Source organism: Castor canadensis, chromosome 8 (assembly GCF_047511655.1).
Source record: "Castor canadensis chromosome 8, mCasCan1.hap1v2, whole genome shotgun sequence".
In the NCBI taxonomy this organism is placed as follows: Eukaryota; Metazoa; Chordata; class Mammalia; order Rodentia; family Castoridae; genus Castor; species Castor canadensis.
The window spans coordinates 124,062,011-124,134,099 of NC_133393.1; positions in this window are offsets into that span (position 1 = coordinate 124,062,011).

Below are 72,089 nucleotides of genomic sequence, written 5' to 3' on the forward strand. Positions count from 1 at the left end.
AACATTTTAGTAATAAGAATTTTTCTATTTATTCTTTCCCTATTTGGTCCTTCCCTTTTTTGGCTTAGTAGAAATATCACACTGTATGTAGTGTTTGGGTATTTTTTTTTTAGAAAAATTATGAGTTTAAGATTTATCTATAGTGATTCCTTTTCTACTTTCTTCATATTCTTGTATAATATTTCTCTAGTGTGCTTTATTTAATAGCTTTCTTATTGATGGATATTGCTAAACTCTATTGGCTTTGGCCACCATGTGATACATATGGTAGTAATTAAGAGCAAGATGGAGTATGATTAAACCTACTGGTTAATATCCTCCTGCCATGCCTGAGCATGGTTTCTAATTCTGGAAATATGAATTTTTCTAAGGATACTTGGGCTCATATGATAAAAAATACTTTCAGTATCATACACTCTTAGAGTGTAGTGAACTTAGCAAGGTTGTTTTATGGCATATCAGGAATATAACCCATGTTTCATGGGACATAAAGGACGTTTACCAAAAAGGATAAACTAGCGATTACTTAACATTTACTAGGTATACAGAGCACTAAACTTAATCTTGGTATAAATATGATGAAGAACTCTAAGTGGATGTAGGATACATGTTAATATTTATGCAATCAAGAGAGTTATTTTTAGTTTATCCACCAAGAAGGGAAAATGATCTTTTTCATAGACAGCCTTAAATTATCCCTAGTCTTTGCCAGAGTGCCTAAAAATTCACTAGAAAAGAAAATATGGATATTTTATAGAAAGCTCAAATTTAGTTTAAAAACAAAGACAATAAGCTACCACAAAATTTACTTCTATTAACCATCAAAACTTAGGCTCACTATGTTATAGAATGTGTCAGAGGAAGGAAACACTTCACATAGGAATCAACTGATAAATAATTGGAAATGGATTCTGCATAAAACTACATATAAAAACTTTCACTGATGAACAAAAAGAATCTTGAAATAAGAAATAACTCTCCTAAAAAAGGAAATTTACAGCAAGATAATGTGGAACTTTTCAACAAAGTTTCATTTATATTCATAAATAAGAAAATGCAGTGTACAAAACCAATTGAAATTATAAACCCTCCATATGTCTTTTATCCCTTATTGTCTATGCTATATATATTATATATCCTTTGATTCCAAAAATAAATTCAGTCACTATCAGTTACCTTCATCAGCACCAAATTTTAAAAAGACTATAAATGTAAATAAATATACATGTGTGTATATATATGCATGGATGACTGGGCAACTGTATCCTGATTGTTAGAATTTAAGCTTTGGTGCTCAGAGTGGGCATATTTAGGTAGGTTTCCCCTTCTTACACAGTATTGTGTCCACGTAATGAGTCAGGGTAAGAAGCCACAGAGCTTCAAACCCCTGGTTTGTTTCTTTTCCACAGTTACTGCCTGAGTGCCTGTCCCAACTGTTAACAACATCTGGGAAAAATAAAATGTTAAGACCCTTTGCCCCTAAAGCTATATATCTACTTAATTTAGGTAGCTTGGATGGCCACTATGCTAATTCAGCTAAAGTAACTTCCAAAGACAGACTTTGTACTTTAATCCCAACAAACGATTGCTAAACTTTATGCCATTGGTGACAAAGTAGAGAGAGTGAGGATTATTAATGGATGGAAACACATCCAGTACATCCATATTTATTAAAGGAAAACCAACTCCAATACAGGCTATATTGCTTTTAGGCAATCAGCATCAACTTTGCTTTCAGAGTTGTGCATTAGATTATGTGATAACCTCTGCTAAGGACAATCAAAAGCCTAAAATCCATGAAGGGTTACTATAAAAGGATACTGTAAAACAGCTAGCCATCTGCCGATGGGCTTAAATTTTAGCTGAAGGGATTTAGAATGTTCATGATCACTGCTATTAATATTGACAGAACATTCCAGGAGTATAGATCTGTGGACAAGAAATGTTTGAGAACGTATTGATATGGGATTAGGAGCAGTGGCACTGGAATAGATTTCCAAGAGAGACTTGTGTATATCCTTTCCTGGAGACTTTTGATCGATGCCTTCCAGTCTGGTGTTGTGAAAAATCTGTCCTGCTTCGTGCAGAACTGATGATTCCTTCTTTCAAGTCTAGGACTGAGAACTGAACATAGACAATGCAAAGAAAAAAGCATGATACCAAAAAATTTCATCCTCCTTAAGGTTTCCATTACCGGTAGCAGTAGATTAATATAATAGCTTTATGGATAAATCACCTCACAACAAACTAGGTTATTATATATTGTGTAAAGTTAACTGGATGGTTATTATCTATATCATTTAATTATAATTCAAGCAAGTTATAAAAAGAGAAAACAGACCAGGAAATAAAAATCTTATTACAATGGTAACAATGTCTGTCTATGGGAGATTGGGGAATGATGATGATTTTTCAAGAGAAATTACCATGTTTGGGAAATTCCTGGCATGCATTAAGAGTACGATATCAGACTTCCCTAGTAAAGCATTCCCTTCCTTGCACTTGACTTATTGCAAGAGCCTTGTTCTTCTCTGCCTTAGCATCACATTTCACATACTCTAGAAACATTCAGAGCCCTCTTAGAGAAACCCTTAAACTCCAAGCTTTTGTCTTACTGCTCTGTCTCAATGCAGATCTTACATTGTTGCCTTTCTTTTCCAATACACTGATTCTGTGGTTGTTTCCTCCTTTGGAAGCACATTATCTTGCCTGGAAAACATGTACCAAGCTGACTTCACTTCTGCTGAAGTATGCTATATTGCACTCTGCAAGCTCTTCAGTAAGGCACAATACTATGGGATCACCTTTGCTCTCACTGTTTCAAATAAACCCTTGCCACTGCAGATGGAGACTTTCAAAATTCACTTCCTGATTTGCAGGAGTTCCACAAATTTTTTCAAGCACGAAAACATGCTGTTGCAAAGGAAAAGTAAAGCTTTTAAAGTTTGCAAAGCAGCAGGAGATTCACTTCTTTAATGGAGAAAATTCAAATTTGCAGTTCTAAGCTGTCAGCATGGGGTGTCACATTTCCTACAATCTGTTTTGAGGCCTGCTGGTGTAGCAACCCTTCCACAGGTTGAAATGAGCACACCTGCTTCTCCTATATGTTGCAGAGTTAATGGTTTGCCTCCCTCTCTCCCATTTGCTTGCTACAAATCATTTGCAGAGACCAATTTTTAAAAATGCACTGTAATCAAACATTTCTGTTTTATTTTCTTCCTATTGTGAATCTCTTGATATTACTAAACATTAACAGACAAGCCAAATACCAATTCTTAGCACTTAAGACTGCATCACATCAAACACAGACTGAAATCAAATCTGAGATCTCACTAGAACACAACAAGTAGAGTTTCTTTTGATTCACTGTTGTTATCCTCCATCCTTCTTCTAAGCTGGACAGGAATTGGCAGGCCTGCAATGTTAGATACAGGATGGTGAAAATGATAGGACCAAGAAGGCAGTAACAGTCAGCTGCTTTTTTGTGTGACCCTGTTTATGCTTCCTAACTTCTCCATACTGCTATGTTCTTATCTATAAAATAAGCGAAAAATAAGGCTCACATAAGAAATAAATGGAATCATGGCCACTCAGCAGACACTCGGATCTTCTCTATAGGTCACATTAAGGGGCATAGCAAGAAAGAAGACAAAATATTGATTCAAGTGAAAAGGACCATGTTAATAATAACACAGTGTATTTTATAAATATGACTGTTGTAATCAAAGGTGGAAACCCATAACTGACTAAGTAGTTAAGAAATAACATTGATAATTTTACCATTTTTAACTACAAACCCTAATTATGTAGTGAAACCGGTACTAAACATATAGTATTTAGAGAAAATTGTATGTCTTTTGTATGAGAGATTCTAGAAAAAAAATTTAATGAGAAAAAACATATTACTTTTTCTTGTTTCAATCCTGGAAAATGTAAAAGTAATTTGAATCAAATTGTTTTTTGTAATGGCAGGTAATAGTTACAAAGCTCTGCTATTGTTTTATTTCAAATGCTACCAAGTAAATGTAAAACTGCCTAGATTTAGCAAATAATAGAAAGCAATATGCTTTCAATCTTCAGTTGTATCAAAAGAAAATTTAATGTAATTCTATTTTTTTCCCTTTCACAATGATGATGTAGCTTATGGCAAATCATTAAACAGTAGGTAGGCCCAACTGTGAGATAGGAATTGCAGAAAGTTGTGAAACTAAGTAAAAGGACAGATTTGACTTTTAGATACTTTACGACTGATTTGAGATAAATACATTTTACATATGAAATATCTAAAATACGTGTCGCATGTTAGCGTAGTCGAAACCTTACTAGATCACAAGTTCCAAAATGCTTATGTGAGAGAAAATGGTCTCTAAGGCAGAATTTTTAAGGAACATCTATCTAAATAATAAATTCTCTAACCAACTTGTAAACAAGAACAATGTTTAGTTTCTTTTCTATCGCTCTAGTACTTACAAAGAATCAGATTTATATTATACACTTAATAAATGTTGAACAGAATATGGTCATTTATGAAACATTTGTACTTCAAATCACTTGCTATCAAGTGAGTCAAAGTACCAAAACAAAGAAAACAAACAAATTGGTATTCAAATGGGAACATAGACCTGTAAACATATATTTGTGGCATTGCTGCCCCATATAAACATATAATTGTGCCAGAGATGTGTCAAGCTATTAGAATTATTGGATATACAGGGAATGGAGATGGTATGAAGAAGAGGATGAGCACTTCTCTCCTACAGAATGCTCTGCAAGGAGCAGCTCCTTTGAAATACTGGTATTGCTCCTGGACAGTAAAAGTCAGATCATTTCAAAAACTAAAATCTTTGGCAGCTACTTATCTGATAAGGGACTAATACCCGTTATCTACAGGAAACTCAAAAAACTGAACCCTCAGAGAGTCAACAATTCAATTCCAATGAAGAAATGGGTACATGAATTAAACAGGGAATTATCAAAGGAAGAGGTACAGATGGCCAATAAACACATAAAGTGTTCAACTTTGTTAGCTATAAAAGAGATACAAATCAAAACTACACTAAGATTTCATCTCACCTTAGTTTGAATGGTAACAACAGCATTTTCAAGGGCAAAAACAGCAAATAGGAACCCTTATGCTCTGTTGGTGAAAATGCAAAATAGTACAACCACTATGGAAAGCAATATGGAGATTCCTCAAAAAGCTAAGGATAAAACTGTCATATGAGCCAATGGTACTGCTCCTGGGCATCTACCCAAAGGAGCACTATTCACAATAGTCAAGCTATGGAAACAACCCAGATGCCCTACAACTGATGAATGGATCAAGAAAATGTGATATATATATATATATATATATACACACACATACACTGTATATATATACTGTATATATATATATATATATATATATATATATATATATATACACAGTGGAGTTTTACTCAGCCATAAGAATAATGACATATGGTTTGATGGTAAATGGATGCAGCTAGAAGACATCATGTTAAGTGAAGTAAGCCAAGCTCAGAAAGACAAAAGTCACATGTTTTCTCTCTTATGTGGAAAAAATGTTTATTATTTAAGATTGGAAATTCTATTCATATGCATATTTCTCAGAAGATTTCAATGTACACATAAAGATTTGTTCAAGAGAATTCATTGTAGTATTCTGATAAGCTCTATCAATCTATCATCTATCTATTGCTATTATGCATACACATTCATAAGTGTTAATAAGAAAGTGAATGAATAAATTATTTTATATGGAATTCCATTGAATGAATGTGTAGTTGAAATGAATTGAGCTTTTTATATCAATATAGGATGACCTGAAACATAAAATGTTAAACAAAAAGTGACTATGCAAAGAAATTCTCTATATCAATTGTGAATGCACATACATACACTGTATATAAAACTACTATGTCATATGCCAAGTGAAGGAGTGATTGCCTCTGCAGTCCCTAGAAAATAAAATTGGAGAAAAGAAAATATGGGTGCTTACGTTCGTTTTGCCAGTAAATATTTTTTCTTAAGCTAGATGGTAAGTATGTAGGTGGTTGTCATGTAGTCATCTATTTTGTGCACTAGAGCTAGTTTATAAATCCAAAAATGGTAATGCCATAAATAAGATAATGCTTTAATAATAATAATAACAATGTTATAATTTGAACCTATTATGCACAATGGATTAAGTGGAAGTCGCAGAAGAGAGACAGACAATAATAGAGACTGGTTGGCGACATTACAGACCATATTTGCTGCATAGCCACTGGATTTCTTGTTATTTTTCTGACCATTCTAAACAATGCACTCCACTTAATGTTAACTATCAGTAGAGGATTTTTTTTCAATAGTTTACATAAAGTATAAATTTGTTGACTTTATTATTAATAATTAGCCCTAACCAATAAAAATAATATTTGCTTACCTGATAAAACTGTCAGTGCTTAAGATCTTAATATGCAAGAATTACGAAGGGGAGGACTCAACAACACTGGATGAAGTTACTTGCAGGAAATAAGTTAAATATTATCTTTAAACACTCAATAATTTTTCTCTGCATAGTACGCCTGGCCAAGAAAACTTCACTTGTAAAATCAGTTTTATTTTTAATTTGTGGTTAGCACCATTAACATTCTGCTACTGTTATTGATGAAAAAAGCTAAAGTAGGAATCTTTAGGAAGAAATGAAAAATATTTGAATAAAAAATAAAAGAATTAATTATGTAATACTTATAAGATATTTCTGCTACTGTGTCTGTTAGTCTCATTATATGTTTATTGATGGCTTTTGTTATATTCCTAGTCATATTAGCATTGGTAAATATTAATTAATAAGTAGAATATTGTGATGTGAATCTTGCCAGAATCTATAATGAAATATGTATAAATTTATTATGACATGTATACATATATTCCATAACAAACACATACATATTTCAATATGTCATATACTATATTATATGATGAAATCATAATGAAGTCATTCTCTACTAATTGACTTATCCTCTGGATTGATCTCACTGAGTCTTTCTTATCAGTTTCAACCTTTCCATGTGAAACCAAATACGTCCATATTAGGTAAAACAACTGTTACTTCTTACTAACTATTGCATGAAATGAGAGGTAGTGTAATTTTTGTCTTAAGCCAAGGAAATAAAGCAGTCAGGAAAAAAATTTTGTGTTTCACAATCACATCATGCATTTTAACATCTCACTAGCATAACTTACCATTGAACTATCAGCTCATTTGAAGTAATTGTTTAGCAGCTTCCCTACTTGCGTTTCCTCTATAATTTTAGAAAAAGTCCAAAGTAATAATGATATATTTCAAAGTAACTTCCATGGTGCCTGACAGCTAGTTAACGTTTCTAAATTCTCTTAGAGAAGGGCATCCAATTAAAATACACTTATTAAGATGTTATAATAAATGATAATGATGATTTGAATACTGGAAACTAGAACTGATCATTGGATATTTAGGTCAAATTGAAGATAAATTGAATTATAGACTTCACCTGACCAATCATTTAATCACTTTATTAAAATTAAATTTAAACAGTTGGAAATGAAAAGCAAATTCTCATATATGGCAGCACAGTGTGGAGGTAAAAAAAATACATACCGGTTCCAAAGTCCTAAGGTTTCAACCCTGTCTTTGCCACTTGATGACTGTATGAACCAGAGTTTCCTACAGAGCCTTCTCATGCTTCAGTTTTCTTACATGTAAAAGGAAAATAGTGATAAAACTGACCACATAGAGTTGATGGAGAAGTAAATGACATCCTAGTTGTTAAAGCACTTAGAACAGTGCCTGGAGGGTAGAAAGCAAAAATAAAATATTTGCTAAGTAAACACAGTCACATTTTTAAAATAATACAATATAGATGAGCAGGACATCAAGATTATGTCTGTTATTTAGCAGATTATTGAGCTCTTTCTAGGCAGTTCTAGTTTTCATTTCTTTTCATGACTTCCCTCTGTTTCCTATTCTTCTCTAATTGTTTTCAGTGCTGGCGATGAAACTCTGGGCCCAAGGTAAGCTAGACAAGTACTCTTGCATGAACTGCATCACCATCTCTCTTCTCCAAATTTGAATTCAAGCACTCTAGATTTATAATACAGTAGTTTTAAATGGTAAACAATTACACCCTGATAATTCCAACATTGATTTCTAAAAAGTTTAATAAGGTATGCTTCTCTCACCACCAGAAGATTATATAATAAATAATTACCACATACATATATTTCTTGTCAAATAGAAATAATACACTATTCACCTATTTAGTTTTTAAATGAGGGAACCATTTAAATTACATTGTCTAATAATCCATCATTAACCAACTGTGCAATAACACACTAGAGCTTCTTGTTTCTATTTCATAATTTTGGAACCACTGATCAGCCTTTCCCATCTTTCCCTCATCCTTATTCTCCCCAGTCTCTGGTAGCTGCAAGTCTATGCTGAACTTCTTAAAGATCAAACTTTTAAATTTGATTACAGTGCAGTAATGAGCTTTCTCTGCCTGGCTTATTTCTCTTGACATAATAACTTCCTGCTCCATCCATGTTGACAGCATGTCATTCTTCAATGACTGAATAGTATTCCATTTTGTACATATACCACATTTTCTTTATCCATTCATCAGTTGATGGACACTCAATGTCATTTCCATTTCTCAGATATTGTGAATACTGCTGCCATATTTTAGTTCTATTTTTAATTTTGAGGAACCTGTTTTCCATAATGACTGCACTAATTTGCATTCCCACCAATAGTGTGCAAGGGTACCGTCAATCTTCTTGGAGTAGCTATTTTTATAACCATTTTTATGGTTTTGATTCCCTGATAGTAGTGCTTTTATTTTATTTTTGAGGTAAGTCTTGCTAACTTTACCCAGGCTACACTTGTACTCTTGATCCTCCTAACTCCACCTCCTGAGTTTTTGAGATTATAAGCTTGCACCACCATACCCAACTCCATTATTATTATCATAGTTTTAACTAAGGAGAAAATTGTGATAAAGGACAAGTAATTCAAATCATACAGAAAGTGGCAGATTTTATATATTAATAAGGGCAACTCATCTTTAGAAGTGATGCTTTTAAAGTATAAGCATATAAAGAATAGTAAAATATGCTATTCAACATTTTATCCACTGGATTTAAAATTAGCTTATGATGCAACCAGCAACAGGGTAGACCCCTTGTCCACAATTTCACTTTCCATGGTTTCAATTATCCTATCAGTCAACAGTGGTCTGAAAACAGAAAATGGAAAAATTCCAGAAGGCAATAATTCATAAATTTATAATTGCATGCAAAATCTAGCTTCATCCCACTTTGTTTTGTCAAGGATTTCAATCATCCCTTCACTATCATATCTTATCCACATTCAGTGTTTACACTACCTGCTCATTACTCACTTAGTACCCATCTTGATTATCAGATGAACTGCAATGTATCAGTGCTAGTGTTCAAGTTACACTTATTTTAATGCTGGTTTAATTATACTAACTTTATTTACTTTCTGTTGGTTCCAATGTACTGGCAAGTTGAATGTGCCAAAGAGAGCCTATAACATGCTTCCTTTCAGTGAAAAGGTGAAAGTTCTTGACCTAATGAGAAAAAATACAGTATGTTGGGGTTGTGTGATATACAATACAATAAGATATTTGAGAGCAGTCACATTTGAAACTTCTATTGCAGTACATTGTTATTTTTATAACTTTTCTTTGTTATTATTATTGTTAATCTCCTACTGTGCCTACTTTATAAATAAAACTTCATTATAGGTATTCATGAATAGGAAAGAGCATAGTATATAGAGCTTAGTACTATTTGTGGCATAAGTCTTCCTCTGGGGGCTTGTACCCAACTGGACAAGAACTGCTAATCAGTTTCTGAAATGGTTGTATCAAACCCCTCTTTGGAAGCTGGTGTGAAGATATAAAAGTTATTAAATTATCAATTGATATTAGATACCATAGGAGTGGATTTTTTAAAAATAAATAAGGCAGTTAATGTGAAATGTTTGTTGGAGAGAATGTCATTAATAAGTTTTTAATAACTACCAACTATTATTTATATCTCTTATCTGTCCTTTTTTGTTTTGTTTTGTCTTGTTATTTTGAGATAGAGTCTTAATATATAGCCCAGGAGGGCTTCAACTAACCATCTTCTTTTCTCAGCTCTTTGAGTGCTAGGATTATGCAAATGTGTCACCATGCCCAAATCTTTTCTCTTTTTTAATTTGTAATCCTTACTATTTCTTCAATCTTGACCTCTAACAAGGTATAGAGCAAGGGAATAATTAAGATTTTTTGTAATAGCTTATCCTTATTCCTAAAAAGACCTTACTATTTGAAAGAGTATATCAGCATTCATAATTCTCCAAATATACACCATACCAAAAAGTGTAAGAAACATTGTCATTTTCCCTTTCGCTATATGAATTCAGAACTGAAAGGTACTTTTCTCATTGCTATGACAAAATATCTGACATAAACAACTTAAGGAAGGAAAGATTTAATTTGCTCATGATTTCCGAGATTTCAGTCTTTGGTTTCGTGATTTTTGGCCTGTGGAGAGGCAAAACATTATGGTGGCAGGAGCATATGGAAGAAGCTATTCACCTGATGGCAGACAAAAGAAAAAGAGAAAGAAAGAAGAACATAATTCAGTCCTCTCCCCAACGTCTGTCTGCCTAAGACACATACCCACTAACCTACTTCCTCCAGCTAGGTCCTACCTCCTATGGTTTCCAGAACCTATTTTTTGTAATATAGGGAAAGTAATTTCCAAGTAGATAAGATTATACTCCCAAATCGGTCATTCTGTGTGTGATGCAAATGAAAAATTTGACTGAAAATTATCTTTTTACATTCACAAGTGATTGGATTTTCTACACTAATACTTGAGAAGCAATCACTAACATATTTTCCATGATAGACTATATAAATACATAATATTCTGTAAAAGTTGAAATAAAAGCATGCTTTGGAATAAGATAAAAAACATTTGGATTAGTAGTTTTCCCAGTAGTCTTTCTAACAGCTCAGAGAAGTTAATATTAAAATATTTCGAGGCAGGTACTGCTATTTCGTAGCAAATGCTGTGCTATGTATCACAAACAGCAACTTTCATAAATATTCATAATATGAAATATTAACCCAGAGTATAATGGTTCATATATGAATAAGGAAAAATAAACAGTATTTAATTTGATATATTTTGAGATATTTGCTTTTACCTTAATTTTTATAAAGCCCCTTTTGTTTTATGAAAATAAAGACCAGAAACAAGACACTAATTAAAGGAGCTTTGTTAAGAACACATTTTTAATGTGTGTTCTGCTTTTAAGGAATTTAAAATAGTATTAAGAAGGACTCAAAATAAAAAATTCCATAACAATGTATCTTCTGTTTGCACTTAGGCATTCTGGGAAATATTTAAACAAAGATCATAATAGCAGTCTGCTTCATGTTTGGCTTGTGAGTATATATTATACAGTGAAGTCATAGAAAAATACTGAATAAAGGTACATATCAAATCAAGAGTAACTATGAAAATTCTACTTATTTCATAATATCAGGAGATCATAAAGGAATTACCTTAATATAATATTCAGGAAAAACTCCCTACCAAAATTAGGTATTATTTCATCATTAAATCAACCAGAAGTATTGAGTAAAGCTATAATTGTATTTAAGTCAAGGAGGAAAAATAAGCTCCAAAGTATTTTTAGAAATATACAATGTTTACATTGGGTTAAGAATAATGTATCTCTGAATAAAAAATCTAAAAATGGAATTGGGTTGCAGTATAACTCTTTTATTGACCAATGCTAATAAAATATATGGTCAGAAAAGTCAACATTGGTGGCAAAGAACTGAGGAGGCACAGCATAATTTTGTGTGCCGTGGTTTAAAATATGTCATAAAATATACAAAACTTATGATGAAATAGTTGATGAGTAAGGATGTCATTTTATTTTAAATGTTCAGTAATTGCTGGGGATTTATCTAAGCTATATTATAATTTAAAATAAAGAAAGCTTAACTATAGGATGTAGACAGTGAATCTATTATATAGAATGTAGACCTAGTAAAATGAAATAATTTCTCATCTTTTTTTAAGTAAACAGTGTTATATCTACAATATATAAACAGCATTATGGTTCATAAAATCAACTTAATTTGCCTTACTACAGAAACTAAGGGGACATGTACAGATAAACTAGCCTTCCTTTCCTCTCAGTAGCTAAAAGTGATTAAATGTTACATTTTTTAGTAAAAATGACCAAGGAATGCTTGATTACTACATAAGCATTTTAAATGGTTTTCTTTTAAAAGGAGAAACTTGCACAGGGACACTATCTTGAAGTCATTTTGTGAGAAAGAATACACAATTCAGGCTTATTTATATAGATATCAAAAGAAATAGTGAAAATAACTGTAGTTATTGGTGTATATGAAATCTTGACGTATTTTTAAAATATATACTTCAATAACTTAGCACACATGAATTGAAAATATAAAAGTGAAATAAAAACTGACCAGGTTACTTATGATATTTTATTATACTGTGTATACTTTCATATATTATCTATAAACTTGCCAAAATTACCTAGTATAAATAATACTTATTTTGACCAATTTTGAACATACCTAATTCAAAGTCTATAATTAACAATATAAGCATAGTAAGTATATGACATAATGATGATTGAGTGTCTGTCAGGTTTACACTGTTTCAGATTAGGAGGGCAAGTCATCTCAGATAAATATTTCCTTACAGACACAAGAAAAATTGCTTAAACATATTTAAGAGGAAAATAGCCATTCTTTTTCCCATTAAAGTTCAAGTACAATGTGTTGGAGTCTCAGTATCACATTTGTATGCAAATTATGAAGAATACACTCATCTGCACTTTCTGCCCATGATCATTATTTATGATGTAGTAATAGTCATCGCTTATCAGAAATATGATACATAAAAAGTGCTTCTTTTCCTCTTCCCTGCATGGACACTTTAGAGATATCCATGCCATTAGGTAATAAGAGGCTTTTTGTTACATACATCTTATAGAGAAAATGATATGACTAAGAGGATAACTGCACACCCCAAATTAGACCAATATATAACAGATATTGGGATTAAAAATCTAATATGTCACATACTTGATTTCCTTTTTAGAGCCAAAAGCAACTTTCCCTTTATATTAGAGTGCCTCAATTTTAATATTAATATTTTGGGATGAATAATTCTTTATTGTGAAAGATCATCTTATGCATTGTAAGATGCTTATCAGTGTGAATCCTTGGTTCACACACAAGGTACCACTGATACTTCCTTATTACTGATCATCAAAAATACCTCCACACATTGCTAAATGTCCTTTCAGATTGTCCCAAATTTTGTTGTCAATATCAATATTTAATCAGATAAGGACTTACAATATATTTATGGTATATATTTTGAAGGTAAGTAGAATGGAAATAGTGAATATAAATATATATGGGAATATTTTGAGACACTTGGAATTCTACCATATGAAATATTGACATATACCTATGATTTAGTACAATAAATGTTTTCATTTCTCCATAAAATTTAACCTTCAAGTGAATAAGGTTTGGATACATATATATAAGAAGTGAGGGAACAATAAAAACTAAAAACGAGCACACATTTAAAAGAACTACTGTGCCAGAGGAAAAGAAAGGTGATTAGAAGTTGGCAAATACAGTTCTCAAAAGCTCTTTTTCCAAGGAACAATTGTCTCCGAGCCCACTTCTGAGAAAATTTAAGTAATATGTGGTAGAGTAGATTGTTTTTGTATCACCCAGACAGGTTATTTTGCTCTGGAGCAGACAGGAAAATTATGTAATCTTATTGAGCAGTTAAAATCCTTGGAGTAAATGCCAGTAAAATTTTACTGAGATAAAAGAAATTAGCCAGTATGAAAGATAACTGGAATTCATTAATGTAAAAAAGTCCTCTTTACAAACTATAGATCAATAAAAGAAGCTTTCAAATTCTGGATAAATTGTTTTTTGGAATGAAAGGGAAGGAGTAATTGAAGTGAGATAATCACATTTCTTAACAGACTGAAATTAAAGTTGATATCACAATTTTAAATTCTCAAATGAAAATCACTGTATTTGAAGGAATAAAAATGCTATGAATATAAGAGATAATTGTTTTGAGTTACTTATTAAAGACATTTTAATTTCGAACATGCTTTAATCTATGTCTAAAAGTTTCTGATGATGTTTTGTGAACAAATACATTTTTACCTGAACATGATTTAATCTTCACTATTAAAGGTCACTTATAAAGATGTTTTGTGGGCTGTAGTGGCTTAGAATTTGAAATATTCTTGATAAAGGAAAAATAAGCCAGAGTCAGTGACTGATTTGCTTGTTTTTTCATAAGATGTTTTATTTTCAATCTTTCTGCAACATTTTATTTCCCTATTTAAAAGACTGAACATGTGTATATGGACCGTCAACACTTAAGTTTAACACTTATTGAGTAACAGTAATTTTTTAGTGTTATACACTGAAATCATAACTGTGACATACACAAAAGCATCATATACAGTCTTATATAATTCCTACAAGTTATCTTGCATGACTAACAAGAAAAACTATCGCAGTTTTGCAGCTGAAACAAGGTAAACTTGGCTATATTAACGGACCACCTAGATTTAGTAATTAGAAGTTTGGGATCAGAATCCAAATCTTTAAAAGAACCTTTAAATTTACAGAAAATGTTATACAAATATTAGCATAACTATTCCTTGGCCTCAGCATCCTGTTTTTACAAATGGAAAGGTTTTTAAAAGTTTTCACTGTTCTATAAACTTGCCATATTTAGCTCTCTCTCTCACCTTCCAGCAAGCTTATGCTATGATACGGAATATCTTCCCCTTTCCCTGGGATCTTATTCTGCCTACTCATACTTCCAGGAATATGGACACCACAAGATCTTTAAGGACACTTTTTGAGCAATAGCTCAAAAATAGCTTCTTACCATCACTTCTTAGAGCTTTTAGAGATACCAGGCTCAACTTGCACCAAACTGCATTACCTCCTGTGTCATTTGTGGCCAATTTGATATGCCTTTTTCTTATCTCAACTGAACTATAATTCATTTGAGAAAATGTTACATATATTCAGTTCTATTTCCCAAAGACTAATGCATAAATGAGCATAGTTTATGATTAGTTTATACTGGCCTTTAGTTGCTCATTGTTTATATTTTACTGATGAAATGCCATATTCATAATTTACTTATTGGCGTAACTGTTGGATTGGTTAACACTTTAATCTACTCCTGTGAGCCTCCCATTTTAGTGATAGCTTTCACATTCAAACACACCCAACCCATGGCCTCAAGAACATGTTTTCTTCTGGTACTGCTTTTTACTCCTAATTAATAGATTACATTTCAAAGGAGATAATATGTGTAAACACATTTTCATCTCCCTATGAAGATATAAAAATTAATCTATTGGAAAAACCTTGAATGTTAGAGAAGGCAGATGGAGAAATTATTTGTTAATAGGCAAGTCCTTGGTTACAGCTAAATTATACTACATGACGTTTTTTATCTTTGATACTTAAAACAAGCTTTCTAGGTTAAACTGGAAAACTGGAATATATTTATCTATATTTACTTTAAAGTCCAACTAAAATGAAAGTTTAGCACGATATTAACAATCATGTGCCTGCCCTAACAGTGTGCCCCAACAGATATTTTTAAAAAATAAAGGATTCTAATACTCACTTTCAAAGCATAAGTTTATACAAGCTCATGAAGAGTGCCTAGCTATATAATGATATATGTGTCTTTGAGTTTTATTCTGAGAATTACCTGTCATTTCCTCTAATGGTTGTCACTGTTATTACTAATAAAATTGTTTAATCTCATTTACTGAGCTGTCCTGGGAATTTATTACTACTTGTACAGAAAAGCAATTTTTAAAAAAAATCTTAGTTGTATTTTACAAATAGCTTTAATAATAAGATATCATGTACAAAATATTTAAGGCATCGTAAGTACATAAATGATTTTTTTTGAAAACTATTAACTCTTGGTCTCTAACATAGATATAGATATATATATATATATATATATATATATATATATATATATATACATATATCATTTGTTAAACTTAGACCATTCTACTAATGGAAAATAAAACCACACATTGAAAATTTTTATGAATCATTACTTTTATTTTTGGGTTGTGACTGTAATAGAAGTTCGTGGTAGGACATGAAAGTGAAATGTAAATTAGATCTTGGAAGGTGGATGCTCTTTACCTGAGTTAGGGTCTGAGAAGAGTGATTCACTCATGAAGGGAAGAACATGAGTGAAGATTGAGGTGAGGTAATATGAGTCACGTGAGGCCTTAAAGAAGTTCCCTGTGGCTGGTTGGGTGGGTGGGAGGCAAGAAGTGATGTCAGATAGCGACATTGAGACAATTATTTTGGATCTTCTTAATCACTTGATATTAGCATTTACCATTATTTTGCTACAATGGGGAAAGTAGAATGGAATGAGGGAAATGTTGAAGTAGAATAATAAGACAAATGAGCAGAACAATGAAATACAGTGAAGAAAACTTTGTTTTATTGTTTAATAGGTTTGCTAAGGGAACATGAAGGTTCGTGATAAAGCCCAGGTTTTCTTTTTTGGCAAGAGAGTGATTGTTGTGACATTTACTTTGATGGAATAAAGAGGAACAGATCTTCTATTAGCAGTGTTGCAGGAAGAGGGATTAGGAAAAGAATTGTTTAGTTTGAATTACCTCTAAGAAAACAAATTATTAATGTTCAAGGGACAGTGTATGCCATTTTCTACTGAGAAGGCCCAGAACTCCTTGGAGAAATGGCTGATTCTAGCATGAAGGCAGAGAAAATAAAAGACCATCATGCATGTACTGCCAGAAAGTAAGGAAAAGCTGAAGGAAAAAAAATAAGGCTATTTCAGAATGACACAGGACATGAAAACCATACCAAACCAAACAGAAAACCAGAATGACACAGGAGCCAATTTGAAAGAGCTCTGCATGGGCAAAATTAAGCTAATTTAGCAACAAAATAAGCAGAGTAGTACTGGATTATAGCTCAATGCATAACGTAAATATACATGAATATATGTTTAAACAAATAAATTCTTGATTTAATAAGTAAATGGAGGATAGAGGACAAAAGAAAAATCTCAAATGACATGACATATATGTAAATACTTCCTTCACCAAAAGAGATCTCAGAAATTGATATATATAATATAATTAACTGATCTTTAACAAATCACCAAGACAACATAATGGAATAGTCTTTTCAACAAATGATGCTGGTAGAAGTGTACATCCAAATGCAACATAAAAATCTAGCCACACACTCTATACCCTTCATGAAAATTAATTCAAAATGGGTAGTAGACCTGTGTGCAAAACTATGAGATTCCTCATAGATAGCAAGAGAAAATGACTTACAAGTGTCATTTTTCCCTCCCTCGCAATATGGAGACACATTCATTAAGTTCCAAAATGATTTGGTCATGTTTAGAAACTTGAAATCATTATTATGCATGAAGAAACCACATTTAAGCCCTACCTACTTTAATATAAAATAAATATATGCATAAAATATTGATGGTGGTGGAATGTTAATTTTAAAACTTTTGCTTTTAGTATTTAATTAATAAGGTATCTCATGATGGAGCACTTTCCACAGAGACGGTAGAGAAAGACAAATCCACATAAAACTTGTTTCTTCAACTTTGATCATAAAAGTAACATAAATTTTTACCTAAAGCTTTATTTCATATTTTATCATTTACTTGACACTAATTATTAAACATAGTGTGTTTGATGATTTTTGTATTCCTGTAAATAATTATGGCTTTTTGCTATAATAAATTGTGTATTGATATAAGTTACATAAAATTATTTTTGGTTTTGTAGTTTTAATCCATCCAAGCTTCAAAACTCTTCTGTTGTCAGCTTACCTAATATTTACATAGATTTATAGGGTTACCTCTCGTCTTGAATCAATGCCATGTGACCTAAGATAGAACAGGGAACATACTGATATAGTCATGCTTTTAAAGTGGGCAAGAGCCTACAAGTTCTGAGAGTTAGAACTGCTGTGATGAATCTGAACTACAGCTAAACTATTGTAGAGTTTATCATTTCAGAACAGTTTTTTTAATGCAGTGAATTTTTTACTTTAGGGCTTCTCAAACATACAAATATCAGCATATATGTGTGTGTGATTATATTGTATAAATATAAGCAATTGAAAATAAATATTTAAAATTTAGGCTAAATTTTATATAAAACTCTGGGCAACTTTATTTTTACAATATCCTCATTGGAATTATGTTTTAATGAATTTTATGACTATTGTAATAGTTTTCTATTGGTATATAATAAATTACTTCAAATAGTGGCTTGTTACAACACATACTTGTTATTTTACAGTTTGCATGGGTCAGGAGTCTGAGCATAACTTAAGTGTGAAGTCATTTCATATTTTAAAATGTTTCAGTGATAGTGTCCACCAGAGTTGCATTCTCATTTGGAGTTTGTAGTCCTCTCCCACATTCATCCCAGCTGCTGATAGAATTCAATTGTTTTTACATATAACAGTTCATAGCGCTGGCTTTCAGAATATGCAATTAAAAAAGGTACCTGTTACTTTTTCAAAGGCAACAGGAGAGCATCTTTGCTGATTTGGTCTCATCCTTCAGGGCAAGTCTGGATGCTCTTTTAAGAGGTTTACCTGATTAGGTCAGCAGTACCCAAGATAATCTTCCTTTGGACTAGAAACCTTAAGTATATCAGTATAATCCCTTTACTTTTTTGTCACTCTTTTGGTTAAAAGCAAGATAAAGTTTCTGTTTGTACTCAAGAGGGGTAGATCATGAGATCCATCTTGGAATTGTGACTTTCACAATTGTCATGCAAAACCACTCTGCCCACTCTCCTGGTCTATTATTGTATGGCTAAAAACAATGCATTCTGCATTGTACATAGAAAAAAAATAGCCAAACCCCAGATACTCCTAAAATGAAATATAACCTGTCAACATGCAATATTTTTCTGAGTTTAAATTTTCTCTCCCCATCATAGAATTCATTGTGGCTAGAAACACTGATTGGATTAAACTGTGTAATTGATTGATATGTAATAATGCTACTCTAAAATGATTGTGCAAATGCTCCACATTTGCTTTTCACAGTCTAAGTGTTATTTGACATTTTCTTCATATATCATGCTCAGAAATACAAGCAAAAAATATGCTCATCATGAAAGTCAAACAATTTTACTAATATTTAGGTTAATACTGACCAGGATATTTCAACACAAATTCTGATCCTAGTTAAGTAGATAAGGTTTTGGAAGGAAAAAACCCTTTTAAACTTAAGGATACTAAGAAAGTCACTCTCTTTTTAAAAGAATTGGTATAGTAAAACTTCAATTCCAAATATATAGAGCAGAAATGAAAGCTTCATCCAAATAATTGTCCTCAGAGGCATTAGCAACATTTTCATCTTAACACAAATCCTTAGGTTTAGAGCATTTTCTTCCATAGATGTACACTTTACCCTGGAATGGATAGTTTGAGAATGTGGACTAACCACATTTTGGTTTCATGTACAGACAATAAATTCTTTACAGCTAATACAATTCCTCTGATAATGCAAGTGCAATAAAATATTTAAGATGTTCAGTTTATGAGTAAAGCTCACTGCTACTTCCTTTGTAGAAATGAATACTTTGCCTTATTTCCAGGTTAGTTTTTAGCTCAATAAAGCTGATTAAAGGAAGAAAAAGCTTTTTATTCCTTCCCTTAGTTTGACTATAAAAGTAGAGAGCAAAAAAAAAAAAAAAAAAAGAGAGAGAGAGAAGAAAAAAGAGAGAAAAGCTTTCTGTGGAACAGGATAATTTTATGTTTAGCACCCCTCCCCATAAAGTTTTAGGGCAACATTTGATTTCTGTGAACACTTCCCATCAGAATGAATCATTATTAGTAAAATCTAACTGTTCATGTTCCTCAAATTTTTGCTGTCTCAATTGCTGCCAATATGTTATTTTTTGTATCTATTGTTATCCCACTATTTTCTAAGATATCTCTATATTAAGAGAAAATACTTATATTTTCCCCCACTTTTCGAATTTGTTCACCCAAGTCTATCTATTGTTTTTCTACTGCGAGATGTGCTATTGTCACCGAACACCTTATTTGATTGATGTTAGCGATAGTGAATGACAAACTGATTATTGAAAAAATATTTAAATTAAGTGTAATGTAAGTTCTGAAGATTGAAATTTGGGGACACTGAGGAACATTCACTGGAATTCCATCAAAATGAAAATTTAATGTCTTTTTTGTAAAAATGTAGAAAATATTACATATCTTCCTGTTTATTTCTTCAGTTCATTTAGTTCTACTCTAGGTAAAAGTGAAAACATGCTATGAAAACACTTCAAAATGTGTAGCACTGTTAGCAGTTGAAAACAGTCTCCTCCAAAACTTATTTTTTGAAGTCCTAACCCTTGCATTTTGGAGAGAAGGTCGTTAAGAGTTTATCACATTGAAATAAGGTCTTTAGAGGATAGGCCTAATCCAATATGATTAATATCTATTTTACAAAGGAAAATTTACACAGAAGCATTTGTGGAAGAAAAATGGTTGGCAGAGACATGGGGAGAACACAGCCTTCTACAAGCCAAAGATTGAGGTCTGGGGTAGTTTCTTCCCTTACAGCCCTCAGAGGAAACAGAGCATCCCAACACCTTTGTCTCAGACTTCTGGTCTCTGGAATTGTGAGATAATTCAATTCTCTGTTCAAGCCCCCTAATTTGTGGTACTTGCTTATAATGTAGCTCTTACAAAAGAATGCAAGTACAGATGGTCCCCAAGTTATGATTTTCTGACTTACTTTTTTTTGACTTTTGGTACTGCAAAAGGATACTCATTCAGTAGAAACTATACTTTAAACTCATGTTTTCCTGAATTAGCTATATGCTATTGGGATGCTGGACAGAGGCAGCAAATGAGAGCCCTTGGGCAAGCTATAAAACCAGAAGGGCATGCAACATATATTCTTTAGTCTCCTGTGCTGCTAAATTATGATAGTCTGTAGATTAGTTGTATTAAATGTATTTTTTATGTAGTTTTCACATAATGATGGGTTCATTAAGGTATAATCCCATTTAAATTGAAGAGCATTTATACCTTAAAATTGTATCATCTTTGTTGGCTCATGCCTATAATCCTAGCTACTCAGGAGGCAGAGATCAGGAGAATCTTGTTAGAAGCAACACTCTATCCTAAAAAAAAAAAATTATAAAAAAGGACTGGTGGAGTGGTTCAAGTGGTAGAGAGCTTGCCTAGTGAATACGAAACCCTGAGTTCAAACCCCAGTATTGCCAAAATAAATAAATAAATAATTATATCATCATGTGATTCTTAGAACTGTTTTGTGGTTATTAGCAATTAGCAATAACTTCTGGAAACCAAAATCTCCAACAGACAAAGTCTGAATTGTCCAATGAGACAGAGGCTTAGATTTTAATTCACTGTAACTATTGATCATGTCCTATCTTTCAACAACCATTGTAAGTTTTGGCTCCTTATGCAGCCTAGGAGTTAAGAGATTATATTTGGAGCCAGGCTCCCTGGGTTCAAATTCTGACTTCATTGTTTGCTAATTGAGTGTTTTTATGTAATTCATCTGTACTTGTGGCCAGTCACATAACTTGTAAGACCTATTGTGAAATGTTAATGTGGGTACCTAGTAAAAAATAGTAGAAAAAGATGGTGTAAAAAATATTAAATGTAGTTTTCAAATAATATTTTATTATATAAAAGTATAATAAAGGTAATACATAAACAAACTTACAAAATTTAATAGCTTTGGTGTCATATTTTTATGTAATATAATAAATAATAATGCTTTGTTAATGTAGTATCTTCATTGATACCAAGAATATCCTGGCTCACTTTTCTGTAAATTTATTTACTAAAACATTAAAATTTTTACTGACAGCAACTTCATTTTCTAAAAATTTATTTAAAAGTGACATCAAGCAATTTTGGCAAATAATTTTTGTTAACTTTTAATTTTAAGAATAATTTTTTAATGATGCAACTACTATAGTTATGAATATTTAATTAAATGAAGATCAATTTCATGTAATGCTAAATTTAATTTTAAATTTAAATGAACACAATGATACTGTATACTTCCTCCTACATTTCTTATAAACTTGGGGAGTCAATTAAGAAACCAAAAGTGGATTCATGAGATGTACTTTATTCAAAACACTTGTAATATAGTTTTTCTCTGTATCTACAATTATAAATGAAAAATTAACTTTAAGATTTTTTCCTTGTTAGTTATTGAATCTAACGATCTGAAACTTCATGTGGACATTATTTGTTTTTCTGTCCAACATTATGATCTCTAATTTTAACTTCTACATTTCAGGCTCTGGATATTTGGAGCAATTTTCTTAATTAGATATTCCAAACCCTTGGAAAAATTCTAATCAGTTCCTGATATGTTTTATTTCAATGCTTATGTGTACTCTCATTTTGCAAAAATTTATTGACACAGTATACTGTCTGCACACTGACAGTTCTTGCCCATCCCTCAACCTTTCAGGTGGAAGAGTTAAGGTGGACGTGTATATGCCATAGGATGGGCTTGGGGGATGAAAGTTCCAGTCATAGTCTTCCCGCGATGGGCAATGTTGTTTGTACGTGAATGCTTTTCTTCTCTTGTGTCCAGAGAGATTGCTGCCACCTCTGCTACTTCTAATCACGGCTGCCAATCTGGGCCCAAGTAACACCTGGCCATCAAGAGTAACCAGGATGCCCTAATCATCCCTGGGGCCCTTCCTTACCTGTGTGCAGGGCCCTCAGGGGTATTGTTTAGTGCCTCTGCTGCTTGTTGGGCCTATAATCCTTAGCCCACTCCAGCACAAGCACACCAGGACCATCGCCAGTGCTCAGATTCATGCTGTTTGTCTCTTCAGCTTTTCTTGAAGTTCAAAGATAAAATTATTAAGAATTCAAGGTGGTGAGAGTAGAGCTTTAGTCCAAGTGCAAGAGTCTTCTGTGAGTGAGGCCACATGAGTATAAACCCTATCCTTTCTGTGCTTGTTTAATAAATTGTAAAATTAGACATAAGGCCTATTTTGATCTGGTTCATAGCAAACACTCAATAGATATGAGTTCTTGAATTATGTTGACATGTAAAATTTACTCACTGCCTCATAGTTCAATTGGAAAGACAGATGTACAAACAACTTACCATTATAATATAATAAACAAATTCCATAAGGCACTGAGAATATAAAAATCCCTCTTTGCCTTTGCTAAGGCTGGTAGTTGTGTTTTAGCCTGTAATTCCAGCACTCCTGAGGTTGAGGCTGGAGGATTGAGTGTTTGAGAGTTCAAGGCTAACCTGGTCTATGGAAAATAACCTTGTCTATAAGAAATTCAGAGAAGTGAAACTGACAGATACATAATTATAGTTCAGTGTGAATTCTACTTTCACTGTAAATGTAGAAAACCTTGAGAGAATATTCCTCATAATTTATATCAAAAACTAGAATGAAAGAGGGGAGGAGAGAGAAGAGGGAAGAGGGGAGGAGAGCTAATAAGGCAGAGGGATAACATAAAGAGAAACAACATAAAAAAAAATAATGACTGAATCAAAACCTTTCTTGAGTCCACCAGAGAGAGAATGTTGTAAGGCAGTTAGGTGTACTGGATTCCAAAGAGTGACAAGCCCTTCAAAAAAGGACATGAAAACTATTTCGCCCTTGCCAGAGTGTGAGAAGGAGAAACAGCAGACATAAACATGCTAGAACAAAAGATGAGATTTTAATGCACTTCTAAAGATCAAGTGTGGGTTATTATGAGAATTAAGAATTTCTAGATACTCCAACCACAAGGTGCTTCACTCCTTCCTCAACAGCTTTTAAACACAGGAGAGAGGAGATTGGGATAAGGAAAGGGGAACTGGAGCTCCTCAGTTTGTGGGTGTGCTGATGGGAGTGTGCTGTGTCTAGAGGATAACCATGAAACCCAGACTCTCACTCCTAAGAAGCAAAATCTTCCCATGGCTGTGGAAAAGGCAAGAACGCTCATGACCAGATTTTGATTTTTTGCACTGACATAAAGGAAAGTTAGTGGGGAACAGGCACTCTTGCCCAACATGTACTCAATCTTAAGAGGCAGAGTTATGTTTGGAGGAGGGGAAGGTTGCAGGGAGGTGGGAGAAATGCTGAGGAAACCCCATCACTCAAGCTAAAGTACACAGGGCTTACCTAAAACTGAGGCTGAAATAGGACAACTGAGAAAACTCCCTGCCCCCACCACAAGGTTTGCACAAATATTGAGTACCAACAGTTAATGCTCGAGCAGCAGCAAGAGAATAGACAGAGACCCCTCTGTGTCACTCCTATGTGGAACTACTAAGAGCAAGTCCTCCACTCTCCACTGATATTTTGAACAAGCTGAAAATGATCACTAGATGGCACTAAACCTCAGTCAGATCCTGAGCAGTCTGAATTGCACAGCTGGACTTCTGAACTACCCAGCTTAGCCCTAGTTATTTTATTATTGCTTCACTGTAATCCATGTCTTTGGCTTTATTATCATGTGCCATTGTGATATTGAAGACTATGATTTTCCTAAAATAATTTATTCCCAAAATGGTGTTACTTGAGCAATGTTTAATGTAAGCAACTGCTTCAAAGGAAGTGATCACACACACATACACACACACACACACACACACACACACACATATACACACACACACACAGAGAGAGAGAGAGAGAGAAAGAGAGAGAGAGAGAGAGAGAGAAACTGAAGAAAGGAGAGCACCAAGTTTGTTTTAATATAGTTTTTTGTGATCCTCGGGAATACCAATGGGCCGTGGAACTGCCATGAACAACATAAATTTAAATTTTTTAAAACTATGGCCTAGGAGAGTCCTGCTTTTCATAATAGTAATGGTAATTTCCTTCAACTCTTCTCACTGAGATGGATTAAGAAAGTGTGTGTGTGTGTGTGTGTGTGTGTGTGTGTGTTTGGAATGCTTACAAGTCAATTTTAGGGCCAAATTTCAAAAGGAAAAAAAATCTAGAGAGACAGGAACCTGGTTTTAGCCCCATATTTCTTTTAGAGATATCTTGAAATTCTGGAAGAAGTAATTAAAAGGTCAGGAAACTGATGAGAGTTTTTGAACAAATTATAGAAATAAACATAAAAACTGTGTTCAAGTCTCACTAGGAAGCATTGATAAGTCATCCAAGCCTTTCATTAGGAGCCTGGTTGTCTATATCAATGAAATAAGGGTGAAACACACTTGCAATATCTAATTTAAATCTGATGATATCAAGACCAGTCTAGTTTGCTGACAACCCTAGTCACCTGCATAGACAAATGTAAACACACTCCAGAGGAAAATCAAATTCTTCTACCATTAAATTCTCATTACATATTTTATATTGAAAATGGGAAATAATAAAAAAGCACTAGACAGATGAAGAAACAGATATATCAGAAAAGCAAGAATACCACAGAAATAACAAAAAAAATACAACAAACATCTACTCTGATGGATTCAGAAAACATTACATACATTGAAAGCTAAATAATCATCTCAGATTCACTTGTTTAAAGCTTTCTCCCAGCCCTCCTATTTCATGATATTCTTTATCTCTGTTGATGGCCAAGCATGTCCCATACACAGCCTAAAACATTGCTGTCACCACAGTTTATTATTGTTACTATTACAGATGATTGCTTATGAAATCTTTACTCTCACTTCAAAATACAGGAAAATATAGAAATTGGCCATTTCTCATTGCATCTGTAAATACCACCTTATCACCCCAAAATACCTAATTGCTTGTGGTCCCAGTAGAACTCAATATGAGCCTATTTAGGCATTAATCAAGCCAAATTAATATCTGTTCAAAAACTTTCAAGAGCTATCTTTGTACTGAGATTAAAGGATGAAGTTCTTAAAATCATTTAAAATATTCTGCACATCTACCTTTATGTCATGGTCTTAGAGTCAGTTTTATATCTGTATATATATGTGGCATATCACACCAAATTTTGCTACAACAGCATGTGTCATAGGAGCCAACTATAACTCTGGTTTTCCTTAAAACATGTTTACAATGAACCAAGAAGTATTCTGTTGGCATTGCAAAAAGAAAAAAATGCTATGAAGCTCTTAGACATTATATCAATGTTTTTAAAAAAATCTTTTACTTTTGGCAGCATAATTAGGTTTCAGTCATCACAAATAAAGACATAGGTCAGTTGATGGATGTCAACTACTGTTGTAAACAAGGGTTGCTTTAAAAATATATTTATCTAACAAAAATTGATTTTTGCATGAGTTATCCTTATTTCATCATCTTTGGTTTCACATACTGTTTTCTGATTATAGAAACATCTCATTGAGTAATATATGGCTATTTTATTAAACTATTTTAATCTATTGACAATCAAAAGACAAATAAACTTGGGTAATAGGGCTGCTAGCCTTTTTGTTTGCTTGTTTTTTTTTTTGCTTTTGTGTGATGTTCTGGATTAAAGCAATCTGTGGACACTAATCCATTCCAATCTTAGATAAGTTAATAAGGATACAAATAAGCTTTGGTGTAAAGATAAAAGCAAGCATGGATGTAAGAATTGCATGGAACAGGGAAGCTAGAAGTCAAAGCCCAGCCCTGATTACCATATAGTTTTAAAGTCTTTTGTCCATCCAGTCAAGTTTAAATCTACATTTTAATTCAGGACTGTCAAATTTTGGAATTTGAGCTTTTCCTAAAATAGAGTTGCCACTGACCTTTCAGGTGCTTATTCTTTTCTTTTCTGTTTCTACCCTGGAGCAAATTTTAACTGTTTTTAACTATAATTTATTTTCTTGATTCAATCAGATTAGATTATATAACAACTAAAATCAGAATAATGAAATAGCAGGTAAGACAATGGAATATGGTCATTTTATAAAAACATTTTTTTAGCAAAGTGACCAACACCTTAATAAATCTAACAGCCACGGTTCCTGTCCTTGTGACCTGGTCCTTCCTAGTCCATATCCTGAGGCAGGATCTCAGACGTCACCCAGAGTAGAACTTGTGACTCCTCTGTGGAAAAATGGAAACCAGATTTTGATAATCAGTTCTAGAAAGGAAATTGTTTTGCCAAAAGCAGTTTGCTTTGTAATAATTCATTTCAATCACCTGCAGCAGGATAGCTAAGATGTGTTTTCTTCTCTTTGTTCTAATTTGCTGAGGAAGCACAGATCAGTCTACATAGCCACCTGACCACACCATTCCATATAAAGTGGATTATTTCTACACAAAAAGAGAGCAAGCACATTGCTTGGTCCTGTCAAGATTTTGTTCACTCAAACACATCCCACTCTGCTTTCCCAAATTAGGTGGGGTTAATTTTTCTTTCGGAATGAGGGCCTCTCTTCTCTTCCTGCTTACTATCCAAACCTTCTATCATTTGAGCCATACCCTGAGTCCTTTTGCTTCTACTGTGTTTTTCAGATGCGTTCTCCTACTAACTCACCTTCCTGTCCCCTGCTGACCTCCAAGTGCAATCCTCCTCCCTCCAGTTTCTGAGTAGCTGGTGGCATTAAATTCTTAAAGATGCAAGTTATATTTGAAATTTACCTTGATAGCAATGTATGTTTTTTGCACATGTATTTTTATTTGCTCATCTTAGCATATATTATATCTCTATGTGTGCTTCTTTTTAATAACTACATTTCTGTTTATATATTTACAAAGCTGACTAACTTAATTCCTTAATTTAAAATAACAAGACATGGTTTAGCCTCCTAAAATATTAAGGAAAAATGAAAATTTAGAAACATTTGAACAAATAGATTATCTAATTTTATGGGCTTTTCATTTGCAAAATAAAATAATGTAACAATGATTTATAAAGAATATCTATATGCTTATAATGACATTTACTAAAACTCTAATCACTATGCATTTATAAGGTTTTTGACACTTTAAGTAGGGAGATGATAAAAATTGCTTGAGGCTAGATTCAGAGTTCAAAAGTTTAGAAATATGTTCTCAGTAGTATCTTTCATTTTAAAATATTTTTCTTGAGAAACAGACAATAATCAAGCTGCATATAATCATATCTTATCTCATTCAATACATATTGAGTGAATACCGATTTTGAATCAGGAAAACCTGTCCAATAGTAAAGACAGCAGTAAACAAGAAAGAAACTTCCTGCCCTCAGGTGACTTGAGACAAGGGGATGTAATGAAATGAAAAGTATCAAGTGCTATGGAAATACATTGAGTTTCCTCTGTACAGTGAACATTTCATAAAAGTGATGGAATATAATGGTTGTTCTTTTCCCCCTCCTTTTCCCTACACATTAAATTGATCTTGTAAAACTGCTCGAAAGCAACAGGAATGTTTTTAAAGTGGTTCCTTCTTATGATTACGCTGACAAAACAGGTGATTGGTAGGGGCTAAATCACTGGGGTTTTTTTTGTTTCTCTTTTCCATTTCCTTGTGACCCCATGTGTCCTACATAACTCAATTCACAGTACATACACTATCCCCATAACCTACGGGTTAATCTAGAAATCAGATATGTATAAAAGAGTTGTTTTTTTTTTTTTTTGTATTGGCCTGCAATATTCAGGTTGCAAAGACAGACCCACATAAAAGACAGTGCCACACTAAACCTCTAACGTCAGTGAGCCATCTTTATTTTGCAGAATATGAGGTTTTGCAATGGTTTAAGTGGCTTATCTGACAAGATTGACAGAATCATATCCCTACTCTCTGACTCATTTTTATACATATTTTGATTCAAGTTTTCCTGAAGGCAAAAGGCATACCTTATTCATCCATTTAAAGTAAAAGAAACCAGTAGGATGAATTACAATAATGGTTAAGCAATTCCTATAAGTTGATTATTTGCTGTTGGCTATGTAGCTAAATATTTGGAGATAAAGCCAGAGTTGTGCCTTCAGGTAAACTCGGGGAAATTCCTTAATTAGTGTTATCAAGAATGAAAAGTTGCCAGGTCCACATACATGAGAGCAAGATCACCCTTGGAACTTAGCTAGACACTAATTTCTCTAGAAATGATTCCTATCTCCCTTTCTTACTCGTCATCCTGATCAGATTCCTCCTGTCTTTTGACCTTAGCCCTTTGCTAGTTTTCCTTAGCAGCCTATCAGTACACTTTTCATATGGTTTATAATTCTGAGTTGGAGTTCCACAACAGAAAATAAGTTCTTTGAACACAAGAAGTATATTTTATTTTTCTTTGCAGATTTAGCAGTTTGAGTTAATTAGTATAGTTCTATTCCTTAGAATGTTGCTTCAATGAGTTTAGTGAGGGGGTAGGGATTGAGATGGTCATGCATTTGGGCTGATCAGTTGTTTCCTTTAGATAACTTAACCATCTCTTCAGGGTACTTTTCCTTCTACTATCTCCAAGACATTTCTACTATCTTCAAGACAGTTTTGTTTTCTAGGCTAATTATTTAACAGCTAAAATAAGGATAACACATAGAAGCTAAAGTTATTGATACAGAAATGAGTTATGATACCTGGATCTAAAATCTCAGATGAATTTAAGGATGTGAGTTAGGTGGTACAAAGCTTAGTCTTTTGTGTCAAAAATACCTAGATCGGGACATGGGTCCTCTCATTGACAGGATGTTCTCAGAACATGTATATAACTTTTAGAGTATTACCTTCTTTTTCTTTTTTCTTTCTTTTTTTTTTTTTTTTTTGGTGGTACTAGGGTTTGAACTCAGGGCTTTATAGTTGTTAGGCAGCACTCTAACACTTGAGCCCCTCTGCCAGCCATTTTGTGTTGGGTTTTTCAAGACATGGTCTCTGGAACTTTTTGCCAGGGCTGTCTTTGAAATTCAATTCTCCTGATCTCTACCTCCCAAGTAGCTAGTATTACAGGTGGAGCCACTGGTGACTACAGCATTAGCTTCTGAATAGTGACTATTTTATAATATTGCTGTGAATATATATATATATATGCATGTATACATGAAATCTTAGTCCAATTCTTAGCATACATTGAATATAATAATATTAGATATTTTATAAATACGGCCTTTGTGACAATTATGCAGTAGTAAAAGGAAAACTAAAATAAATGTTCTATGATCAAGGAAATATATATAAAGATAATGAGAATGTATCAAAAAATCAAACAATATGTCATGGCAGAGATATTTATAGAAGAAAGTGTCTGGAAGGTAATTTCATGATCAAGTAAATAGATTAACACCATAGCTGTGGCTATGGTGACCTGGTCTCCATGTGCCCCTGTGACAGACCCACTTTATGCTTCTTATCTTACTATACTTATTAATAGTTCTGATATTTTTCAAAAGTGTCAAGTTTGGGACAAGGAATTACATTGTTACTATATTGTGCCACATGTGCTAATCTGGAAAAAAATTTAGGAAGTACTTTACCAAATACCTAATACGTATCATACAATGAAAATTTACACAAGTATGCAAAAGCAGAGTTTTATGATCAACAGTTCACTTTTTATTCTATTCAAAGAATTAAGTACATTTTAAGAGCAAATGTTTCTTGAGCAATTCTCCTTAATGTTACATTCTCCTGCTTGTCATCTGACATAATTCTGATGGCTACTGAATGTACAGATGTGCTTTTTACCATAGCCTTTTTACTTATCTTTCCTTGACCAGGTTCTGATAGCTTACTTCCGTATACAATCATTTAGCAAAAAGCCTTTTGTTGACTTACACTTATGATCTAATATTCAGGACATGAGAGAGAGCCATTTTTTTCCTCCTTCCTGTAAAGAATAACATTCTTTTCAATAATTATTTGCCAAAGAAAAAAGTCTGATAATGAATTCTTCTGTGCTTTATTTAAGAATCCTCATTATTAGCAATGACAGTGTTACTTCAAGAGATTTCTATGAGTCTTTCCACATTTAAAAAACAAATCAAAGATAGAACAAATACAAAAAGTACAAAATCTTTACTCTCAAAGATAAGCCCTAATTAAGAAAACAAACACACAAATTGTGTATATGAGATCTATTTTTGAATGTATCTTGCTTATGTAGCACTGTTCTTATTATAAAAACTACAATATGAATGATGAATAAAGCAATATCAGATTATGTTTATGTATGAAAAATGTCATTTTTAAACTTTTATTTCTGAAAATAAAGTTAGAGACCCACACCACATTGTCAGAAATGCATTACTTTTCAGAAACTCTTCGCATTATCATAAATTTGTCTTTGAAAGAGCTGAAGAGAATTTGCTTGGTAGTTGAGAACATGAATTATCATAATTCCAAGAAAATTTAAAAGATTCAGTGGTATTCAAAACATGCTTTAATCAGTGATGGTGGCTTCTTGGAGAGTGGAGCTAAAATGAAATATTAATGTGGTAACTCATATCTGTAAGCACTATTAAAATTATGTTAAGAGGTGGACATTGACAGATCTTACTTTTTTTTTTTTTTTTTGTCTTGTAGCAATTATCCAGTCTGCTAAAACACAAAACTCAGTCAATTTGTAGGCAATGAGTAACCACGTCATTATATTCTGGGCTAATCTTAATAATTTAAATAGACTAGTTAAAATTAAAGCATTATCAAAAGAAAATGAATTAATTTTGCCCTGATGTTTTACTAACCAATTTGTTAAAAACAATAATTTGAGAGTTTTTGATTGTTTTAAATTCTCAGCCTCCTAGCTTTCTAACTGGGGTCTTTAATGTCTCTCATATCACATATTAAAGCAATGTTTATTGCACATTTCTTAACCAGACAGTAGTGCTTTGTTTTATTCTGTATCGTTCTGTGCTGTATAATCATTCTGGGTAGGCACACACTTCACAAATGCCTAGAATACCTAAAATTGCAAACCAAAACCACCAACAATTGAGGTCACCAGTGAGACATGGGTCTTCTGTGTGTCTCCTCCTTCCTCTTTGGAAGACTCAGAGTGTCACTCTGAGCACCCACAACAGGAAGAAAAAGGTGGTGTGAAGAATAATATGAAATAATAAGGAGAATCTTCCTTTTTCTCCATTGACTAACCATACAAATAAATGCAACTCAACAAAAAATAAATATAAAATATGATGTCGTTTTCCAGTATGTACAATTATTAAATAATGTTATAAAAATAAAAGTTAATTTTAGAGTATTTAAATATTTGAAATATTACTTAAATTACATATTATCCATCAGTATAGTTTTGTGCTCATGTGTACATGTAATTTGCAAAGAAAATGCAGGAATTCATAATTTTTATCATCTTTTAAGGAGAAGAGACCTTGTATCCACATAACTGTGGGCTGTTTTATTTGAAATCCACAAAATTTTTAGCCTGAGAGTCTTGCCCACAGTTGAATATACAGATGGAAAAGGATGATAGAAGGGATCTGATGATGAAATACTTTATCAGTATGAGAAAAAAAGAGAAATTTGTTTTTGTCTGGAAGGAGGAAGAAGCTAGGAGAACTTGAGAGAAAGAACTCCTGAAGAAAGGTAGGAGGAAGGGAACAAAGGATGATGAGAGAGAGAGAAGGAAGAGAGTTTTGCTGGCTTACATCAGTACTCCTAGCTATGAAGGAAATTGGACAGCTGGCAGTTTAAAGCCAGCTTAGGCAAAAAGTTAGTAGGAACCCACCTCAACAAACAATTCAGAAATGGTAGAACACACCAGCTATACACAGCGTGTAGGTCAGAGGATTGTGGTCTGAAGCTAGCCTGGGTACAAAGTTTGAGACTATATCTGAAAAATAATTAAAAGCCAAAAGGACTGGGGTTGTGTCTCAAGTAATAAAGAACCTGCCTAGCAAGTGTGAGGCTTTGAGTTCAATGCCCCATACCACAAAATAAATACATACGTAACAAATAAATAAATGAAATGAAATGAAAAAGAAGGGGGAGGAGGAAAAGGAAGAGGAGGAGGAGGCAGAGGAAGAAGAAGAAGAAAAGAAGAAGAAGAAGAAGAAGAAGAAGAAGAAGAAGAAGAAGAAGAAGAAGAAGAAGAAGAAGAAGAAGAAGAAGAAGAAGAAGAAGAAGAAGAAGAAGAAAGAGTAGAGGAGGAGAAAAAGAAGAAATTGAATGAGAGAAAGGTAACAAGAAAATGAAAGGATATTTTGGGAATGAAAAGATGCCTATAAAACTACCCCTCAACCATTCTGTCTTTTCTTTTTTTTTTACAAAGTTCCTATAAAGTTTTCAGTGTTTTTGAGGTTGATTTTCTTTAACAGATAAACCAAAGTACTGAGTCTTTCGCAAAGGCACCATTGTGGTTATTTAGGAGATCTACTGTACTATGTTTTTGTTTGTACAAAACAAAAGCATAGAGAAACCAGAATTAAATACAAGGAACAACTTTAAAGTACAAAAGTACATTTTCAAACACAAGAAAGAATGGTTAATATCAGTGTAATGTTACAATATACTGAAAATATACTGATTAGATTTGAAATAGAAGTTAATGAGAATGACAGTCCATTATTTTAAATTGTGTGATGTAAAATATTCAAATAAAACAATAAAGAAGCTGGGAGCTTGTGGCTCACACCTGCAATCCTAGCTACTGAGGAGGCAGAAATCAGGAGGATCGCAGTTCAAAACCAGCCTGGGAAATAATTCTGCAAGCCCCTATCTTGAAAAATCCCTTCACAAAAAAGGACTGACGAAGTAGCTAAAGGTAGGCCCTGAATTCAAGCCCCAAATACTGCAAAAAAAAAAAAAAGAGGAAGAAAATAAGAAAAAATTTTTAAAAAACTAAAAATTGGTGTTGATTAAGGAAGTAATTAATCTAGTGAAAGTGATAGTTCTACAATTTAAGTTCAGCTTTGATTTTGTTATCACTTCACAAAGATATCTAATTTCCTAGATTTTACCTAGTCTACCCATTTTACTTCTGGGACTTAGATTTCTTTGTGTGGTGGTCACTGCAATTTTGATTAATATTTGTTGCTGTTTATATCTTTGCACTGAAAACTCTATAAAGGTAATCCTAATGTCAAAACAAGTACCCAGACACTTGGCTAGAAGCCTAGCAGTTACCATCAACACATTCCCTTCTCTTTCTTTCTCATGTACAATCTATCAAAAAAAAATTAGTGATTTTAATTCCTAAATGACCTTTAAACCCAAACATTCTACATACTTACTATAACATAATCTTGAGTTTTCTCTTTAATGTATAACTAGGTTGTTCACATCTGTACTTACATCACACATCACCCAGTTAATTTGTAGCCAGAATAACCATTTCAAAATACAAGTCTAACTATAGATCTTCCTCTCCTGAGGTAGAGGCTGGCTCCCAGAAACCTTTTCAATTTGATTTTACACCAGGCTCTCCCTCAGGTGCTACAGCAGTATGAATGACTTTATTCATTTACAGATATGTACTGCATAGAGACACCTATTACTTTTGCTGAAAATGCTTTTCTCACCTTCCTTTACCTCCTAATCTGCTGCTCATCCTTTAGATCTCAGCATCAGTGGTCCTTCTGTGAGGAAGACTTCACTGACCTTTGCTCTATATCAAGTCCCTCAAATTAAAGATTTCCTAGTACCATATACCCCTCCTTCTCAGGATTTGTAAGAATTGAAATTTGCCATTTGTTTGTGTAATAGATTAATGTTCTTTCCCTCCATAGAAAAAGCTATGAGAAAACTGGTCCAGTACTGATTTTTGCAGTCAGTAAAGTACCTTACATGATGGGCATTCAACAAATAAATTAATAAACACATATCTATATGTTTTGTAGAGAAAGGTTTTAGGTCATAATAGTTGCTTAATAAAACTGGAATATTTAATTACCTTTGGAGTCAGAGATGAAGTGATGGGGAAATAATTGTATTGCTCAGTATAAGATTTCAAAGCAGCTTGTATAAGTAAAATTGAAAAATAACAGCCACAAAAAACAAAAAGTAATGATGGCCATCTGAGACTTGAAGGGAGCAACAGCCACTCAGAATGATTCCTGCTACATTGTGTGTAGGTGGGGGTAGAATAAAATGTTTCATTTCATCATAACAACTTCATCGTTACTTCTATTAGTCTTTTATAGGATTTCTAAGTCAAGACACTTTCCTTAAAGCCAACCCCCCAAAATGTATTCTTACCATTGTTAACAATCTTTGAGTATAGTGCTTCTCTACAAGAGTATCTGTTTCTGTTTGTGCACTGTGGTTACTACGGTTAAGGAGTATTTCCTGATAATGGTCTTTTAAAGTAGCTATCAAATTCAGGTAAACAGCTGTTTTATAGTTGATAAAGCTGAGAAAGTAGATAACATGCAGACACTGTTGCCAATAGCAACAACAGTCTTGGGAGAACTTGAAAATTATATTTCCATAAGAATAATTTAAAATATCAAGAAGATCAGTCTATGAAGTACATGCTAGCAACCCTATCTATTTCAGAAAAAAAAAGCAGACCTTCTCCAAATACAGAAAGCAAATTCAAATATATTCAAATAAAATTAATTTTGTTGGGGATATCAAAAGGAAATAAACAGAAAACTCAATGTATAAATGGGAAAAATAGAGAAAAAAGGAAAGATAGTAAATAAACTAAACTAGAGAAAGATAAGAGATTAAAGGAAATAGGATATATTCACAAGATTAAGAGATTTCATATCAAAATTTTAAAATAAGTATGTAATCACTTCCCATCAGTGTAAAAATGAAATTATATTTTCAAGTGCTATAATTATACCTTGATTATATAAGCAATCAGCCCTACACTTGTTTCAAGTATAAAATTAATGACAAAACCCCATTTGCTAAGGAGCAAATAGTTAAAAGATTTGTAACAGCTCATAGATATATTCACTATACCATGAATGTGCCACATTTCTGACAAGTTATAACAGCCTTAATTTTTATTTTGAAATTTATAATCTTAATTCAGACATGTTTATAAATCAAATACTTCATATGGTATAAGGTAAATTAATCCTTTATCTTTCCTTTAATTGCAGCTGTGAGATATTGTTTACATATACATGTATGCATCATGTATTCTAAATAAATGTACATGCTGAATGTGTTTATAATCCCAAGGTGTGTGTGTGTGTTTGTGTGTGTGTGCTTAGGTATCTAATATTCTTGAATCATTTGAATTTCTACAAGAAGATTACATAAATACTGTTATGGACTGAATTTTGTTCTCCCCAAATTCATATGTTGAGTCCCTAATCTCCAATGTGATTAAATTTGGAGATGGGACCTTAAAGGAGGTTATTAAATTTAAACAGTACAATATGGTTGGGACCCCAACCATATAGGAGTAATACCAAGAAGGAGGGATATAAGAGCATTCTCTCTCTCTCTCTCTTTCTCTGCTGTATACACAAGAGGAAAGGCTCTGTAAAGCCATAGTGAGAAGGCAGTCATCTGTAAGCCAGGAAAGAAGCCTCACCAGAAACTGAACTTCCTGACATCTTGATTTTGAATGTCTACCCTCTAAAACGGAGAGAAAATAAATCTTTTGTTTAAAACACAATCAGTCTATGATGTTTTGTTATGGCAGCCTTAGCAGATTTTACATAAACCATGATATTTTGTTTTATAAACTGAAATACAGGTCTTATATTAGATTTACAAGATTTAGCACAGATATCCATTTTTAACTTAAAAAATAATTATTAAATACCAACTTACAAATATTGAATATATTTAACATATTTTTTAACTAAAAATTTATTTTCTTTAAGCTATCTCTTGTTCTTCCTGCTGTGGACACATTTCCTATGAAATTGTTAAAGAAATACCTGTATATAACATATGAATATTTTCCCATATTTTAGCAACATATTTGAAAAGTGATATGAAAGAGGGGGTAAAGAGCAAGAGAATTAAAATTTATTAAGTATCCACTATAATAGTTGAAGATATTAACTTAAAAAGAAAAAATTATATATTAGAGAATTTTTTGAAGGCACTGGGATTTGAACTTAGGACCTCCTGCTTGAACTCAGGCAGGTACTCATCACTTGAGCCACTTTGCCAGCTCTATATTAAGGAAATTATCACTCCCTTATTCATTAGCAAATAATATTGTGTATCTTTCTAATATATACACTATCAAGCAACTCAAAAGTAAGCCAATAAGTATTTGTTGATGATTATAATGGGATTAGTCATAGTAAATCAGTCCTAATACTATTTATCTCCTGTACCCTGTACAGCAGGTGTTTGACTGAATTGAATGTATAATAATGTTTTTTTAACTGAATTAGGTCTTGATTAAAATAAATACCCATCAGGAGTAATTTCAGAAACACAATTTTAGTCAGATTTGATATGAAAAGAGTGTTTGAAAATGTTAACAATTACACTCCCAAAAATAGGACTTTCAGTTACCAGGGAAATGCTTAAAGATTGAAGTCAATATTGGCACATCAGCCAAGTTTGTGTCTTTTCTTTCATGAATCAGAGGCAGCTGTTTTAAAGTTGTATGTCTGTTCATCTGTTTGTATGTTGAATCTCAGCCTTTATTTCCTCAGAGAAGATTTTTTGATGTATTATACAGCATGCAATCCCTCTTATAACCCTAAAGATGTTTTTAAGTACCTCTGTGCACTCATGACTAATTGTTTTAATTACTACTTTATTTATAACCTTAATTGTACAATTAATGAGAGTTGTTTAGTAGGTATTTGTATCTACATACCTACATATCTGTATTTTTATATCTCTATCTATCTAGTTATTTTTTTGTCTATATATGTTGTGAGTTGCACACACAGAGATCTATGTCTATATCTATGGACCCTGACAAAATGGAAAATTTTAGCTACTTGATCCAACAAAAGAACATATACCATTAAAGTGGATGTTCAATATTACAACTGGTCAGAGCCAGAGTTTGAAAGATTGAAAGACAGATCAGATTGAGAAAAGCAGACCTTGACAGTCATTAGCATAAAAAATGTCATCAAAACATGCAGGTGTATGAGATTATGTAAGGAAAAAATATTGTAAAAATAAAACAACAGAGCAGAATTGAAAATAATTCCACATTAATAGGGGCATATGGATTAAAATTCTGATTCTACCAACCACTAGTTAGATAAAATTAGATAAGTTAAGATGAACTTGGGTCTAATTAGTGTACATTTATCATAGGGATTTTGTAAGGAATAAAAGTAATAGTGAATGTAAAACCCTTAGAAGAGTGCCTACTTATTAGTAAACATTTAGCTGGGTGTGATGGCTCGTGTCTGGAATCCCAGAATTTAGAATACTGAGGAAGGGAGATCCTGAGTTTGAGGTCAGCCTGGGCTACATAGTGAGATGAGAGGGAGAGAGAGAGAGAGAAAGAATGCAGAATGCAGGCTGGATATGGTGACTAACATCTGTAATCACCATTACTTGCGAGACAGAGATAGGGAAGATAGTGGTTGCAGGTCAGTCTGGGCAAATAATAAGCAAGACCCCATATCAAAAAAATTAGTTGGGTATTGTGCCATATACCTGTCATTTCATCTGCAGAAGAGGTGTGAATAGTGGTTCAGGCCAGTCTATACAAAAATTTGAGAATCCATTCAAAAACCAACTAAAGCAAAAAGGATGGGAGCATGAGTCAAGTGGTAGAGTGCCTAGATAGCAAGAGGGAGGACCTGAGTTTAAACCCTACTACAGTAAAAAAGTAGTATGTAGTATACATTGGCTTGTATTAAATGTTAAGAAACAGCAAAAGGCTTGCACTTAAGGGAGAATGAGAAGAACAACCTGTGAGGTAAGAAATGCGATTGGAATACATGATAGTAAGGCAAACAAAGGATGAGAGGGACTCAAAGCCTCTTAGGACATCAACATCTCTCTAAGATGTTCCCCCGCACTTCAAATAAACAAATCCAGACAAAATATATAGAAACAGCTTTAAAGGTAGTGGTTATCAGACCATGAAGAATGGTGGTTCTGGTGACTACTGAAAGCAAATAAGACAAGCCTTATGATAATCCCAGTTAACCGCCTTTCAAGACACGCCAGACTAGTGCAGAGAGAAGAAATCAGGTAGATAACAATAGACTCCCTGAATTGAGGAGAAAGAAAGGAGAATCCAAAAAGTTCAATGCAGTCAACATAAGCACTCGACGGTGAGAAAACCAGTAGAAACTGGGGAATTAATTACTTGGAAGGATTGTAGGAAATATTGAAAATAATACCTTTTCTCATCAACCAGACTGGAAACCTTATAACTCATGGGACATTGCAAAGAGCACTCATAAATGATGTATATAATTAGTACAAATATTTGATCCAAAACTCAGTTCCTGTCTAACATCATCTGAAAAGCAAAACTCCAAGAATAAAGTATTTCCAACTAAATTTAGCTTCATCACAGAGAAAAAGCTCAGAAATTTTTATGGGAATACAAAACCACATACTTTCCAACAAAATTAACAATATCTAGTGCCCAATAAAAAATGACCAGACATGCAAAGAAGCTAGAAAATCATACTACGAAGAAGAATCAATCAAATGAAGTGCCCATAGCCTGACAGAAATGTTACTAAATGGCAGATAAGGAAATCAAAAATTATTTCAAACATTCAAAAGTAGAGGAGAGATTAAAATGTTATTTAGAAATATACAAGTTATAAAAGAAACTAAAATCAAATTTCCAGAGATGAAAACTATAATGTATGACATAGAAAAGACATTGATTATGAATAAGTATAGTTTACACATTCAGGAAAAGAATATCAGTGAACTTGCACAATAGTAATTGAAACAAACTAAAATAAACAAAGAGAAGTACTTAAAAAGATGAATACACCATCAGTGAGTTGTGGAACACTTAAAGTGTTCTGCTAGTCATGTAATGAGAGCCCATGAAAACATGAAGAAGCAGAAAAAATATAGAAAAAGTGCCCAAAATTTGTTCAAATGTGATGAAATTTGCATATTAAAAAAAACTCAGTGAAGACACATGATAATCACTGCTCAAAGTCCGTAGCAACATGAAAAATGGACATCCTAAAGTGTTACATAGATAAGGAAATAATAACAAATAGGCAGTGAAATATCTTTAGTGCCCTGAAATTTAAAAAAGAAAACAATAAACAATTAACTTAGAATCCTATGACAGAGAAAGATCTTTCAATTGTTAATGCAAATGCAGTAGACCCTTGGTATTGTCTGGAGATTACGGTTGAGGAAAAGCATGCATGCTCAAGATGCGTAGAGATCAGTCCTATACTGCAAATGTTTGATTTGTTTTTCCCATAATACTGGCCTATAAAACATACCACCTTTCAACAAAATTTTCACTTTGTCATTTCAGTTAAGCACATTCACTTTTATCTTTCTTTTCTGGGTACCATTTGCTTTTAGGGAGACAGATTTTCACAAAATTAAAGATAGGGAAACTTATTAGACCACACGACAATTTAAACACAACTGACAGAGAGCTTTTCTGCACTGAGTTGTGTAATGTGCATGGGAGAATTTTAAAAAATGTTTTTGAAATGTCTTTTATTTATTTATTTATATCATGCCTAGTCAAAATCACATGCAGTAATGAATAAGGAAGGCTCACTCTACAGATGTTTCGAGATGTCTGAAAGATGAAAGAATGTATCATCAACTGACCTACATAAGAAGAGTTAACAGAAGTTACAAAGTTAACAGAAGAGTTAACAGAAGTCCTTCAGGAAGCAGAAAAATGGTAGCAGGTGAAAATATGAATCCTTACCAAAGACAGATGAACATTGAAAGTGTTGGTAAACATATTTACTTGCACTACTGTTTCTTGTCATACTATAAATCTTTTAAAGAACCAGGTGCCAGTTCCTTGCACCTGTAATCCCAGATACTTGGAAGTTTGAGATCAGGCAGTCTGTGGTTCAAGGCCAACCTGGGGAAATAGTTTATGAGACCCCCATCTTCAAAATGACCAGAGCAAAATGGACTGGAGGTATGGCTCAAGCAGTAGAGTGTCAGCTTTGTAAGCGTGAAGCCCTGAGTTCAAACTCCCACTCAGAAAAACCTCTTAAAGATACAACTGATTATTGTAATAAAATATGTAGGGATTTATGTAAAAAAATATGTAGGGATTTATTATGTAAGTAAATTACGTGTAACAAGATTAAGAGAGAAGACATGAAAGAATATAAGTGTAAGGACCTTACTTGTGAAGTGAGAATAGCATCATTTGAATATGCACGGTTTTAAGTTAAAGATATTGGCCATAATCTTTAAATTAATCACTAGAATAACAAAACAGTTAAAAGTGTTTATAGGCTAACAAATGATATATATTAAACCTTAAAAAACTATTAATTGAAAAGTAGGAACTGAAGAAAAAAGAAAAGAGATCAAAGAATTGATATGATTTTTTAAAAATGTATCAAAATGATAGATTTAAACCTTATTGTATTGATAATCATACTAACCACAAATTATGCAAAGACTCCAATCAAAAGGTCTTTAAGGTTTTCACTTTATTTTGATTCACCTGTATGCTGCCTACCAGAAATCAGCTTTAAATATAGACACACAGAAGTTGATGGGAAGAGACATACTTTTCAAGCAGGAAGCATAAAAAATTGAATTGCATATATTAATATTAAATAAATTAAATTCTAAAGCAAAGAATACTATCAAGGAGAAGTAAGCCATTTCACAATGATAAATGAGTGAATTCATCAAGAGAAAAATCACTATCCTAAATATTCATCTAGCCAATTATAGAAGTTCTAAACACATACGCCAAACATTCATGGAATTTCATGGAGAAATAGATAATTCCACAGTTACCGTCATATACTTCAATACCTCTCTCTCAGTAATTGATAGAATGAGTAGAAAGAATACCTGTAAAGATATAAAAGTGAATATCAAATTTGACTTTTATAAAAACATCATCAACAGAAGCAAAAGAGGCATTCTTTTAAAAATGCACATTTTTATAACAGCTAAAATTCAAAAGACTAAGCATAAAATATTTTAACACAAATTCTAGCAAATACAAAGTAACATGTACCAACAGAGAGTAAATTAGTAAAGGACAGTAAATCAATAAATCAGAGAGGATACCTGGCAATAATTCTACAACTACTAGTATGTCTATCACATTAGAATTTATAGAGCAGCACTTCCTCTCCTGCACCTTGCAGAGTACCCGTGTGTGGGCATTTCTTGAAATGAGTCCATGACTTCATTTGATACTTTCATTAGCATGGCAGATTCTACTTTTTGAATAGCTTCTCCAATTTTATGTCTAATAAGTAGTTCATCTTATGTCATCTTTACACTTCTACCTCTTATCTCAAAAAATTTGATTTATATTGTATTTTAAAAATAGTATTTGAAAGTAGAAAGTTAAAGAATTTATAAAAAACAGTAAAGGTTAAAAGATATCTTTTTCATTTAGGTTGCTTTTTATCATACACAATTCTAGTTTTCATGTATTTATGAAACAAATATTCATTGAGTATTGACCAGCACAGAGATGCTCGAGAAAGGGCAATAACATGACATAAAATTTCTTCCTTTCTGATGTTTAAATTGAAAGCATAGACACAAACTTAATAGTATTAATTCTTAAAATTCTTCCCCAGACTGAAAGGGTAATTAGCATGATGAAAAGAAGAAAAATATACCCATATTACACCATGCAATATAGGTAAAAACATGAATTTTCATTGTTAATGAAAAAGCAGTCCCTATTTTTGTTAAGACATAAAAGTTAAGATTTTGACATTGTATAGTAAATAACCAGGTTGAAAATGTGTTTTCTTTCTCTCTATACAGTACAAGGGTCATCACTACCTCACTCCCTGCCTGAAAGCAGTAATGAGTATTTAAGAAAATGGATAGTAATGGTCTAACTATAATCCATATTTGTTTTAGGATATTGTTTCCTGTGGACTTAAAATACCAAAAAGATATTTCACTGATCACTTCAAACAGACATGCTGTTCCATTGTAAGCTGTAGGGTTTCCACATTCCATTTTCCTTGTTTATTAAGATAGGAAGAGGTTTAGATTTTATGTACCTTAGAAGCAGATGTTCATTTCACATATTCATCTCTTCAGAGAGTGAGATCAATTTTTGTAGTCATGCACAAATGCCATGAAGACCCAAGTATACTTCGTTTTCAGAAATAGTAAAATGTAAATAAAATAAGTAGTTTTCATTTTTCCTGTATTGATGTTTGAGGGTCACAACAGTAATCCTTGTAAAAGGTGAATTTAGGCAGGTGAGTCTTTGAAACATATGTACCCAGGAAGTTAATTTGCCCTTTCAAAAAAAATTTCCATTTTGGCACAAGTCACTAACATAAAGTCACTAATTTTGCTTATACAATGATAGACACAAAGATAATAGAAAGGAAGATAATTTATATTCTTATCTTCAACAAACTCATAATGTACCAGGATAGTTGAGAAATCTCCGTAAAAAACTATGATGAAAGGTCACTCAGATACGGTAGCAATAAAAGAGGTATAGACAAGTGATTTAAAAAATTAGAAAATCTGATGTGTTCTAGGAGACTCAAAGACGATTTCAGACTCTACGTAGGTGCCATTTGCATTGGGCTCTGTTAGGTTAACTGTCAAAGGCAGAGCTCATGAGGAACATTAAGTCAAGAAATAAACATGATCAGATGTAGGGAAGAATATGGGATGGAGAGAAATTAGTTCCTATATGCCTAGACCAAAAAATTATTTGCAAAATGCTTAAATACATCTGTAATATCATGACTTATGAAAAACAGAGAAATATCTTCAAAGAACCTGAGATAGAGTTAAAGTAATCCCTTAAAAATAATAGCATAAATATAACACATAAATCATTTTGAAGCCCTCTGAGATTATCTTACTGCTCCCAGGCCTATGTTCCTCAGTTTTACCATACAAGCTGGTGGGCTCTGAGACCACCTGGTCTGCTGTTAAAATAACAAAAGAAATTAGAAACTAGACATTAGAATATAGAAGTAGAATCATTTCTCTTAAGGTCTATTATTCCACAAATAAATGACTTGAGGAATTTGAACAATGGTCCTAACAATGAATCTTATAAGGAAGTATTTCTCTGATTTTCTGTTTCCTAAATGGAGTGACCCATTTGATCTTCAATCAGGTCTGTCCTATAAGCCTCCACCAATGATGAACTCTCAATAGTGTGACAAAAGTTTTAAAAGTTAGGGCTGGTGGAGTGGCTCAAGTGGTAAGAGCACCTGCCTATCAAGTATGAGACCCCGAGTTCAAATCCCAGTGCTGCCAAGAAACAATAAACAGAAAGTTAAAAATAAGGCCATGTTTCCTCTACAACTATTTCACTTCTTTCTTATACTCCTTCAAATTTTATGTCATTCTCCTTTCAGCTGATATATTAGTAATCATTGTTATACTGCTTTAAAATAAGGAAGTTTCTATTTGATGATATCTGAACATAGAAACATAATAATCTGTTTCATAAACAAAGATGAGAGGCAGTCCCATTTGTGTCCTGGGTCACCTTGCCTTTCATCTTTCCAAGAACTTTATTTCTTTCTTACATCATCATTCTCCTGAATTCTTAATCTGTACCTCTCCAAGTATTATAATTAACATTCACCTTGTCACTCATATGTCCCCTTTTTAAAAGGCTGCCTTTGACCTCACATCTCTTTGCCTTACTGCAGTATTTTTCTGCTCTTTCAAATTTCTAAGTTTCTTGATGGAATAAAAAAGGATCCAAAAATGCAAGTATATTTCTTCACCCCTCATTCACTCTATGGTCCTCTAATCCAACAGCTGATTCAGTCTTCCTATGTCAATAAAAATGACCACTCCTTTTCATGGGCTCTCATGTGTTGATCACTGTATCCTTCCAATGCCATGCCACTCACAACACACACCCTGCTTCCTCTCCTCCCAAACCAACATCCTTTATTTTCTCTCTGGCTACATCTTCTTATATTCATTTACTATTTCCTTTAGTCATTACTTTTCTCTACTCAAGACCCAGGACAAATGCACAATGCATAATATTGCTTTCATAATTGCTCTTTTACCAAGCAGAATGCCTAAAATGTTAATGGTAGTACATAACTGAGTCTACTTCCAACTTAGGCAAGGCTAAGTTTCATATCATTTCCTAAAGTAAGATAAATTGTATATTTGCAGAGCACATCTTTCCAAATTCAGACATTATTCTTTCAGGTTTTCATTTAAAAATATTCTGTACCTACCATATATCAAGCATTGTTACAGGGTCTAAGAATCCAACAGTAAACAAGATATACATGGTCTCTGACTTCACGAAACATGAGAGAGTAAAGGATAGAGAGGGGGTACCGAGGATACTATGCAGAATCAAGGATTATGATTAAAGCTTAAACACTGAATTTTCATTCACTTTGTATTAGAGAGACTGAAATCTAAGACTAGTGCCCTGTTTTCCCATAGGAAGATAAGCTCAAACCAGACCTCCTTGATTACCTCCTTGATTCTGCCATTTCTCTCTGCCTCAAATAATTCTTGTAATCAAAACTGTTAATTTTAAAACCTGCCCTTTTAGACAGACTTAGAAAGAATAAGGTAATTGAAAATAATCATCCTTAATGGGATAACTAATTTCATAGAATAATTATTAAGAGTGTAAAAAAGCAGTCCAATGTTTAAAGAGTATCTCCCAAATGGTTCCCTGTTAAAAGTAGATGCAATTCATTCTGGTAGTGGGAAATTTCAAAACAGCGTACTAATGTAAAAGATGCCAGTATCCCAGTTACAGAGTGTTTATGCTATAGAGAATGTTAGTAAACATGATAGAAGTGCATTATATATTTACACATGCATGGAAATAGCATAATGAACACACTAAAGATTGCAAAAAAATTTTAAAAACGGAGGAGAGAGACAAATAAGAGACAGTAGCAGAGAAGGTGAATTTGATTGAAGGACATTATATGAATATACAGAAATATTGCAATGAAAGCTCTTTATACAATTAATACGTACTGATAAGAATATGAAAGAAGAGTATACTAGGACATGTGACTTTACTTGAGCATTTATGAGAGTGTTCCTATTATATATGTGCCATCACTGTGGCACATATATAAATTTGCTCCAAATAAAAAAAAATCACTAATTTTAATAAATTAAATATCAATTAGTATAAAATTTTAGAAGATTTTCCTGGCATGAACTGGACTAGATCTTTCACTGCCTCTCTCTTTCTATTAATAAAATAGGTCTATTCTATCTCACTTACCAGAATGTTTTGAAAGAATTATAGGGCAAGGGTTAGATTCATGAGTTCTTATTAAATTATAAAATACATTAAAATGTGACATATGAGCCTAATAATTGCTATTATCATCGTATGAACAATAATATTGTGTGCCTTCCAGATTCAGTGTTTTATTTATTCAAGAATGCCATGAATTCATGCTTTTTATTGTTTTTATGCATACTCAGAAACCTTTAAATCCTTTCTGTGACAGCACTTTATAAATGTTGAAAGTTCAATTCTGAGCAGGTAATTTCTACATGCACATGTTGTGGAAAATGATTGAGTTTTTGACTAGAAACTGTCAAGGTAGTTGAATTCAATAGCTCTAGTCTAAATGTTGCAAGATCTTTTTAAAATATGTGTTTGCAAATTTGACAAATAGGAATTACTAAGCACAACACCAACAGTGATAAGTGCTCCAATGTCAGTGTGTCAAAAAGAACTGAAGACTAAGAGGAAACACATGATAGGAAACATCTGTTGCCTTCTCAGTACTGTTGAGAGATAATGAGGATACACCTTTTGACAACAAGTCAGAAATAAATAAATAATAAAATGAAATTCTAAAAGAAAGGTTATCTTTTCACATTACTTTGCTGAATGAAGAGTAATTTGTAATTTTTAAAAAATGATAGGATGTTCTCCTGTGGATAAAACACCCTAAAAGGGGTTTGTATTATGCCATCCCCATGTATCAGTAATGAAGACATAAATGAAAGCTTAAGTTAAAACTTTAAAGGCAACAAAACTGCCAAGTTGTATTTACAATGAGTAAGATTCTAATCCAGTTTTTGATGTCTTCTTTATTTTTAATTTTGGAAACTCTTTCATATATATAGGCCCTGAAAGATTTTTAATGAAAGTTCAATTATTTTTATTTTAGATGATATTAAAATTGGAAACTGTTATTGGTTGGTATTCAAATTAAGAAAGGCAAAGATTAGAATTTTGAACTAGTTCTTTTTGTGCCCTAATTAAATGAAGATGATGAAGATTTTCCTTTCCACACTACTTCTCTTTTGTACCATCACTACCCTCTTGAGGATGCAGACTGTGCTCTCTGCTTTGTGGGAGATGTGGGGTTTGGAATATTTGATAATGACCTTGGATATACATAGAGGAGATGGACTACGTAGGTGTTTCCCACAGGTTACAGATAGACCTCATTGCTGCTAGAGTCATTAGCAAATGATTCACAGTAATGAGAAATACACAGATTTGAGGTACTGTAGGCACAGTTTACACAGCAGCTACTTGGCTTGTCTCATGTAGAGATCTGACAGGTTTTTCAAGCTGAGTCTGAGAATTTTCAGGCATATTCCCCTCACATAGTGCTCCACAAATGCTTTTCCCTTTTCTTATCCCTTCTTTTACTGCTTATCCCAGCTTGGGAAGACCTTAGGTTGGGGTGATATTACCATTTGATATGAAATATCTCCCACAGGCTGATGTTTTGAATGTTTGGTCTCCAGCTGATGGCTCTATTTTTGGAGTTTGTAGAAACTTTGGGAGGTGGAGCCTAGGTAAGGGAATTAGTTCTCTTGGGACAGGTCCTTGGGTTCCTCTCTTGGCTTCCTGTCTGCAATGAGGCAAGCAGCTCTCCTCTCCTACACACTTCTGCTGGCATAATATTCTGCCCAAGCACATGGGGCCAAATGACCATGGACTGAACCCTATCAAAACATGAATCAAAATAAGTTATTCTCTTTAAAAGCAGATTTTGTCAGGAATTTGGTTGTGGTGACAAGAAAGCTACCTACTAGTAGTGGTTAGGGTCTTTCATTATTGCTTTCATAATATGTTGTGAAGACATATTTTACTTTCATCATGACTTAGCCTTTGACTTCCAAAATACATAGTTCTTGAAAATAAGACATTAAATTTCTGTAAGATAACTTACAGTATCTGCTGTATGTTTTAAGAACCTAATTTGGTACCCAATGCCAGATTTTGATTGTTCACTACATACTCATTGTATAGGAACGCCACAAATTCTGCCCTCAAGGTTTAGTTTAAGTAAGTAAAGTACTGCATGGGAATGAGAAAGGAGGGAGGGAAGGAAGGAAGGAAGGAAAAATGACAGAAAACATACATTTCTCGTTGTTGCTATCTTTGTAGTTCCCTCAGTACATGATAAGTTATCCTGGTCACTAAATTCTTAGGTCAAAAACTTGAGGTTTGTGTTGTGCTTGCACGTACCTTCTTACAGAGTGTTGCCTCACACAGGTGACCTCCAGTAAATATTTGCTTAATTAATTAAGGAAATAATTGAAATCCTGTTACACGGAGAAACAATTTTAACTTTAAAGTTTCTAACTGGCTTATTTTCTAGCAATAGTGAAGGTTTCTTTCTTTTTTATATATTTTTTTGAATGAGTGCTAATTTTTTAAAAGCAATCATTAAAATTGTTTCCCTCAGGGGTCTGATAAAAGGGTGTTAATAATTCTAAAAAATCAACATTACAATAAAAAGCCCTACATACTTAGCCTCTGAACTGAGTTTAAATGGCTCAATGATCTTCTAGTTAAAAATACTTCTAAAAAGAATCTGTAAGTAAATAAAATACCAATAATGAAAAGCACTTTCCTGGCATAGAAGATCACAATTAAATGATACTAATTGTTAGTTTAAAATTGCTTGATTTGCCTTTTTCTCTCTTTAACTTTTGTCCTTGCAATTCACCAAAAATGAGAATTAAGCAGCAAGGAAAACTGAAATTGCACTGGATAAGAGACTTAAAATAAAATTTAAATATGAATGGGAAAAAATGAGTATAAATCCTTTAATAGCAATGAGAGGAATACAATCAGATATAAAGCTTTAGTTTTGACTGAAATGTCATATCAGTAATAAGAACTTATGTGTGTGCTTGTGTGTGTGTGTGTGCATGTGTGCATGTGTGTGTGTGTGCGTGTGTGTATGTGGTGGTAGGACTTACACATAGGACCTTGTTCATGCTAAGCAGGCACTACCACTGAATTACATCCCTAGCGCTTGGATTTTCAGTCAAGATCTTACTATGTAGACCAGGCTGGCCTTGAACTCTAGATCCCCTTGCTTCCACTGCTCTAATGCTGGGATTACAGGTATGCATCACTACACCTAGCCTAAGAAAATGCTCTAATTTTTTGTTTGATGAACATGTAATTAATATTTTCTGAACCAAGTTAAGTGAAAAAATACAAATCTAAGTTTGACTTTTTTTTCTTTGCAAGTGAACTTTAGTCACAGTGAATTGAATGCATACATGGCATTCTTATGGCTAATATTCAATTACTTTTACACTTTGTATATACTAGAATAAAATATTACTGTGAATTGTTTTGTCTTTAGAGAAGAATTGTAGATGTCTCCAATCTGTACCAAATTGAACATGTTCACACACCTCACTTACTGCTTGTTGTGGAATATATCTTACGCTATCTCCATTATCTCCACAAGTGCATAAAGGTTATGTAAGTTTAGCACAGCCATTGTAAACAAGCTATTCAACTAGAAATAAATTCAGAAAAATTGTTTTAGGAGTTTATATCTGAAAGAGCCACATAAAAACAAGCAAAGTCTATTTTTTCAAAGTTTGCAAGACAAGACAATCAACCACTATCACTTGCATCTTGGCAGAGACCTACAAGCAGGCGAACGATGAGAAAGGAAAAAAAAGAGAAATCCTCATATATACCCTAATTAGAATCTGTCGGCATAGGGGAATTTTTAGGTGGGCTACCTAGAGGAAAGGTGCTCCTGTGATTGATTAGAGGTACATATTTTGAATTTTCTGGTTGGTCTTAAATTGGAAACGGGTATAAAACTTGAGAGAGACTGTCAAGTCCTGACCATTTTAGGCTGATTGTTATAGGCATAATTTTCTATATTGTTACTAGATTTAGTGGTTTGGTTTCTCAGATGGCTAACTTGTATATAGCAAACTGGTTTCCTAGGTTGGTTGCTATAGAGAATTGGTTGGTTTGCTGAGCTTGTTTCTGAAGACTGTGGGTCAAAATGCTATTTTTATATATAGTCTGGCCATTATTTATTCATATACCTGGTCTTTCAGTATCCATGTGTAATAGTGACTCACTGTGACACTTAAACAATTAACAAACTTGGAAATTATTTTTTTATTTAACAACATTGCTTTCCTTCTTAAAGTAATTAAACTTTAATTTATCCTGCTTTTGCTTTGCAATTTTTACTCTGAAAGTGCATGAACTTTCAATCTGTGTTAGGTGCTTAGAAGAAAAAAGAGAGAAAATAAAAAGAAAAGCTGTTTAAATATAATTTTCTAAAATCATCAATCATAGTCAGATGTCTCTTTGAGTTTTATATTGCTGTTGAAGACCAAGAAAGGAATTGAAAGTAGGCTAAACTACTAGAATAGAAATGCAATCAAAAGCTTGGCTAAGAAATTGACTGAAAATATTTCAAAATTCAGTTCCTTATATGTTTTTGTAATAAATTAGGAAATAATGTCATAAAATCTTATTGGTTTTCTTTTTTAAAATTTCAGTGATTTCAATGGTGTAATTCCTTAGGGCTGAAAAATTGGCATGAAGTAGTTGAAATTTAATTAAAACATGGTTTCCTATTTTTCTTATCTGCACATGACAGACAAAAAGAGTTGTTTTACACAAAGAGAGGAAATGCCATAGTGCATGAAGTATGTTTCATGAATGAAGTCAGATGGATATAAATTGTATATCTTTTTGTATAGACTTCTAAGGCTAGATAGTTATTTTGTTTATTTACTTATTTGGTGTACTGGGATTTGAATTCAGGACTACATACTTGCTAGGCAGGTGATCTTACTGCTTGAGCCACTCCCCCAGCCCAAGATCAGATATGTATTTATTTTAATTAAATGTTTGAAGTTAATAAACACTAATGTTTCATATTATGGCTTTATTAAGAGGGATGTGATCATCCATGCATCTTGTAGTGCTTGATAATAAATTGATCACGATGCCTCATTGCCCTCACATAAAAAGAAAGACCAACTCAACAGTTTTCCATAGTTCAATATCTTTTTCATTTCTAAATTAATTACTTATACTAATTTCCTAGACTGCCATAACAAAATACCACGAACAGGTGGCTTCAAACAACAAAAATTTATTCTCTCACAGCTCTGGAAACTGGAAATCTCAAGTTACAGAGTTCCAGAACAATGCTCCTTCTGAATGCTTTAAGGAAGAATACCTCCTTGCCTATTCTAGCTTCTGCTGGTACCAGCAATTGTTGACACTATGACTTATGTCAACATTACTCTCATCATCACCTCTGCTTTCACATGACCCTCTTCCCTTGTGTCTATGCAAATCTATGTCTAAATTTCCATCTTCTGTAAGAGCAAAGTTCATCAGATTTGGAGCCACCCTACTCCAATATGAGTTCATATTACATTGATCACAACTGTAAAGGCCCTGTTTCTAAATAACATTACAGGAGTTAAGATTTCAACGTACCTTTTTGGAGGACCAATTCAAACCACAGTATTTCCTATCTTTGTATCCCTATCCTTGTCCTAGGTAGGACTTTGTCCTTTTAACTTAAACTCTTATCTTGGGCAGCCCTTTGGCAGAGTTATAAAATCTTAAGTCTGGAAGAGCCCTAAGAGCTTTGTGGATACTGTTAGGGTTTAAATCTGGAGTGTCTTCAGAGACTCATATGTGTTAAAGGTTGGTTGCCAGCCTGTGATGCTTTTGGGAAGTGGTTGAAACATTATGAGGTGGGCCTAAAATGGAGAGAAACTATGACATTGGGGGCATTCCTTTGAGGGTTATATTGGGGCTCAGACCCCTTCCCCTCTCTCTTTGCTTCTTGGATGTCATGAGGTTAGCAGTTTCCTCCACCATGCACTCCATGGTGACACCATGATGTTCTGCCTTACCGCAAGCCCAACCTGAAACTTCTGGAATCAGGAGCCAAAATAAATATTTCTTCCTTTGAGTTAATTTAGGGTATTAGTTAACTGCAACCAAAGCTGATTAACACAGACACCCATATCAGATATGTGTGTGTGTGTATACATTATTTCATTCAATTTTCACAAAGACTCTATCTCTTAAGTACCATTATTGCTTTCATCTTACATAGAAGGTAACTGAGTGGTTGTAAACTCAACCTGGTTCTTCAAAATCATTGGGTTGTTTGAAATCACTTTAGTTTCATAGCAATGAGAATCAACCATACTACAGGTGGAACAAATGATAATGAACTCAAATCTTCAAGTGAGTTTTACAGCCTAGTTTATAGGAATTGGGTATAAAAATAGTACATGCATCCTTTTCTGTATGCTTGATTAAATCTCAGCTCTTACCCTTTTAAGCCCTCTGACAACACATGTCATGAAAAGTTCAATCAAGGCAAAACAATAATATTACAGACAGAGCACCGGAAATCAAATGACCTTCTATGTGGAATCTGGTGATTAATTTTTCCAACAAGGCTCTTAACACATGGCCACTGGGAATCTTGTGAGTCTGTGACATCACTCTTAAGAATATGGACCATTACACATGCTACAATATTGTATCTGTTTATGTATAGACAGGAGTACCTATATATTATATCTATGTCATCTACATATCTTGAACTCTACTCATTCCACCAAAGAGACTGCTTTCTAATTGCTAATAAATTATTTCTTTGGTTTTGACAAAAATAAAACAAGACAAAATGAAAAAATGCTAGACATACACAAAGATTTTTCAAGCACTTGTAAGAAATTTGCCCAATATATAAAAAGATAAATTCATGTAGAAAGAATTTGAACCAACCCAATAGTGTTATTGCATATACCAAAGCATAGTAGTTACAGGAAAATAATTTTACCAATCTTTTTATTTTAATAGCCTCAAACTGCGAATAAAAATATCCATCAAAAATGAAAAGAGAACATGTAGTATATTCAGACAATTGAATAAAACTCAGAAATAAAAAATAAACTATCGATACTTCCAAAATAAAGATAAATATCAAGATCATTGTGTCGAGTGAAAAAGCTAGGACAAAAGTACATACTCTGTGTTAGTTTTTCATTGCTGTGACAAAATACCTGATAAGAAACTTCAAGAAAGAAGGATTTATTTTGACTATTTCAGGTTGGCTGGCTCTGAGGTGTGTCTGGGTCTTGATTAGGCAGAACATCATGACAAGAGTGTGTAGTAAAGGAAAAATGTTCACCTCATGGCAACCTGAAAGCAGAGAAAGTGACAGGAAGGGGCCTGGGACAAGATATTCACTACAAAAGGCATACTCCCAGTGACCTATTTCCTCCAGATAGATTCCACCTCCCAATAATGCTATCAGATTTTTAATCCTTCAATGGATTAATCCATTGATTAAGTCAGATACCTCATGATCCAACTTTTTCTCCAAAGTTCCATCTCTGAAAATTGCACTGGGAACGAAGCCTTCAACACATGAGACTTTGCAGAACATTTCATATCCAAGCTACAGCAGTGTTATTCCATTTATAGAGAATTCTAGAAATTGAAAAGTAGTCTACAATGACAAAAAGAAGATCAATAATTTCAATAGTGACAAAAAAGAAACTAGAATAGAAGGAAGGATAGACTGCAAAAGGACCTAAGAATACTTTTGGAGGTGATGAAGATGTTTTTCATCCTGATTGTGATGATGAGTTGAAATATACTCACATGCAGACATCAGAGACAAAAAAGGCTACCCTTTAAAATGTGGATTTTACTAACTATACATTGGAAATCAGTAAGTTGCAAAAAATAGAACATGTGTTTCTCCACACCTGGCAAAAGAATAGCTAGAGAAAGTAGAGGCTAGAGGTAGACTCCTATAGCCTCATTTGGGATAGGACTCACTGTGCACCTGAGATTGGACCATTACTCCTGGATCTTAGTCATAGGAACTAATAAACTTCCCCCATTTTTGCAGAGTCATTTTGGGCCAGCTATGCTGTTTCTTGTAACAACAGAACCCTAGCTACAATAGAATTATTGCCTGCTCAAAGACATAAGGATAAATAAAATTGAATACAGCAAATCTGCATATAAAACAAGTTTCAAATTTATTTCAATGATTATGGTGTTGTAGAACAGCTTATCACTCACTGAATGAACACATTTGGCCAAAATTCATACTTCTGTTAAGGCTCTTGATTATTCTTTGTGAGGTTTTTATTTCCTACTAGGTTATAACTAACATTTGCTAATGGGAATAAGTTTTATGACCGGAATCTCCTTTTATTCAGAACAAGGAGATCTGTCTAAGAAACTTTGGATTTGAATAGATCAGACTTAGATGTGTATTTAACATATGTACATAAATATATATTTTATATAGAGAAGATATTTATTTATATAGTACTGCCTAAATGGCAGTAGTTTGCAGTTTTTCTTGTTGTAGGGAAAACATAAAATCCCTAAGACCAAAATGTTACTTCTTCCATGAAGCCTGCATTATTTCCTCTTTTTCATTTTCTCTCAAAAGAAATTAATTGCATTTGGTAGTGATAGCTATTTTTCTATATTGATTCCCGGACGCTCCTTTTTTAAAGCCTTATGTAGCAATATAAGAATCAATAAAAAAGTATATTGGGAGAATTTATTAGCTTGATATGGCTGTCATAATAAAATATCACAGACTAGTTGGCTTACACAACAAAATTTTATTTCCTCACAAATGCTGAATCTACAAGGTTTGGTATCTTCAGAGTTCTGCAAATGGATGCCTCCTTTCTGTGCTCTCACATGGTAATTTCTCTGTGTTTTTGTGTTCTAATCTCATTTTTTTTAAAGGACACTACTCATGTTGGATTGGCCCATCCTGAAGACAACATTTTAATTTAATTCACCTGCTTAAAAGCCTTATTTCCAAATACAGTCATATTCTGAGGTATTGGAGTTTAGAAATTCAACATATGAATAGGGGGTACATAATTTATCTCATTGAAGAGATAATGATTCATGTTTTGGGTGCTTTCCTTATTCTCTCACAAAGTAAAAGTTCTGAGAGAATGATTCTCAAACATCAATATATACACCATAAAATAAATATTTTTGATCTTATAATTTAAGGCATGTTTACGTTGGATCTAGATAACTAAGTTGTCATCAGTAATCATATGCCAACTTGAAAGCCTTGAAGTGATATATGTTATAAATCACACTCCATTACACATATCAAAGTCATTTGATTGGACTACATTCTAAATTCTTACCCTCATCTTCTCCCTGCATAACAAGTTATCAACCTGATCAAACAAAATATTCCTACAGGGAATTTCCTTTGCTACTTTGTCTCCCTACTCAAACATTTAATATGGGCATATTCTCCACTGCCTTGTACTTCTGTCTTATTCCATTTCATGTGCAATCAGTACTTCATCTCATCTAATATTTCCTTTAGCTTTATAACATTTTTCTTTGCAATATGCAACATGAAACTCCTTTGAACTTCCCTTTTAGAGTTCTCTATGCTGAAAATCTCCCTGCCACCCGATAATTTCCACTTTTTTCCTCAAGGGAAGAAATGTCCTTGGCTCTTAGTTGTATGTGAGGCAATCAGTGGAAAATCCCTTCTTAGGCCTCTGCCATTTCTGCTGGTGAGAAAATTTAGTAACTACAGGAACACAATGACACAAAAGCATGCTGGTGTTCAGTCTCACTCTGAAACTGCACTAAGATAAACTCTGATTCATTTCAAGTTCAGCTCATGGCAGCCTACAATTTGCCTGACTGACATATGTCAGGCTGTTCTGAGGCCACAATTCTCAGGGGCATTCATAGGACAATCTCAGCATGCATCCCAGAACTGAAAGTATTTTCTAAAATATCTTGATGCCTTAGAAACATGAGTAAAAAGTAAAGGACTAGAGGAGAAAAATAACTCCCATAAATTTTTTTCTGGGATCAAGTTTGCAAAACTCAGCTGTTGTTCACTTTTTGCTCTGCCACTCACTTTTATACCTCAGTTTCCTCAAACAAAGAATCAAAGTGTAATGACCTTGAACATATGACGGTTTACTATAAATTCTATGTGCATTCCACACGTTAGTAAAAATGCTCATTAAATTCTCTATTAAAGTTCCCATTATATATTATCTCTGAAAGAATTATAGTTATCATGGCCAGAACCACTAAAGTAAACAGCAACCTAAGAAAAAAATCAGTAATTTAAGTCCAGAGATAAGAGCTGAAATGTCTTACTTTTATTTGCCAGGTTACTCATCTCTAAAATTTGGTCATTCAGTTTGGGATACAAGACATATATACATAGAAATGTCATAATGAAACCTTCTGAATAGATATCTTAAAAGAATAAATTAAAAATTTTGGTTATCATCTTTACCTTTTTACAGCTCTTCAAATTTTCATAAAATAATTTAGAGCAGAAATGTTAACTTATATAAAAACCTACATAATGGGGCTTTTTTTAGTAATATTCTCTTCTTTTAACCTTGCAGTTTTCTTAGGTAATAAGAGTAGCAGACCAGTAAGAACTTGAAGAAAATACTTTTAGGAAATTTAGTATATTTACTCTTCAAAGCCCAAGCTACCTAAACATCAACTATTTCCAAATTTTGTTTTTTTGTTATTATTTTTGTACCTTATATTTCATATTCACAAAAGTATATTGTCTCATAAGTGTTGCAGGAGAAGAAATATGTCTTCTTTCCATTAAAAAAAAAGAGATTACCAATAACAAAACATATGAATTTATTTAATATAAGTTTTATATACCATATGAGCACTTAAAAATGAAGACCAAAAGAAACCTGGAAACCTGTACAAGCCTGTGGATAGTTGTGTAGAGGTATGATTGGACGACAAAGGGTATGACCACATGAGAATAAGTTGGAGGGAACTTAGCAAGGCCTATTTGTTAAGATTCTTCTTATCGTGTCTGTGTCTTTGAGGATAAGGATGGTCCTTTCCACTGGGTATAAGGTGGACATCTCTGGAATGAATCTTTTAGGACTTTAGAGAAATGTGAGAGAACTCTTTCATGGTTTGCTTCAAAGAGATGAATGACAGGGAAGTAAGAGTACTCTTCCTGCTTGTACCTTTTCTCCAAATGCCCATATGCCTTATTTTGGGGTAATATGTCATGAATGATATTAGGTTCCAAAAGTGCAATTCAGTAACAAATTGTAATGACATGTAATCAAATGGTGATATCATTGAATTTAAGTGTGCAAGTAATTTCACTGGGTTTCTGTACCCCAACTCAAGGTAAAGTCCTATGTTGAGGGCAGCCAGTCATTTCCTAAGAATAGTAACAGTATTTGCAACTATACAGTAGTCCTTCCTTCTCTGTAGAGAATATGTTCCAAGACCTCCAGTAGGAGGTGCCTGAAACCACAAATAGTACCCAACCCAAACCCTATTTATACTATTATACTATGCTTTTCCTACATGTATATATAATTTTAATGCCACTTTGTCTCAACTAAGCATTTACTAAACTCTGTGAATTTTTAGTTTAAGGTATGACATGAAAACTAGCATTAATTTTCTTTTTCTTTTTCACAATTTCATGGTTAGAACATTCATTCTTACCATAGATCTATCTTATTGACCTCATCAAATGATTTTTTTCTTCAGTATAAAGTCCAGAATTTTCACCTTTTCACTTAAAGTATGTATTTCATGACCTCTCTTTGGCATCGCTTGCCTTGTGCTTTGGGGTTATTATTGAGTTAAACAGGGTTACTTGAACATAAACACTGGGACACTGGAACAACCCATCAGATAACTGAGATGGCTACTAAGTGACTAATGAGCAGGTAGGGTACACAGAGTGGATATGCTAACTTGCATCCTGGGTGGGAACACAGAAAGCAAATTCATGGAGAAGGTGAAGACCCTAGTGAATATATTAATTCTGTTATATTTATAAAATATTATGTATGATTAATAAAGACCATAGTAGCATTATTCTCCCCAAATATATACCTTGTGAACGTAACTGATTTAAAATATAATGTGACTTTCCTTACAGAGTAAATGCTTTATTCCAATTCTAGTTTCAAGTTCTAAGTAAAACTAGGAGTAAGCAAAGATCTAGTTTTAAAAGACTCAGAAGTTTTGTCAGTGCTGTGGGGCATATTTAATTTATTTCCATGGTCTAGTTAGTCTCTAACCTTCCTATCCTATTTCATACACCCTTCTCCTTCTTTCTATATCCTGCATCCCTCTCCTTCTATATACTATTTCCCTATGATCTTCAGCAGAAGGAAGGTCTAATGTTCTGTGGTTTTCTCATTTGAACTCAGAGCCTCACACTTGCTAGACAGGCACTCTACTACTTGAGCCATGCCTTCAGTCATTTTTACATCTAGTTATTTTTCAGATCATGTCTCAAGTTTTTTGCGCAACTAACCTCCATCCACTATCCTATCTTTGCCGCCCAATAGCATGATACTACGTGCTACAGCCATGCCTCACCACACCCAGTTTATTGGTTGACCTGAGGTCTTGCTAACTTTTTTGCTTCAAATATCAGGCAATTCTCCTGATTTCTTCCTCCTGAGTAACCGGGATTATAGGCCTGTGATACCATGCCTTGCCCAGCAGTTAGTGTTCTTACCTAAGGCCAATCCTTCCCTTCCTTCTTGTCCTGTCCTTCATTCCTACTGAATGCTGTTCTGATAATTTCCCTGTCTTCCACCATCAAGTGTGATCCATACCAGATCATTCTTAACAAAATACTAACAGAAGCATGCTGTAGTATATCTAATTCTAAAAAGATAAATAATTAAACTTAACAAAAATCCAATGCTTCTGACTTTTTCTTGAGCTCCTGTCCCATTTGTTACCTTCACAGCAAAATTACTCAGTAATGTTATTTACCTCCTTTGTTCTCTCTACTCTCATTCTTTCCATTTTTAACCCACTGCAATCAGGCTTTCCATCTTGTCACCTTATTGAAACAGCTCTTCTTCACACCAGTTGGCGTATTTATTTGTTCATTCATTCAAGAAAAATTATGCAACTATTATGTGCTACATTTCTACAAAGACTGTGAGTGAGGACCTCAGAACCACATCATTTTTCTTTCCTTTTGCTCTGGAAGTAAAATTTAAAACTCTTAAAGGGAGAATAGCTGAACAAACCTTGGTACATTTTCTGCACAACTGCATAAGTGAAAAAATTTTTTGTGTCTCCACTTTTTACTTATCAGCATAGATAGGGTGCAAGAAATGAAGAAGCCATCCAAAATACGGAGGAGATGGGATGCCATCCTCAGCTAGATCCAAAATATCTTGACCAGTGGGTGCACTCAAATGTGCAACAAGACAGGTCTCCTGCCCTGGGACCTATCCTACACAGAGTTCAGCACTGCCAATTCCTTTAAATTACACACACTTCAAAGAAGCAAGGATCTCAATACACAGATTTCTTTTAATAAGCTTTCTTTTCCCCATCACCTTCCAGTCTCCAAGACAGACATTTAATGTTAAGTGTCTTCTGGACAGTTGCTGTTTTATTTTATAAAATATTTTTTTCCATTTCCCTTTTCAAGCACTTTGACCATATGGACTCCAGAAAATTCCCTAATGATTTTGCTTTGCTAATTGTAATGACTGTCTTTTATGACATGTTTTAGAAATGCTTTCCTAAAACATTTCAGTGAGTGGTCCAGTAAAAAAAAGTGTATTATATCTCTGAGTAATAACCACTTTACAGTACCAGTGGTGGGGCTATGAACAGACCTGTTCACATTTCCTAAGATAGACATTCTCTTTGATTGCAACCCAGTGGCCAGCTTGGCAAGAACAACCCTGCCATGCACACATCTCAGTGTTTTAAAAGAAGAAGATCTTTTATTTTTAATATTCTAACTGAACACCATTTAATTAGTAAAACTGGTTATCTCTGGTTACTTAAAAAGAATAAAGGTGAAGGTGCTCTGAGCACCAATAATGTGTACCTGATAAGTAAAATCCACCATGGTGGAACATGAAACATTCAAGAACTAATTTGACTGCAATTGTAAACATACACACACACACACACACACACACACACACACAATTACACAGTATCTTTTATTGTATGGTTTTAGAGAAATATACCAACAACAGCGAATCTTGGGTGAGGTATCTATCTTTAGGTTGGTTGACTGTAATAGTTCCAATGTTAGTCCTTTTATTTTAACTTCCTCCAATGGAATAAGTCAGCTTTTGGTATAAAGTAAACTTTAGGAATATTTAAAACAGGTTTTCTCCTCTGCAGGGTAGTAACAGATTTGAATCTTCCTAGCTACCTCTAACAGTTGATGCTGCAACAATGTCATGAAAGAGCAGATGGTTACTTGCATATGATAGATAAGGGAAAAGAAGCTAGTGATATACTAACTGGGACTGCAGCTCTGGGAAAACTTGCACATTTCAGCAAAGGCTACACAGACTGAATGTTTATAAGCAATAGGAAAGGAAAAGTGAACAGGAGGCAAAACCTCCATACAAAAAAGGAAAGGTTAATATGGCAGGAGGTGTGGGGCTGTTACTCTTCCCTGCAGAGAGAGGAAACATATTTGCTAATTATGTTGCTGCATAATGTGGAAGCCATGGGAAGAGTGCATCACAAACACCAGGCTCCGTAACGAAGCAAGTAGAGAGTCATCACATGTTCAGGACTATGAATATCTTAACACCGCATTAGTAGATGGCTCCCCTCTGCATACACAACCCATATTCCCCCTCACTTTCTTCTCTTTTTTGTTGATCTTACTTGTTTTCTTTTCTGGTCTCATCATGAATCTTTCTCGGTTAAACAGATCAGATGATAAATAAATCACCTCGGTAACATGTACCTAATGTTCTAATTTGCTTACATCTGAGAGTCCTCATATATGAGTAAAATTGGGGACGTATTACACAGAAACATAGGATGTTTCAGTGCAGTCCAGAACAAACTTCTATATCTCTCGGGACTCTTCGTACCCATTTTCTTATTTCATCTCTGTGTTTCCTCAGCTGCAAATGGGAATAATAATAGTACCTGCCCAGCTGGTTTCTTGTGAGGATTTAATGAGTGAACACAAAGCACTGGAATAGCAAGCTCTCATTGGTTACTCAATGTCCGTTCACTAAGAGGTTAATATAATTTACTGTGTGCAAGTAACAGTGTGGAGCAGTTATTGCAGACTCTCCTCTTACTTTAAAAGTTTAAATTCTCTCCTACCTTCCTACTCCAGCAGATGGTTTTTAAAAACAATAAATACTAAATAGATGGTGTTTAGTGTTTACCAGGTGCCAGGGACTATTCTATGTTCTTCATATATTTCTCTCTACAATTCTCTGACAAACATACTAACATTATTCCTATCTTTACATGTGCAGAAATGGAGGCCCAGAGAAATTATGTTGTCCTACTGCAAAATAATTAGCAACTGGAGGAAGCCACTTCAGACCCAGGCTGTCTGGCTCCAGGCTCCACACCCTTTACCACTTCTCTACTTGGCTTAATTATTTATGTTTGTTCTTACATTATTCAATCTCTATGTCTCAGTGCTTTCATTCCAGTCCCTAAGTCAACTGAGTTTCTCACTCTTCTTTGGCTTCATTACTTCCCATGACCTCTTGCATGAAATTCTCTTCATCTTTTCAAGAATCTACAATTTCTCACATTTCACTGACTTTTCAGCTGTTTTCCAAGCAACCAGTTTTCTATTCCTTTTGAAATAAATACAACTTTTCAATTAATGTGCTTGTAGTTTAAGAATTTTCTCATCAGTAGAGTGCCTCAAGTGGAGGAATGCTTGCCTAGAAAGTGTGAGGCCCTGGGTTCAAACCCCAGTACATCAAAAATAAAATAAAATCATTTTCTCCCTTTTCTTTTCATATAAAACTCTCGAAAGGAAGGTCCATGCTAGCTGTCAGTGACTGTTTCCAAGTTTATCTGTTCCTTCTTCATCTACTTTCACCACTCCATTTGAACTGTTCTCTGGAAATTACTGTGATCCAGGCAAATCAAAAGATCTCTTTTGGTTCTTTTCTTAATGAGGAACCTTAGATTATGGTTCCCATAAGAGCAATTGCTCCATGCAATGAGTGAATTGGAATAGATTATAAAAATAGTCTATAGGATAAGTCTATGGAAAACAGTGTGAAAGAATTCCTTGAAAAATTAGTGTTGTTTATACTTGTACTGATTTGCTTTTCAGAATATATGTTTGATTACTTTGAAGTTCAATGACTTCAGTTTTTAATGTAACTTTTACCAATATCTTCAGAATAACTATTTAGTTCTCCATATTTGAGGATATTTTTTATTCTTATGACATTTTATTAGCATTGTTCTTCTATCCCAAACTTTAAAAATCCTACAAAAAAATTCCTTGCAGATGAAATGGATAATTAGCATAACATTGTTCATGACCCTTAATCATGTAAAGCAATTGACATTTAAGAACTAGTAGGATAGGTTGTCATTAAACTGTAATAATTACCTCTAGACTTTCAGATAATTGCTAATTTAAAATATTCATGGTCTGATACTGTGCATTTTTTAAAAAAGGACTGTGTGTGCCCTGCACAGGGATTCTTTTTTTTTTGGACCTAGTGTCATAGCCTTGAGCTAAATTCAGCAACTACGAAATATTTCCTGATAGAGGTGGCATTCATACAATGCCATTTCCTAACTGGACTTTAAGCTCTATAAAGTCATCTTTATAGTCTTCACAACACTTACCATGATGTCTATTACACAGTAGTCACAATAATTATTTGTTGAATGACTACATAACTTCTTGGAGTGAAGAAGATGAGGAGAGTATTTTCATAGTCTCTCTTCCTTCTCACTCCTGTGCTTTGCTTAAGACCTAAACTGTAGTTAGGGAGCAGAATCCCAGAAATAGAATGAAAAATAGAAGGAATAGCTTCTTTTTCTACCCAGTTCTATCTTAGCAGTCAGGATTTTGCCTCAGAAAAAGAGTTATATAGCCACAATACAAAACTGTAATGTTGACTTAAACAACATCGTGCTAGAGCTACCTAAGATTCTGTATTGGTGGGGTATGGGGAAGGTAGGGCTGGGGAGTAGGGGGAGAGAGAGAGAAAGAGAAAGAGACAGAGAGAGACTGAGAATTGGAACCAACTTATGTAATTATGGAGGCTGACAAGTCCCAAGATCTGCAAATTAGCAAATTGGAGAGTAAGGAGAGTTAATGGGATATTTACACTCTCAAGTCTACAGGTTCAAGATCCAGGAGGAGAAAAATATTTTAGTTCAAGTCTAAGAAAGAGTCAGTATCCACATCCAAAACTAGTCAAATGGGAAGGATTCTCCCCCAAACAAGGAACATTCACCCTCTTTGGATTAAACCACCTACATTAAAGGAGGGCATTTACTTTACAAAGTCTATGATGTAATGTTAATTTCAGCCTCCCCAAACTCTGAGTGGAAGCACCTAGAATAAAGTTAGTTGAAATACCTGGACACACTGTGGTCCAGTCAAGTTGACACACAATGTTGATTGCTACAGATTCTATCAGAGTGCAGTGTATGAATGAGAGGATCTAAGCATAAGAGTATGAAATTTAAACAGTTATTAAACAAATAGGTAATTCTACACTTTATGAATCAAAAACTAGCAATAGATGTACAAAATTTGAAACTATATTACAGTACTCTGTAAATAAGAGGTAATATGAGCTTAGTTAGAATCATGTATGAAATGCTATAAAGATCAAATCATGTTAGGCATTATTAATGAAATATAAGGATGCTAATTATGTGCACTGCCCTTCATTTTAATATTTCACTCGTAAGTCCTCAAATATTTTATATTTTTAATAGTAACTAATTTTTATATAATATTTATTGACAACTTAATCTATAAGGGAGTTGTATGAAGAAGATACATGATTTAAAATCAGTTCTTGCCAAGGTACTGTGGTTAATTGTGAAGAATGTAAATTTTGAAATAACACATAAATAGTTCAAATACTAGACTCATCTCCTATACAAAAAAGCAAAAAAGGGCTGGGGGTGTGTGGCTCAAGTGATAGAATGCTTACTTAGTAAGCATGAGACCCTGAGTTAAAACCCCAACACTGAAAAAAAAAAGTTATGATTTCCTGATGTACCAAATAAGAAATAATATAGTATAAGGAAAACAGTCATCAAGCTAATTTATATTTCTAAACTTTAATAAAAATAGCAATGATTATTTTAAAAACTCTCTGGAAATTTAAATGATAAATTTAAAATTAAATTTTATAAGCTATTACTATATGCAAATTTTAGAAGTTTCAAAATTTTGCCATCTAAAAATAATACTTAACATTTATTGAATATGCTTTGCTCAGTTCTCTTAGCAAAGATTGTCTCTTGCTGTTGTTACTGTTTTTTACTTTTTAAGAGTATTTTCTCACATAATCCTTTTAAAAGCCTTGTTGCAACTAGGATTACTAATCCATGTTATAAATTAGTGAAGTTTCTGTGTGAAACAAGTAGCTAACTTCATAGGCACCTGGGCCAGAAAGTTTGGGTTCAAAATCTGGTTCTGCCACTTAGCTGACTAACCTAGAGTAGTCTCTCTGTGCTTTAATTTTTTAAATTTATACTATAGGTATAATAATAGCACATGACTGCTGTAAGAATTAACTGATTTAAAATCCACAATGTATATAAAACCCTTAAATAGTCCTGGCACTATTGCAAAATTTTTAAGTAGGGTCTTATGCTTTTGCCTGGGCCAGATTCAGACACTGATCCTTCTACTTCTGCTTCCCAAGTAGCTGGATTACAGGCATGAGCCATCATGCTTAGTCCCCGTTATTCTCATTTGTAAAGCAAAAGAATTAAGGTTTAGTGAATCAGCATGGCCACTTTATAATATAGTTTATGTCTCTTCTCAAACTCCACAGAAATTAGAGGAATAATAAGTGAATAATAAATCCACAAAACAAGTATAAACAAATAGAATAACTCCCACACAGGGCTAGAGACTTATTTTGGAAATTGGTAGAGACAGGGTTGCTGTGCAGACAACTTATTTGTGCACTCAGCTCAAATCACCCTACCCTCTTTTTGATGATGGTGGAGGTAGATCTCAACAAACTTTATTTTTCAGAAATCCTTGCTACATGGTTTTCTGTTTGGAGTCAATAAGAGGTGCAAGAAAGGGATCAGAAGTCAGAAGTCCCTTGATGTTCAGACAGAGTCTATCCTTTACCAAACTTAACTCAGACTCCTCTGAATCCTCTTCCTAGTTGGCCCCAACTTTGAACTTTAAGTCCATCTTGCATCTACCACTTTCAGCAAGAATCCTGTTAAATTGCTTTGGCCAGAATCCCCTACTTTCTTTATCTGACAAACCTCAATATCTAACCAAATTCTTCCTTTTCCATCCAGGTGATGTCTGATCACCATGGCCTAATTTCATGAGGAATCTTTCAAGTTAGTTTTGCCAGAATTCTCCCCAACCCTTATGCTTCTTCTTAGTAACTTTCCATCCACTGATCTTTACCTCATTCCTTGTTTCTAAATTCCTGCTTTAACACGTGATATCTAAACTTGAGTCAGTTCTATACTTAGGTCATTTTCTGCCTATTACAATACCCTCAAATAAAATCTGTTTTTACTGATTTAACTACTGTCCATCTCTGGCTTCCTTGACAGTGCTCCATCCTACCCCCCCACCCCTGTTGGCTTGAGATACAGCTTCTTTAAGGACTCCCAGAACTCATTGCCTCAAATTCCCACAGAGTTACTAGCAGCAACCCCATGCTCAAAATTGTAAGTCCCACTTACATGGGGTCTCTCTTCTTGTCCTCTAGGTTTTGAGAACCCCAACACTTCATTTTGTTGTTCTTCTTCTTTAAGTCCTAGAGGGCATGTTAGTTACATGCTATTGTGCAATCAGTTCTTTAAATTAAATTTTCTCTGCTTGAAATAACTTGTGTGGTTTCTTTTTCTCCAACTGGTCCTTGACCTCACCTACAAAAGAGAAATCTGAAGCCTTACTAATTATAGATGGGGAAATCAGCATGTAGCAGGGAGACCCAAGCCACAAAACTTCAGCAAGTGGCAGGTGCTGTAAACACAACTGATTGCTGCAGATGGCAGCAGAGGTGAGGGGAAACAGAATTGGTGGAAAGTGTATAAAGGGAGTGACTGAGTTCCCCAGATTCTTTCCATTTCCATTTCAACCTTCTTGCTGCAGGACACAGATGTTTATTTTTCATAGGAACTGATACAGAGCTGTCTAGAATCATCCCTAGAATAATCCCAGCATGGGGAACAACAGAAATAGTAAAAAAAAAAAAAAAAGGCTGGAGGAGGGCAATAACTAGTATGGAAAACCAGAGGATTAAGTGAAAATCATTTTATTGAAAACTGCTACTGCTATCCCCTTTAAACTCTTCAAACAATGACAACCATGTCCTCCTAAAAAGTAGAGATTGGATCATTCAACTTTTGGCACACAGAGAATCACAAGGGAAATAGCCATAGGCCTTAACATTTGTGTTTTCCCCTAACAGTAACTACAAAGACAGCCTGACATTCATCCAATAGTGGAATTCACTCTGTACAAATCTCCCAATCAGTTTCTCAGTGCCTCTTTCCTAAAAATGAATGCTCAGGTATTAAGACAAAAGTTCTACTATACAGAGCAAAATATCAGACAAAACAGAAAAGTAGAAGTAGCACAGGCAATACAATGTAAGAAGACAACTTCACAAAACTCATAGTTCAATACTTAGAAAGAATGCAATGGTGGGGCTTTTTGGTATCATTATTCATTTATTTATTTATTCATTTATATTAACATAAATTCACTGTATAGGAGGAATTTATTTTGCCAGTTCCAAGTAGCCTTACATTGTTCAGTGATTAGATCGCCCTCACTATCTCCCCTCCCTGACACCCCTTCTTACCCCACTTAAAGCAATTGCAAGAAGTTTCGTTGTTCAATTCATGTATATGAAGCCCATCAACCATATTCCCTCACCTTCATCTCCTCCATTTACCCTCCCCCTCAAACACCCTCTTACACACTGTAAAGATTATTTGTAAACAAGAATGTGTTCTTGAATATCAAGAATCTGTAAATAAAACTAAATTCATACATTTTTATATATTTATATTAATTTATTCATACATTTTGAGTATATATGTGTATGCATAAATTTCATATATGATTGGAATTATATATATATGTGTATATGTGTATATATATATATATATACATATGTGTATATGTATATATATATATATATATATATTCAGTAGAAGAAAAAAAGTTTTGAGAAGTGTCCCAAGTACTGAAAGGCAAATAAATGATGATTGTAAGATGAAGGACAAAACATTTTTGAGTACAGACATGGAATTCTGACATCTGCATATTAGGAGTTTCAAAGTGAGAAAACAGAAATTGAAGGTCAGGGTTGCAGTAGGAAAGGTGCATCAATTATCAAGTAGTGATAAAAGAAAATTTCCCCAAACTTTGAAATATTCTAGAGTCCATAGAGAGCATAATAAGTTTTTGAAAGACAGATAACAAAACACTGCATTATGGAATATTAAAACACCAAAGATAAGGAGACAGTCTGAGAGAACAAAAAAAATTACAAAGTGTCAGGACATAAAATGACACTTTGAAGGTGATGATGGTCTTTCATTAACATTATTTTAGTGTTACTTGATTTTTAAAACTATAACACTGAGTTATTGGAGTTAAAATTAAATTCAAATGGAGTTAAAATTAAATTCAAAGATATGTATGGAAATTGCAAAATAACACAAATCTAATTAATTACATAATCAGTGTAGAATAAATACAAATAAAAAATTATCAGATAAGAATGCTTGAGCTTGGTTTTCAAAACAAGGAATCTGAATGACTTGATAAGAATAAAAGCAGGGCTGAAGGTGTGGCAGGTGGTAGAATGCCTGACTACAAAGCCGTGAGTTCAAACCCCAGTATTGCCAAAAATAAAACTAATAAGAGAAAAGCAGCTATAGTCAATGAAATGACTATACATTGTCACATCTGAGAAAGTTAAATTCATTAAAGTGAAAAGGGTTTATTCGATAGGGTGTCTACAGTGTTTACAGTCTACTCTGCCAATACTGCTTTTATTTTCTCCTTCTCCTTCATCTCATAAAGACACATGTAACTGTGTCTTACACAGTTACATGCCACTGTAACTCCAAAAGACCCATGTTTGACCAGTTCCACTATATCACTCCCCTAGAAACAGTGTTAATGGGCACATGACATAAAGACCAATCAGATGTTTTCTTAATACTTACAAATGTGTACATGTGGAAAAGAAGGCCCTTGATTCTGAGATCATGAAACTGTTAGAACAACAAGCTACCAATGCTAGGATTAAGTTCCCTCCCATAATAAAGGGAGTTTTCAGGCCATGTAAAAAAGACCTGTACTACTTAATACAGTGGTCCCTGGTTACATCAATCTATATAAGTTAAACTGTGAATAAATTAAGATGAAGTAAAATGAAAAATTCTCTTCCAATTATAGCAGCTACATCTACCACACTCAATAGTCTCTTGTGACAAAGCTTTTCCATACTGATCAAAACAGATTTAGAATTTTTTTCATTAAAATGTTCTGTTGGATAGCATTGATTCAGATAATGTAAAGGATACTTATAATGGATTAGTCAAAAAATTAATCCTTCAGAATCAGCCTAACCCTTATTCTTATAAGAAGCACTAAGAAAATGTGATTTTACATTGCCTAACAATAATGAGGAATTTTGTGAAAAGATTTGTTATCATGTGTGTATTCTGTCCACACTCCATACTCCTGTCTCCTCTAAAGTGAGGGGATTCTTTAAGAGAAAAATTCTGAGAGTTTTATACTATGTTCTGAAATAAAGGATAATGAATTATTCCCCAGAAAGCTCTCAGGCAAAAGGCCAACTCAATATCCCTGAGGGAGGGAAATATAAAGTGCTGTAGTGATGCATAGAATAAGAATCACTAGTCCCGTGTTACAAAAACCACATTATTTTAAACCCCTGATTTGTAGCATTTGCCAGTATCTGTGGTGTGACTATTTCACTATGATCAGTTTCATGAGGTCACTAACACAGAGTTGGAAACCAATGTTATCAACTCTTGTGATCCCTGGGGGTAAGTCACTCTTCCATAATAAACAATTGCCTTTCATTAGTTACAGTCTCAGGAGTGGAAGCTATCAGAGAAAACACCAAAAATACAAGAAGAAAGAAAGTCAGCATCCAGCAAAAAGATGCAAACATTTATAAGACCCCATCCTGACCAATAAGCTGGGTGTGGTAGCCTGTACCTGTCATCCCAGCTACTGAGGGAAGCATAGGTAGTATTTATAGTCCAGGCCAGCCCAGGGGTAAAACTGCAAGACTCTATTTAAAAAATAACCAGTAATAAGGGCTGGGTGTGTGGTTTAAGCGATAGAGTGCCTGTCTAGCAAACAAGAATCCTTGAGTTCAATTCCCAGTATTATCACCAAAAAAAAAAAAACCTAGATAATTTCTCAATTTTACTGATTGTTGCTTAGTATGATTTTACTGCTGAGTCAGATATTCAGAAAAAGTTGCCCAACTTATGATTTACACAAATTAACATAAAGTATTTAAAAATTGCCATTTTGTACATATAAAGAAGATTTCATCTCTTTGGAACAAAGTCTGTTAGTCTTATGTTCATTCTGTAGTCACAATCTATAAATCATTTCACTTTTCTACAGAGACTTATCCTTAATCATAAAATTATTTTGGCTTTTCCCAGCTCATGGTCTTGATATACTTCCTTCCCAAGCACAGCTTTCCACATCTCAGTAGGTAATAATACTATCATTTTATAGTTGTTCTGGCAAAAATCCTTAGTATCATCCTTGACTCCTCTGTCTTTTGTCATGCCTTATATCCATTCTGTTAGGAAGCTTATTCCAATAAGAATCTGATCCTTTTCCTTGTTCCAAACTGGCATAAAAAGTAGTCATAAAACTGGTGTCTTTTTTCTATCTTGCCCCTTTACTGTTTTTTTCACATTGTGATAGTTACCTTCTCATATAAAATATTCTTTTTGTCCATTTATATTTATTGTTCAACAGCTATCACTTCTAAGATGTAAGCTCCACAAGGGCCAGGACTCTCTCTCTCTCTCTCTCTCTCTCTCTCTCTCTCTCTTTCTCTCTCTGTCTCTGTCTCTCTCCTCCATATTCATGTGTATGTATATGTATGCTTTTAAAAACATATATAAATATATAATTAATGAATAAAGAAGGAAAGAAATATATTTGTTAGGTCAAGCATTCATTTGTTCCTTTAATATGTGTTTGAATTGATTTAAATATTAAGACAATGACTTGCATTTTTACAATATGTATATATTATGCATATATACATATATGCAATAATACACCCATATATATGTACATATATACATCATTTGTATATAAATTTATTTTTGAAAGAATGATTATAAATATATTTGTTCTTTCAGATCACCATTCTTGGGGTTGTGGTGCATCTTAAGTGATAGGTAGAGCACCTGCCTAGCAAGTATGAGGCCCTGAGTTCAATTGCCAGTACTGCCAAAAGCAAACAAGCAAAATTAAAAGCCTTTTCTATACTGTGTGTCCAAAATTTACATCAATATTTTGAATAAGGACTATAAAAAAGGAGCACTTGAAATGACTGATAGAGGGTGGGCTTTTGTAGTTATGGAGACATCGGCAGAGAAACAGTGTGTTGCTCATGGTATTATTCACTCCAAAACATTTCTTTAATGTTTACTATGAATAAGGCAATTACATGTAGGTTTATATGCACATTTATGTGCACACAAAACTGAGTGGATGACATAAGGCTTTCCTCTTAAGGATTGAGTAAATAGAGTTTTTATTTAATGTAAAAAATAATTATAATATGAAACTCATAATGTGATTATTATCATATCAGGAGCACACACATAGTGGCATAGGCACTCAAAGAAAACAGAAATATGAGGTTTATAGTTTATATCTCTACTTGCAATTGAAAGGGAGAGAAGTAAGGAAATTTTTCAAATTGAAAGTTTCCTTTCCCTTATTAAGTATAAATATCTACAAAAGTTTATTAAAATGTCACATAGCAATTTAAAAGATTTTGAAAGCATTAGCTTTTTAAAATTTCAGAACCATTATACTTTTAAATGCAGGATGACTAAATTTTTACAAGCAGAAGGATTACGAGAGCTTTACTTTTAATGAACAGTGTAATGGGGCTATTTTAAGAAAAACATCCAAGTCAGGAGCTAATTAAGTAGCTTTCAAAAGGGCCACTCATTTGAAAAGAATCTTAAATACCCCAGGAATTAACATAATTTGTGTTTATGATTAAGTGTAGGAATAATTAGCCCATCCCTAAATTATAGAATGAAGACTATAGATTCATATTACAAAAAGCCTGATCTCATGCAACATTAACTGAAAAACACAGCATAAATATATTTTCATTTTGGAAAAATGTTCTAATTTCTTAGGTTCAAAGTTTACAATTAATCCATTCAGTAATTTCTGGATATAAATAATAAATATCATCCATCTGTCTCTAAATAAACCTTCCTCTCTTTTTTCTCTTCCTCCTTTTCTCTCTTTGGTGGGACTGTGGTTTGAATTTAGGACTTTGTACTTTCCAAAGCAGGCACTCTACCACTTGAGCCACACCTCTAGTCAATTTTGCACTGGTTATTTTGGAGATGGAGTCTTGTGAACTAATTTTCAGTGGTTGGCCTTGA